The sequence below is a fragment of the Ranitomeya variabilis genome, chromosome 4, assembly GCF_051348905.1.
Source record: "Ranitomeya variabilis isolate aRanVar5 chromosome 4, aRanVar5.hap1, whole genome shotgun sequence".
NCBI lineage: Eukaryota > Metazoa > Chordata > Amphibia > Anura > Dendrobatidae > Ranitomeya > Ranitomeya variabilis.
The window spans coordinates 469,106,955-469,179,043 of NC_135235.1; the positions used below are offsets into that span (position 1 = coordinate 469,106,955).

General features: G+C 47.0%; 2 protein-coding genes across 2 annotated transcripts in view; one reads left to right on the forward strand and one right to left on the reverse strand.

Moving 5' to 3' along the window:
- Positions 1-4,410: 4,410 nt before the first annotated feature.
- On the reverse strand, positions 4,411-31,833 carry NUP85 (nucleoporin 85). Its single transcript, XM_077251729.1, has 19 exons — positions 31,677-31,833; positions 27,751-27,844; positions 26,422-26,581; positions 25,741-25,811; positions 20,990-21,033; positions 20,129-20,198; positions 18,348-18,469; positions 17,343-17,477; positions 16,364-16,477; positions 15,952-16,083; positions 15,598-15,704; positions 15,420-15,503; positions 14,594-14,659; positions 14,297-14,448; positions 14,029-14,146; positions 5,572-5,672; positions 5,326-5,477; positions 4,664-4,768; positions 4,411-4,567 (listed from the first exon to the last, which is right to left on the reverse strand). The coding sequence occupies exons 1-19, from the start codon at positions 31,710-31,712 to the stop codon at positions 4,469-4,471; spliced, it is 1,962 nt and encodes a 653-aa protein (XP_077107844.1). The 5' UTR covers positions 31,713-31,833; the 3' UTR covers positions 4,411-4,468.
- Positions 31,834-69,675: 37,842 nt separating this feature from the next.
- Positions 69,676-72,089, forward strand: part of SUMO2 (small ubiquitin like modifier 2) — a 6,397-nt gene continuing 3,983 nt past the window's right edge. Inside the window, exons 1-2 of the mRNA XM_077251730.1 lie at positions 69,676-69,833; positions 70,892-71,023. Of these exons, the coding sequence (XP_077107845.1) occupies positions 69,813-69,833; positions 70,892-71,023 (153 nt within the window). The 5' untranslated portion in view covers positions 69,676-69,812. The remainder of the gene's footprint in view (positions 69,834-70,891; positions 71,024-72,089) is intronic.

A 72,089-nucleotide genomic window follows, 5' to 3' on the forward strand; every position in this document is an offset into this window, starting at 1 on the left:
TCAATGAAACTGCCCTAACTAAGGTCACCAATGACCTCTTAACCGCCAAGAGCAAGCGACACTACTCTGTCCTCCTCCTCGACCTGTCGGCTGCCTTTGACACAGTGGACCATTCCCTATTATTACAGACCCTCTCTTCCCTTGGCATCACAGACTTGGCCCTATCCTGGATCTCATCATACCGAACAGACCAGACATTCAGCGTCTCCCACTCACACACCACCTCCTCACCTCGCCCCCTATCTGTCGGAGTCCCACAAGGTTCAGTCCTTGGGCCCCTGCTCTTCTCCATTTACACCTTTGGCCTGGGACAGCTCATAGAATCTCATGGCTTCCAGTATCACCTCTATGCTGATGACACACAGATCTACATCTCTGGACCAGATATCACCTCCCTACTAACCAGAATCCCTCAATGTCTGTCCACTATTTCATCCTTCTCCGCTAGATTTCTGAAACTTAACATGGACAAAACAGAATTCATCATCTTTCCCCCATCTCACGCGACCCCCCCCAACTAACCTATCCATTACAGTGCATGGCTGCCCACTCTCCCCAGTCCCACAAGCTCGCTGCCTCGGGGTAATCCTTGACGCTGAGCTCTCCTTCAAACCACATATCCAAGCCCTTTTCACTTCCTGCGACTTCAACTCAAAAATATTTCACGAATCCGTACATTCCTCACCCAGGAATCTGCAAAAACCCTAGTCCATGCCCTCATCATCTCTCGCCTTGACTACTGCAACCTCCTGCTCTGTGGCCTCCCCTCTAACACTCTCGCACCCCTCCAATCTATTCTAAACTCTGCTGCCCGACTAATCCACCTGTCCCCCCGCCTCTCCCCTCTGTCAATCCCTTCACTGGCTCCCCATTGCCCAGAGACTCCAGTACAAAACCCTAACCATGACATACAAAGCCATCCACAACCTGTCTCCTCCATACATCTGTGACCTTGTCTCCCGGTACTTACCTACACGCAACCTCCGATCCTCACAAGATCTCCTTCTCTACTCCCCTCTTATTTCCTCTTCCCACAATCGTATACAAGATTTCTCTCGCGTATCACCCCTACTCTGGAACCCTCCACCACAACACATCAGACTCTCACCTACCATCGAAACCTTCAAAAAGAGCCTGAAGACCCACCTCTTCCGACAAGCCTACAACCTGCAGTAACCACCGATCAACCAAACCGCTGCATGACCAGCTCTATCCTCACCTACTGTATTCTCACCCATCCCTTGTAGATTGTGAGCCTTCGCGGGCAGGGTCCTCTCTCCTCCTGTACCAGTTATGACTTGTATTGTTTAAGAATATTGTACTTGTTTTTATTATGCATACCCCTCCTCACATGTAAAGCGCCATAGAATAAATGGCGCTATAACAATAAATCATAATAATAATAATAATAATAATAAAAATGATCAATGTAAATCTCAACTAATATTCCATGGAGGTCTAGATTTGGAATGATATTCAAAATCAAAGCGGAAAATCAAATTACAGGCTGATCCAACTCCAGTGGAAATGCCTCAAGACAAGGAAATGATGCTCAGTAGTGTGTGTGTTGCCTCCATGTGCCGGTATGACCTCCCTACAATGTCTGGGCATGCTCCTGATGAGGTGGCGGATGGTCTCCTGAGGAATCTCCTCCCAGACCTGGACTAAAGCATCCTCCAACTCCTGGACTGTCTGTGGTGCAACGTGACGTTGGTGGATGGTGCAAGACATGATGTCCCAGATGTGTTCAATCGGATTCAGGTCTGGGGAACGGGCAGGCCAGTCCATAGCTTCAATGCCTTCATCTTGCAAGAATTGCTGACACTCCAGCCACATGAAGTTGGCATTGCCTTGCATTAGGAGGAACCCAGGGCCAACCACACCAGCGTATGGTCTCACAAGGAGTCTGAGGATCTCATCTCTGTACCTAATGGCAGTCAGGCTACCTCTGGCGAGCATATGGAGGGCTGTGCAGCCCTCCAAAGAAATGCCACCCTCACACCATTACTGAATCACTGCCAAACCGGTCATGCTGAAGGATGTTGCAGGCAGATCGCTCTACACGGCGTCTCCAGACTCTGTCACGTGCTCAGTGTGAACCTGCTTTCATCTGTGAAGAGCACAGGGCGCCCAGCAGCAAATTTGCAATCCTGGTGTTCTGTGGCAAATGCCAAGCGTCCTGCACGGTGTTGGGCTGTGAACACAACTCCCATCTGTGGAAGTCGGACACTCAGACCATCCTCATGGAGTCAGTTTCTAACAGTTTGTGCAGACACATGCACATTTGTGGCCTGCTGGAGGTCATTTTGCAGAGGTCTGGCAGTGCTCCTCCTGTTCCTCCTTGCACAAAAGCTGAGGTAGTGGTCCTGCTGCTTGGTTGTTGCCCTCCTACAGCCCCCTCCACGTCTCCTGGTGTACTGGCCTGTCTCCTGGTAATGCCTCCAGCCTCTGGACACTATGCTGACAGACACAGCAAACCTTCTTGCCACAGCTTGTATTGATTTGCCATCCTGGATGAGCTGCACTACCTGAGCCACTTGTGTTGGTTGTAGAGTCCGTCTCATGCTACGAGTGTGAAAGCACAACCAACATTCAAAAGTGACCAAAACATCAACCAGAAAGCATTGGTACTGAGGTGTGGTCTGTGGTCCCCACCTGCAGAACCACTCCTTTGAGTGTCTTGATAATTGCCAATAATTTCCATCTACTGTCTATTCCATTTGCACAACAGCATGTGAAATTGATTATCAAACAGTGTTGCTTCCTAAGTGGACAGTTTGATTTCACAGAAGTTTGATTTACTTAAGAGTTAAATTCTGTTTAAGTGTTCCCTTTATTTTTCTGAGCAGTGTACAATCGCCCTTTACACTGACACATCTCCGGAAGAAGCTGGCGGTGAAACACATCAGAGTGAGGGGACACTGTCATGGTTCCCAATGGCAGGGACTCAGGCAAAAACGGACTAGCTCTAGGAATGATGGAATCTCAGATGACCGCGACGGTGAACCTAACACGCAACTAATAGTAGCCAGGGGGTGTGCCTACGATTATCCCTAGACACCTCGCACCAGCCGGAGATCTAGTTACCCCCTAGTAGAGGAATACACAGACCTGGCTTGCCTCCAGGGAAACCCCAAAAGTGATAGTAGCCCCCCACATATAATAACGGTTAGGTAAGAGGAAAACACGTACGCAGTATGAATATAGATTCAGCAAAGAGAGGCCCTCTGACTAGATAGCAGAAAATACAAAAGAGGACTTCGCGGTCACCTCAAAACCCTAAACAGCCATCCTGAAATTACTTTAACTCCGTTATCAACTCATGACACCGGAGTAGTAATTTCAGATCACTAGAGCTTCCAGCAGCCAGAGAAATATAAATGCATGCTGGACAAACAAACACAAAAAATGCCAAAGATCCAACTTAGCTGAATTGCAGACTTGGAGCAGGTAGCAAGCAACAGAGGTGCTCTGGTAACATTGATTGCCGGCACTAGAATGACTGAGAAGCCAGACTAAATAGGAAACTCCCAGTTTCCTGATGGGAACAGGTGCAAGACAAAAGTCAGCCAGTACCACCAGTAACCACCAGAGGGAGCCCAAAAACAGAATTCACAACAGGACGCTGAGCTGATCATCCCATCCTAGGGCATCTGTCATCATCAATATTTACAATGTATTCCTGCTAGCTTACTTGCCAGCAAGTGGGTGTTAGCTGCTGAGGAGGAGCAGACTTTTTTCCTCTTTCGGTTATAATTATTGTCAGCTTCCTGGTGGCAGCAGCAGTATGGTTCAGTGTCCCCAAATGAAGTCCACGAAAAAGGAATTTTAGTAAAAGTCCTTTTCCCCATCTCATCAGTGAATCATATAGAATCTGGAGAATGAAGTGATAAAGCTCTTCACCGTTTTTCCTTTGTGCCACGGACATTTGGTTATGCAAAGAACTGATGAATGCCTTTGTTAGCGATGCAGTTGAGAATGCAGTGCTCCTTCCATGAGATTTGTTGCATGAATTTGCTTCATATATCTCAATGAGGTTGTTTCTGTAATGTGTGCATAGATGAGATCTGATTTGGCATTGAACAGGGTGGGCCATTTATATGGATACACCTAAATAAAATGGGAATGGTTGGTGATATCAACTTCCTGTTTGTGGCACATTAGTATATGGGAGGGCCAACTTGAAAATGGCGCCCATGGTCACCACCCATCTTGAAAAGTTTTCCCCCTCCCATATACTAATGTGCCTCAAACAAAGTTGATATCACCAACCATTCCCATTTTATTTAGGTGTATCCATATAAATAGCCCACCCTGTAGTATATTGTAACCACTAATACATTTGTGATACCAGCTGTTGTTTTTTGTTGTTTTGTTGTTGTTCTAACTGCAGACATCAGTAAGCGCAACCAAAAAGTAAGAAAGATGTTTATTTGCAAAATATAATTACATGTGATATTTTCTTTATTTACACTTGAGCAGTTCCTTCTTTAACAATGGCGCGGGCAAGATTTCGTGCAAGAGCCAGCCTAAGCATCTCAAGCTTTGTGTGTTCAATGCTGCTGTCCTGTAGAAGAAAACGGCACAAACCACAAGGTTATCAGTCAGCTCCTGACATGCACTACAGAAGAAGCTTCTTATTCTGTTACCCAATGCAATTTACCTGGGCTCTTAGGTTCTCCTCTGACTGGAGAGGTTCCAGCTTTGCCGTCGTTCTTTCCTGCAAGCAGCTCATTAACTGATATGTCTGCTCAGCAGAAAAGATCACCTATAGAAGACAGTTTGTTAGGGGAGCTGGGGATTTTCTGAAATTAGACCCTTAGCACATTCCAAAATGCATGGCCACTTTCTTGGAATTATGCATACAAAAGCAGCATTTTATATGGAAAAAAAAAATAATGACGTTTTTGACTAAGAATTTAACCCAAGCAGTTCCTGAACTAAGAATGCCTCCTAAATGTAATAAAAGAGCACATGGAATTACCAGCTGGTAAGAAATGGGGTTTACATGAAAAAAAAAATGTTCTGTATGCTCCCACCCCCTTACCTGGGGACACAGCAAGGCCCTACTTCCCTATAGAAATACTTAATCCAGAAGAAGAAAAAAAAAAAAAAACACATTTGAGTCCCGAGCTGCCCTTGGAAATTGCACTCACATCTTATATTGCTTGATGGCTAATATTCTAATATTACCATCCAATACATTTTGGCATATATCATGGAATTTGCCATAGATGTCTGAAAAAAAGTAGTTTTATTCTTGGCAACATCTTGTTTTGAAATTCAGGCATTTTTGCTAATATGTGTGCATTGTACATGACTTACCTGCTGCTGCTCAAGCAGAGGCAGTGCATCCAGCAGTAAAGTAAGCCAAAAAGAGCAGGGAGCAATGCGAGCAGTCATGAGTGAGAGGAGTAAGCAGGCGGCTTCTTCAAATTGCTGATCATAGTACATCCGGTGAAACTCCCGGTATTTTCCTTTATTAAATGTCACAACCATTAGATCAGCATAACTAGAGTAATTAGGTTTAAACAGTAGTACAACACTACAGCTTTGATAAATACAACCCACCTAGGAATGTCAGACGATCACTGAGCAACATTGCAGAACCCAGATTGTCAATCAGGTCCAAATCAGAGAATCTTCCTCGTTCACAGTAATCCTTTAAAAACCTTCAGGGGAAAAAAAAAAAAAAAAAAAAGCTTGTGTTTAATGGACGATCCCAGAAATTACAGATTCTTTAACTCAGCAGATCTCAGATGGCAGGTTACTGGACTGTCAAATGTTAAACCTCAAAGGCTTTTCTCACAACTTATATTTTTGGCATTTCAACGGTCACCCCTATCAATATAAGAATGGAGATACCTAGTCCTGGGTTCAGCCATAAACCATCATAATCTTTTAATATGTTTCCTGCTGTTCTGTACGTACTTAATTACGTTTATTCCACCCCCACCCCTTCAGCTTCAGAGTGGGGACGAGGGAGTACTAAGTACTAGGAGTACTAAGTACTAGTTATGGGGTCATCATCCCTCAAGCATGGATCGATAAAGCAGACAGATTCCTTGACTAGATAATGGTATGGCTGACAACTGAAAACAACCTTCTGGCTCTCATGACCATAAAATTAGCATTAAAAAAACAGGAATTTTTGTGTACTCACCATAAAATCCTTTTCTTAGAGCCACTCATTGGGAGATACAGGACCATGGGTGTTAAGCTGCTGCCACTAGGAGGCTGACACCAAGTAAACACAAAAAGATTAGCTCCTCCTCTGCAGTATACACCCACACACTGGCTCCAGCCGAACCAGTTCCGTGACAAAGCAGTAGGAAAAAGCAACATACTGTGAGAGTATAGAAAATGTCATACCAAAGAACATACTCAAGCTATTAGGCCAACAGGGTGGGTGCTGTGTCCCCCAATGAGTGGCTCGGAGAAAAAGATTTTACGGTGAGTACACAAAAATCTCTATTTCTCCTTTGCCTTATTGGGGGGGGGGGGCACAGGACCATGGGATGTCCTAAAGCAGTCCCTGGGTGGAGAACCGACAGAACAGACCAAACTCCACGTACCAACTGTCTAGAGATGCTCTACCGCCACCTGCAAGATCCGTCTGCCCAGACCTGGCTATTGTAGACTTTGAAACGGCGAGTCCGGAGTCCCCCAACGATAACAAATCTGTTGGGCCTCCAGATGAAGTGACCACTATCCCAAGGGGAGGCCCTGACGGCTGAGGAAGTCTTGCCGCCCAGTTTTCCATGCCCGGGATGTGAACCGCTGAAATGACTGACTGGTCATCTCTGTCCAGCAGAGAATGTGTTCTACCTTGCGCATTGCCGCCCTGCTGTGGGTGCCCTCCTGATGATTGAAATATGCCACAGCCGTGGCGTCGTCCGACTGAATTTGGATGGGACAACCTGCCAAGAGGTGATGGAACCGCCGCAGGGTCAACCGAATCACCCGAATTTCTAGGATGTTGATTGGAAGGCGCAACTCCCGAGGTGACCAGTGCCCCTGAGCAGTGTGATGATGAAAGACACCCCCCAGCCAAGAAGAGTGGCGTCGGTGGTGACCACCAGCCATTGAAAAGGGAGAAAAGATTTTCCCTGGCTGAGGGAAACTGAGGCCCGGACACACACCCAGCCCATCTTACCAGCGGTGTGCGTCCCTGCAGAAGCCACTGCAGGAGGTATTAAGTGCAGGGCCCGGGCGCATGTCTGAGGAGTTTTCCACTCTTAGGTCAGCTGCTCTCATTTGGACGGTGCAGGGACCCTCTATCCGCCACTCCGTTTGCAGGAAGGGAGAGAGGGAACGCTCGCCTTCCTTCCATTGCCGCTGTATATCAGGGGCAATGCAGTGGGGGCCTAACAGACGCCATGAGTGCCTCTGGACATCCAAGGGGTTAAGGATGGGTCAGGGCTGTTGGTCCAGTACAAAAAAATAAAATCAGGATGGGTCTGGATGCAGAGATGGGTACATGGAGGCGACACTCCATGTTCCCATCTGTTGCCGGAGTGGGGACCCGTCACCACTAAAAAAAAAATCTCAGGCCTTCCGATGAGAACGATGCAGGAGGGGGTACGTGGAGACGACACTCCGCTTTCCCGCCTGTTGAAGGTTTGGGGAGAGTGGTGCCCTTAAGGGATCAGTCGCCCCTGTAATCCTTGAAACATTAAGAATAAAGAGAGAAATAAAAAAAGCTATAGAAGTGATCTGAGAAACAGAGCACGTGCCTCCTTCTGACACTAAGCTTGAACTGGTTCGCTTGGAGCCAGTGTGTGGGGTGTATACTGCAGAGGAAGAGCTAATATTTTTGTGTTTACTTAGTGTCAGCAGCATAACACCCTTGGTCCTGTGTCCCCCAATGAGGGAAAGGAGAAAAAACAAAAACCATCTGTACAAGTTAGAAGGCAATAACATGAGAATACCATGCAGGTATGAAAGGTACATGAGCGGTTATGGAAATACTAGATGGTAGCCCGATTCTAACGCATCGGGTATTCTAGAATATGTATGTAGTTTATTTATGAAGATTTTAGAATACATTGAATACACAGGATTCGGCCAGCCGCGACCAATTAGCGAAGTCGCTGATTGTTCGTGGCCGGCCATGTAATATAGAACAGCCCACGGAGTATATAGCACAGGCCACGGAGTATATAGCACAGGCCACGGAGTATATAGCACAGGCCACGGAGTATATAGCACAGGCCACGGAGTATATAGCACAGCCCACGGAGTGTATAACAGCCCACATAGCGTATAACACAGCCACGTAGTATAACACAGCCCATGTACGCAGTGTATAACACAGGCCACGTAGTGTATAACACAGGCCACGTAGTGTATAACACAGGCCACGTAGTGTATAACACAGGCCACGTAGTGTATAACAGCCCACGTAGTATATAGCACAGCCCACGCAGTACATTGCACAGCCCACGTAGTACATTGCACAGCCCACGTAGTACATTGCACAGCCCACGTAGTATATTGCACAGCCCACGTAGTATATTGCACAGCTCTCAGGAGACCGCTACGTCATCATCTCGCGAGACCGCAATGCTTGGAGCGGTCACCGGAGCGTCGCGAGGAGCGGGAAAGGCTGGTTCTGGATCCAAGGGGCTGACAGACGGAGAGTATAACGATTTTTTATTTTTTTTATTATTTTTAACATTAGATCTTTTAGCTATTGATGCCGCATAGGCAGCATCAATAGTAAAAAGTTGGTCACACAGGGTTAATAGCAGCGGTAGCGGAGTGCGTTACCCGCGGGATAACGCGGTCCGTTACCGTTGCCATTAACCCTGTGTGAGCGCTGACTGAAGGAGATTATGGAGCGGGCACTGACTGCGGGGAGGAAGGAGCGGCCATTTTGCCGCCGGACTGTGCCCGTCGCTGATTGGTCTTGGCCGTTTTGCTGCGACCAATCAGCGACTTGGATTTCCATGACAGACAGAGGCCGCGACCAATGAATATCCGTGACAGACAGACGGACAGAAAGACGGAAGTGACCCTTAGACAATTATATAGTAGATTAATTGGGTCAGAATAAAACAGAAACAGGGAGCCAAGATGAGAATGCCTTGCACCGACAACAAGAGCGGGCCCAGATGGCAATTCGGATTGTGGCAATAGGGCTGTCAAATCAAGTGATCCTGAACTAGATCGTTTTATTTCCATTTTGTCATTCCAAAAAGAATCTAAAAACGGAAATAACTACTCTAACATGAGAAGATGGCCTTAAAGGGAACCAGTCACCCGCCCCCCACCCCCCCAGGGCCTATTAAAGTAAAGTAGCCACCTTCAGGGGCACTAAGGTTACATTCTGTGAAGGTGGCTCATTTGTTTCTTATCCCTAGGAATGCTGAAATAATGGCTTTTATATATTTCCCGCCATACCTCTATTGAGTCAGGGAGGTATGTTTTCTCCCCCAGACTCAACCGCCTCGCAGACGTCCATCATCTAGCTCTGTCCTCCGTGCGCCGCCTCTTCTCTCTTTCTTGTGATGTCACCGGCGCCTGCGCTCTACAATCAGTGCTCGGACATGCGTCGTGCGCGCTGCCCGTGAACTTACGTCAGGTTCCTGCGTGTTTCGGAGGCCCTAGATCCCGCCCCGCAGTGTGCTTTGATGTATTCACACTGCGGGGCTTGGAATCTGGTGCCTGCACAGTGGAGCGGGTCACCATGCTCCATTCAAGATAGTGCCGATGTCTCGCAAGATTTGTGAAGTTCGCGAGACTTCTGCACTTCCATCGAGGAGCACGGTGACCCGCTCCACTGCGCAAGCGCCAGATTCCCAGCACAGCAGTGTGAATACATCATAACACACTGCGGGGCGGGATCTGGGGCCTCCGCTACACGCAGGCACCTGATGTAAGTTCACGGGCAGCGCGCACAACGCATGCCCGAGAACTGATTGCAGAGTGCAGGCGCCGGTGAGTCACACAAAAGGGAAGAGGCGGCGTACGGACGACAGAGCTGGATGGTGGACGTCTGCGAGGTGGGTGAGTCAGGGGGAGAAATCATACCTCCCTGACTCAATAGAGGTATGGCGGGAAATGTATAAAAGTCATTATTTCAGCGCTCCTAGGGATAATAAACATAAGAGCCACCTTCACAGAATGCAGCTTTAGTACTGCTGAAGGTAGCTGTTATACTTTAATAGGTCCTGGGGGGGGGGGGGGGGGTGACAGGTTCCCTTTAAGTGGCTAGAAGATCAAGACCAAAAGCATAGTTTCAGTGCCACTTGCATTGTATGGAGATTCAGTGGGAACCTGTCACGAGAAACAAAAAATGCTATTAACCTGCATTCATGGGGTTAATCTTTTAATCTTCAGGTCAAGAGAGTTAAGGTACCGTCACACTGGGCGAGGTTGCAGCGATATCGCCAGCGATCCGTGACGTTGCAGCGTCCTGCATAGCGATATCGCTATGTTTGGCACGCAGCAGCGATCTGGATCCTGCTGGGATATCGCTGGTTGCAGGGAGAGTGGACGAACTTTCTTTCGTCGCAACTCTCCCGCTGACACCGCTGGATCGCCGTGTGTGACGCCGATCCAGCGATGTCTTCACTGGTATCCATGGTAAACATCGGGTTACTAAGTGCAGGGCCGCGCTTAGTAACCCGATATTTACCATGGATACCATGGTAAAAGTAAAAAAAAAAACACTACATACTCACTGTCTGTTGTCCGTCACGTCCCCTGGAGCTTGCCGTACTGACTGTCTCAGCGCCGTCCGGCCGTAAAGCAGAGCCCAGCGGTGAACCTGCAGTAACAGCGGTTCACCGCTGGGCACCACTGTTACGGCCGGCCGGCGCTGAGACACAGTCAGTGCGGCAAGCGCCGAGGGACATGAAGGACGACAGAAGGTGCGTATGTAGTGTTTTGGGGTTTTTTTTACATGGGGACTTCGGCATCGCTGAAGACAGTTTCAGCGATGCCGAAGTCGCTTGGTCGCTGGAGAGAGCTGTCTGTGTGACAGCTCCCCAGCGACCACACAGCAACTTACCAGCGATCACGTCGCTGGTCGCGATCGCTGGTAAGTTGCTTAGTGTAACGGCACCTTAATTCACCTGGCCGGCGCCTGCACTTAGCTGAATGCTGCTGGAAGAAAGGAGGGATTTTTGGTACTCACTGTAAAATATCTTTCTTGGAGCCTTCATTGAGGGACACAGGTAACCATGGTGTATGCTGCTGTAGGGGGCTGACACTATGCAAAAATAGGAAAACAGCTTTTCCTCCGCAGTATACATCCACGGACAGGCACAAAGTACCTCAGTTAGTGTTAAAGCAGTAGGAGAAGCAACCAAAAACTTAACATATGTACCTACCCAAAAAACGAAGGCACATAGGCCCAATAATGGTACAAACAATTAAGCAGGGTGCTGTGTTCCCCAATGAAGACTCCGGGAAGGACAGTTTACCCGCTTGAAGGAAACAGAGTGCTCCTGAGCAGGTGCCTCATCCTCCTTTAGGTACAGAGTTTGGGTAATTGCCAAGATAAGGTTATTGACCATGTCCTGCATCTTTGAGTTCTGGTCCGTATCAGACTGACTGGGAATCCACCTCCGACACAAAAGCTGCCTCTGAGGAGGGGGCATGGCGTGAGGAATGCAGAGGGACCTGGAGAACTAGAGGAAGAACTGGAAGGAGCCTGATTCCTTTGTACCCGATTTGACCCTGCGGAGGTCATCGTCAGGTGCGTGCGAATCACCATGAGAGGCGTTCGGAGCACTGGTGGCAGTAGACAAATGCGGGGGAGGTCAATCCGGGACCTGGACCAGTGATTGAAATTTTTGTCAGATCTGAGATTGACGTGGAAACAGCCCACTCCGGAGGGAGGGGAGTGTTCTCATTCCGGGCGTTAGGGTTCTCCTGTGGGGCAGACATGGTGGTGGAGGATTCAAGACAAACAGAACAGAGCCTACCTGATGCCAGCGACACCCAGCAGAAAGAGCTGTGGAAGCTGTCTGCAGAGAGCTCTGTGATAGGAGCGGAAGAAAGAACGCCGAAAAAACACGCCCCATCGCGGGGGGGGGGGGGGGGGGGGGGGGGATGGGGGAATGGCCAGCTCAACAGAAGAGGGAGACAATTTTGTCCAATCCTATTGGATAAAATGAGCACACGATTTAAACGCACGCCATGACTGGCTAAAGAAAGCAGGAAAGGTGCAGCCAGCAAGGGGAGGAGGAGGGGGTGCTGCGCCCGGCTATGGGAAACATGGCCACAGCCGCCAGCTGTTCGCTACCACTAACGCCACCCTGTCCCCTTGGGATGAAGGGACAGCATACCCCAGAATAACGCCTGCCGCTGTGGAGGGAGACATACCTGCAGTGAGTCTCGGTGGGAGACATACCTGCTGTAAGTCCCAGTCCCGCTGCAGCGAAGAGGATCACATCAGGAGCCCTCAGGTGGGAGACGGTCACTGGAATCCTCCTTTCCACACCGCCTCCAGACAAAGCAGAAGATGGCATCAACCCCTTACAAGGGGGGGAGGCCACCGCTGTTGACCACCCTCTTCCTCTCAGCCCTCTCCGAAGAGAGGGGTGAGGAGGAGAAAAGGCAAGGACTGGCCACCAGTAATCACCCTGAAACACCAGTAAAGGTGACAGGGGATAAAGTCCTGCCTGCGGGTCCGAGAGTGGGCAATGTGGGTGACACCACACTGCTCTGCATAAGTGTGGGAAAACAGGGTGAGAAATTACACCATTACCCTGAAGCTGAAAATCTTTTTCCTTAGTCTTTCAGGTTAATAAAACACAACAGGTGACCTGAAAAGGAAAAGACGCATCTAGGATCAGATCCAGGTCCGCCTCTTACAGACACTAAGCTTAAACTGAGGTGCTTTGTGCCTGTCGGTGGGTGTATACTGCTGGGGAGGAGCTGTTTTCCTTTTTTTGCATAGTGTCAGCCTCCTAGCGACAGCAGCATACACCATGGTTACCTGCGTCCCCCAATGAAGCGATAAAGAAATTAACTTTATTCACCTTTGACAGCGTTTCGCTTTCAGTCACGGGGGCAGGGCTGGATCCATCATCGCTCTGAGTATACAGAGCAGCAGTGGGTGCAAGAGTGCCCGACACTGACTGACAGCCAGCCCTACTGCAGAGCAAGTGTCAGGGCTGGGGGAGAGGCAACAGCCACCTCTTTGTATACTGAGAGCGGTGATTGAACCAGCGCCGGTGAAACCGGAGTGACAAACCGGAACACTGCCATGGGTGCGAGGGGGGAGTTAATTGTCTCCTGCCATCGTTCAGCTAACTGCGGGCACAGGGCAGATTAATAAAACTATTAACTTGCAAATTAACCCCATATCTGCATGTTGCTAGCATTTTTTCTGGTGACAGGTTCACTTTAAAGAGGATCTTCCACTGGATTTTATTTTTTTATGTGAACATCTCCAATTGGCGCTGCTTCCCTGACTCTGACAGTTTTCCTTTGCGCCTCTGTTGCAAAGTTACGCCTCCTGGTAATAAAGAAGCACATTTTCCCTTGAGCCAAGTGGTCGTATACCACAGAACTTATGCGGGTGTTTGGCAAATGTCAGAGGAGAATAGTCAAGTAAAACACTGCCATGTCATAGAATGAAAAAAAAAAAAAAAAAAACAAAAAAAAAAAACCACGCCCACAAGAAAGGACCCAGTTGCAGCCTGGTTGTGTACAATGCGTTGCTTTTCTCCTTTGCTCTTGCACTCCAATAGGAAGAAGGGAAGCAGTGACTGACATTCTCAAGTGTTCACTTGTGACAAAGCTCACCTCGTCTCAGGAAAAAAACACTGAACCAGGCTACAGCTGTGACCTTCTCTGTGGGCATTAACTTTTCCCCCTCTGAGACACCACTGTGATTTGATTGGCCAGCGTCGTAGAGAAGAAAAAGCAAAAGACCAAATAGAAGTTCCAATGCATACACCTGCTTGGTTAGAAAGAAAGCTTGCATATCGAGTTTCATTACCAGGGGAGCAGAAATAAATTTGTAATTGAGGGGCACAGCATTTTTTAAAGAACTCAGTGTGCACTCACCGATTAGATATGAGTGTGGCAAATGCTGCGTCTTTGGCTCGAATGCTCCATGAAAGTGCTGATCCTAATCGTCTATTGCGCATAGCTTCCATCGCCATTGTCTTACAAATACTGCGAACTAGAAAAGAGGAATAAGTTGTGGACCTTATAACATTCAGGACATCATAAAAAGATAAAAGCCTACCTTTTTACAACTGGAGATTTCACCACACGATGACTGAAATTCTCAATAAACCACATAAATTCTTAAATTTTCCTTATCACATACCTTGCTCTGTCATTTGCCGCTCCTCACAGATGCGCAATGCCTTCAAAGCTTTCTTCTCCGTGGTCAAAGGAATCCTCTCCATGTGAAGCTCCAGGTAAACTCGACCCAGTTCAGGACAGTGATCTAAATAGTCAACCCCAAGCTGCCAAAGGCTGAAAGAAAAAACACTCCCATCAATTACAGGATGTAAAAGAAAAGCGCAAACTTCATTATAAAAGCGATGAAGTGCTGCTGAATGAAAAGGACATGACAATGGCCATATAAAGGATGCAAACCAGATGGAAAGGGATATCATACCTATGATGGGAGAAGAGGCCAGCAGCATACTCCAGTAGTAAGTGTTCTCGCATGTTGGACCCAAAACTAAAATTTAGCAGAAATTAAGATATGGTTTGACTTAAACAACTAGAAATGAATGCTAAAAAGAAACAGCAAGAAAATCTGCATTTTGGGTAAATTTGGCTTAAAATTTCCCATCAGTAACTGGCTGAAGGGTGGAGCTTGTTAAGGGGGAGAACTTAAAGGGTTATTCCGGCTCCTCTGACTTGTGAATTAGGTGAGCAGGGCCTGTGACATTGCGTCTATTGATACTTGTCAGGAATGATTGGACAGGTGCACAATACCTGCTGATCGCTCGGGTGTCTTGACAGTGACAATTGCCTAACATTAGAAGATGACCAAATTATTGCAATAAACAATGCCAAGACCTATCCATACATGCCTTGGCATTGGAGCCCAGCTCCACAGAGGTGAAGATGGCTGAGCTGCAATAACAAACAATCTGTGGACTGGTGTGGTGCGGTTTTTGGAATAAAGCCGCTCTGTTTAAATGGGTTGCCCAGGTTTGTTCAAATAGGCATACTTGTAATACCAAGCAATTCCATATAAAAGGTCTATATATAAACAATGAATGGGCACACTGACCCACAGTGATCATTCCTTATTCGCCTATTATAAGGATAGACTATTAGTCTAGTGTTCCTAACAATCCATTTTAGTATAGATTACCATAAATAAAAGATACAGTTTCTAAAAACATAATAAATCACATCCAGTAAGAAAGATATATCACAGGTATGTTTTTCTCCTTCTCCTCCCTCTCCCAAATCTTACTCCAGCTTACTATAGCTTGTGGGACTGAAAGAGCTGACAGTGATCCAGCAGGTCAGTAAGATGAGCCACAAACCACCAGTTATCTGTCACAATGCTGAAAACCAGGAAAAAAAAAGTGTATAGAATTAAAGTGAACATACACTGGAGTAACATTATTGAGAGACAAGAGATGTGACATGGCCGATTACCTGAATTCCTTTATGACTTGATGAATATCGAGCTCAAAAGCTGCTAGCAGAATGTTGTCCAGGGGCTCTGAACTGCTGTCTCCAGCATTAAAGATGTCCAGACAGGACTGAGGGGGCGAGGGAACAGAGGGGCAGTCATTAAAAAAATAGAACAGTTTTCATAAAATAATTCTTTCATATGGCAGAAATTGTATAGTCTCAGATATCTATTAGACGAGGACAGGATAGTAGAATTTCGCTTATGGCGAAACAAAACACAAAATGCAAAATGAAATGTGACAAATGTAACGTTTAATTTGCTAACAATACAGCCAAAACATTTTATCAGTACATGATCTTCAGGTTGCATGTCACCTGAGCATAGGTGTGGATTTCTGTCAGGGTCACCGTCGGATGTGTAAAAAGCAGCTGTGATACCAGGAAGTGATACCAACTGCCCATCAGATCTTTCTTCTCAAGCATGATGTCCTCAGATCCCAGTAAAACCTATTAGTAAGTCAAGAAGCTCAGTGATCACAAGTACTCTAGTCCCACAAGACGTAACAGGAATTAACAATTCTTTCCTTGCCGCCTGACATTAAAATACATAACAACCTTTTTAAGGTTTTCTTCACATTATTGCATTATTAAACATTCTCAAATACCTCAACAGGTCATGCATCGAATAAGTGAATAGTCTGGTCTTGTGGTAGCTCTTTGTTTTAATAATGGACCCATCATCGGACCCATGCTCCTCATAAGCGAATATCACTGTAGGGGTACACACCTTACAGATAGTCTCCATGTCAGGACTGGATGAGAAGGTTGCACACTGTAAGTGACGTTCACATTCCTCCCGCCAGTGCTGCCACTTTAATTCAAACTCTGTCAATGTCTGAGACTATGAAAAAGAAACAAACAAACAAAAAAAAAAAACATGGAAGAACATATTATGGGAACTGATATTACAAGGATGACCAAATTGTAGAAAAAAGGACATGGACCACACATCCAAAACCTATACACCGATTTATTGTGGCTAAGCACTAAAACTTAACATTCTCATCAGACAGTATGAAGCCCACTGCCACATCAAGGCGAACCTCTTGGTTGGTTTCAAAGGTGTGACTACACGCCACAACAGCGGGAGAGCAACCAGGTCTCCTACAGAACCGATGCTGCAAGGCAAAGCCCCCATTGCTCTAGGTCACACCACCCCACAGGAACAACGCCTGCCATAGAGCACCAATACCAGGTGAAAGGAGATAAAATAATTTTGGTCATGGGTGCTGCATCTTTAAAGGCAGGGACTCACCGACAGGGTCACCGTCATGTGGCAGTGGGCTTCATACTGTCCGATCAGAATGTTAAACTAAGAACTTAACGTTCAGTTTTGTAAATTTTTGCTTCGCCGTAACAGATCAGTTTTGGATCTCTTTTACTGCAGTTACTTTATATTATAAGGATGAACAACAGTCTGATTTATTTCTAAAAATAAAAAAAATCTACGTTAAAAACAAAAACAAATATACAGTATGAATAATGTAGGTACTAGGTTATGTTTGTAGATAACTATTGTAAGATATATATTACAGTAGCATTAGATTATAGATTTCTGTTTGTCTGGAACAATGGACTACGCATTGCAAGAAAGTTTTTTTTTTTTTTTTAACCTTTTCTTCAGAATACTTATACAATATATATGCTGCAGACAAACAGAAATCTATAATCTAATGCTACTCTTTTCAATAGATAATCAATCATACACTGAATATAGGCATTTTCTTGAGAAGATCGTCTAGGACTCGGCACATGCTCCGGGTGCTTGTGGAAGCAGCCGCTTGTTTGGCCAGCAATTGCCGGGCTTCATCCATACGAGCCTGCAGGACATATCCAGTGATCTGTAATGAAGGTATAATGTAAGGAAGGGTTAAAAAAATCTAAGGTATGAAAAATAAAACCATACAGCGGACCACAGAGGAATCCGGTATAAAACGAGTACACACAATTCCACAATACAATTCATAAATTGAAATACGTGACAAGCATTGTAGATTCCCCCCCAAATTTTTTTAAAATAAAGCGGGCCCAAAATTGCAACACAGCGACTCAAGGACTATGAAGAGGTGGATCTTGAGGTTGATGTATTATTTCAAAGTGCTTGTGCTGTGTCTCGAACTCATCAGTAACAGCTTTATTTCATGCTGTCACCAAATCTGGGTTTTTTGGGACTTTTTTTTTTACTACTGTCACACTACTTTTGTACTTTTTATTTAATTGCTATACTTATATTACTGTGCACATTTTTCTAATATACTGTAAAGCATTATTATTTTTGTTTGTTGCCCATGTCTACGTTGTGAGGTGAATAGCGCAAGTGACACCACGATTACAGAGAGCAGCGAGCCTGTGCAAGATTGACAGGAACTGTGCTCGCAATGGAAAAGTGACAGGGGCCAGAATAGCCCTTTATGTTTTTAAGTCCCACTTTGAGACTTCAGACTAGATCACTGATCTAATGCTTTGGTATAGAGAGTGTATAACGGACAGGAGCTCCATTTGCCAAAAATGCATACAGCTTTGACAAGCCTGGAGGCCCTTGTTCAATCTCTGGTTCCAATGGCAACCCTTCAGTACCCCACCCATTTGTGGAAAGGCACAATTAAACTAGATGTGCTTTTATGTCCATGTGCAAGAAGGGGTTTAAGGCTGTAAAGGATAACAATAGAAACCAAGCATAGCTGACAACCATTAGTTATCGTAACACTCACCACATCCCAGAATCTGCCATGCTGCAGGGGATTTTCACTCTGTAGAACCTCTTCAGCTATGCTGTCTATGTCAATTGCATGCAAACGTATCCAGTCAAGAAGTAGTACCAGGAGGGAACCAGCTAAAAGTGAAATTAATAAGTTTACTCGAGTAATTATGCAAATGTATGTCATTTATCAAGAATTACTAATTTTCTTGTTAAATAAATAATCAGAACTGTTCTGTGCAGTATTTACATGGTCATTCATATATACTACTGGTGACTAGTGATGAGTGTACTCGTTGCTCGGGTGATCTCCAAGTATTTCTAAAGGTACCGTCACATTAAGCGCCGCTGCAGCGATATAGACAACGATGCCGATCGCTGCAGCGTTGCTGTTTCGTCGTTGTGTGGTCGCTGGAGAGCTGTCACACAGACAGCTCTCCAGCGACCAACGATGCCGAAGTCCCCGGGTAACCAGGGTAAACATCGGGTTACTAAGCGCAGGGCCGCGCTTAGTAACCCGATGTTTACCCTGGTTACCAGTGTAAATGTAAAAAAAAACAAACACTACATACTCACATTCCGATGTCTGTCGCGTCCCCCGGCGTCCGCTTCCCTGCACTGTGTAAGCGCCGGCCCTAAAGCAGAGCGGTGACGTCACCGCTGTGCTCTGCTTTACGGCCGGCCGGCGCTGACACAGTGCAGGGAAGCGGACGCCGGGGGACGCGACAGACACCGGAATGTAAGTATGTAGTGTTTGGTTTTTTTTACATTTACAATGGTAACCAGGGTAAATATCGGGTTACTAAGCGCGGCCCTGCGCTTAGTAACCCAATGTTTACCCTGGTTACCAGAGAAGACATCGCTGAATCCGCGTCACACACACCGATTCAGCGATGTCAGCGGGTGATCCAGCGACGAAATAAGGTGCTGGCCTTCTAGCTCCGACCAACGATGTCACAGCAGGATCCTGATCGCTGCTGCGTGTCAAACACAACGATATCGCTATCCAGGACGCTGCAACGTCACAGATCGCTATCGTTATCGTTGTTAAGTTGTTCAGTGTGAAGGTACCTTTACTGCTTGGACATTTAGTTTTTGTTGACGCAGCTGCATGATTTACGGCTGCTAGACAGGCTGAATACATGTGGGGGTTGCCTGGTTGCTAGGGAATCCCCACATGTATTCAGCCATAAATCATGCAGCTGAGGCAACGAAAACTAAATCTCCGAGCAGTTACAAATACTCGGAGACCCGAGCAACGAGTACACTCGTTCATCACTACTGGCCACTACTAGCACATTGACTCTTGATTACATTTGTAAAAAAAATATATGCAATTTTTTTATACCTCGTTTTTTTAAATAAGCTAAGGTGCCATTTCACTGTAGTTTTTCTATGGATTAAAGAAAAAAAAAAAGCAAAGTAGAATGTTTGGCTTCAAAACAGCATGTTTGAAACAACCCAAACGCTGAAATCACCCATGTAGTTTGTGAGCCAAGGCCAGGAAGTCTGTCGGAGGAGGTCAGCCATGTCTCCCTCCTCAACTTTGCTATCTTATATGTGCCTGTAGGACAACTTACAGCGGCAGGAACCCACCACCACTTTACCATGTCTGCCGTAGGACACAAAATCATTAAACCCACCCACTTGGCATTTTAGTACGTGAACATGGATTTAACACTTGACATTTCTCTATGTAAAATTCCTTCAGGTCTGATTCTCATTGTAAATTTCTAGATTTAGAAATCTTTTAAAAAGGTCTATTCAAAAATAAAAAATGCCCCAAATGCTCACCTGCGGCAGCTTCAATGAAAAGTATTTCACAAAGGTTCCAGCATAGTTCCATGGCTGACAGGATAGACAGCTAAAGGTCATAAGAGATAATTTGATTAGACAACACAAGACTTCAATCAGGTGATTCAAAATCTGAGGCTATCTATGCTTAAAGAGGATGTTCACTACATTTACATTGATGACCTATGACACCCGGCACCCCCAATAATTAGCTTTGATTGGTGTCAGCGGCTGCAAGTACTTGCCGAATTGCTCTATGTACTTGTGGTGGTCGCTGCAGGGTACTACACATCTGCCTTCCATTCATTTGAATAAGAGGCGGGTGTGCAGTACCAAGCCATGGCCACTACAAGCAGACAGAGCAGCTAACACCTTCTAAAAGCAGCAACAGAAGTGCCGTGCTTGGCCAAATGATTCAGATCAGACATTGAATGGAACCTCGGATCCAGTCCAAGCTCACTGTGGCGGTTCAGTAAAAATGAACAAGGAGTTTGAGATCCCCATTCTGGTGACCAGTGGTGGCTCCAACAAAGACATTTAGAACCTATTCTATGACAATGCTTCTAAGGGCAGCATTGCATAGAATAGACAGTGGATCAGAATAAGTTGCACCCCCTGATTTAGCGTTCTGAATAACTAACAGGTTTTCCTTTCTGAGTTATCCTATACAGCCACTTTTTCTGACCAGGAAAGGCCAGACTCCTTTATATAATAGAAAACTCTATATCGGTCTCCCTACCATCGGATAGCAAAACATAGAAAAGTTTTAAAATGAGTATGGTAGGTACAATGAACAAATTTATTTATTTTTTTTTTTTTAACATGAAAAGGAAAAGGCAAACAAACAGTATTTTGCCTCACCGGCGCAGAGTACTTGGCACTTTGGTTCCCGTCTCGTGTGCAGCCTGAAAAAATTATTTCAAAATTCTGTTTAATACGTGATACTGCTTTAGATAAAAAAAAAGTGTCAGAACTGAAAAGAAGTGGCATGCTGGGCAATACAAGCAGAGCACAAAAGGTGGCAAAAAGCTAGTGAGAAAGCAAAGGACCGAATATCTAATGGACAGTGACCAGACACATTGTGTGTTCTCCTGACAACTCTGCTCCTAAATACAAGTAATCCCCCCTGAAAAGACAACTCAGGAGCATCTTTACTTAAAACTCTGGTTTGTGCCAAAGCCTAGACATTGATATATACATATATTTCCAGGAGGAATAAAAGTGCACAGATTTCTTAGAACTGCTATTTAATAGAAAATACTAGGCACATACCATGACAGCTAACTGGTCCACTGTAAAGCTGGCAGTCACGCTATGTGTCTGTACACTGCAAAGTCTTGACAGTGTGCGATGCGTCACGATTCCCCCATGCGGGTGGATGGGTGGGCATTTCTCTTTTATTGCGAGAAGCAGGGGTGTGGAGTCGGTAAGCCAAACCTCCGGCTCCTCAATTTCCCTGACTCCGACCCCACAGCCCAGGTCACCACTGAGCATGTGCATAAAGTGTGGCACAGATTCATCTCCACTAAAAGCCAAAATCTTTAGATCAGGAACATAACAGACATTTATAGGACATTTCAGAACTTTCCCAAATTCTTAGGGAAAACATTTACATTACATCCTGCTTTGTACAACTGCCCCCAATTTATTATATATTTTAGGAAAGGAGTATTTTATACTGACTCCACGACTCAGCACTGGCAAGAACCAGGTGAGACTACTCCGCATGTGACCACAAGTAAGGAAAGTACATACATGTAGTCACATAACTGCCTGCCTACATGGGGAATACAGGAAAATCACTATAGCATGCACATTATAATAATAATAATAATAATTTTTATTTATATAGCGCCAACATATTCCGCAGCGCTTTACAACTTATAGAGGGGACTTGTACAGACAATAGACATTACAGCATAACAGAAATCACAGTTCAAAACAGATACCAGTAGGAATGAGGGCCCTGCTCGCAAGCTTACAAACTATGAGGAAAAGGGGAGACACGAGAGGCGGATGGTAACAATTGCTTTAGTTATTTGGACCAGCCATAGTGTAAGGCTCGGGTGTTCATGTAAAGCTGCCTGAACCAGTTAACAGCCTAAGTATGTAGCAGTACAGACACAGAGGCTATTAACTGCATGAAGTGTATGAGAACACGATGCGCGGAACCTGATTATGCTTATTTTTATTTATTTATTTTTATTAGGCCACACAGGGATAGTTTAGGTTAATGCGTTGAGGCGGTAGGCCAGTCTGAACAAATGCGTTTTTAGGGCACGGGATTGGGGATTAATCGTATTAACCTGGGTAGTGCATTCCAAAGAATCGGCGCAGCACGTGTAAAGTCTTGGAGACGGGAATGGGAGGTTCTGATTATTGAGGATGCTAACCTGAGGTCATTAGCGGAGCGGAGGGCACGGGTAGGGTGGTAGACTGAGACCAGAGAGGAGATGTAGGGTGGTGCTGAGCCATGGAGTGCTTTGTGGAAGAAGGTAGAAGTTTTGTACTGGATTCTGGAGTGGATGGGTAGCCAGTGTAATGACTGGCACAAGGTAGAGGCATCGGTGTAACGGTTGGTGAGGAATATGATCCTGGCAGCAGCATTCAGGACAGATTGGAGCGGGGAGAGTTTGGTAAGAGGGAGGCCGATTAGTAGAGAGTTACAATAGTCCAGACGAGAATGAATAAGTGAGACAGTAAGAGTTTTTGCAGAGTCGAAAGTAAGAAAGGGGCGAATTCTAGAAATGTTTTTGAGATGCAGATAAGAAGAGCGAGCCAGTGATCGGATGTGGGGGGTGAATGAAAGCTCGGAATCAAGGATGACCCCAAGGCAGCGGGCATGTTGCTTTGGAGTAATGGTAGAACCGCACACGGAGATGACAATGTCAGGCAAAGGTAGGTTAGTAGAGGGAGAGAACACGAGGAGTTCAGTTTTTGACAGGTTCAGTTTCAGATAGAGGGAGGACATGATGTTAGAGACAGCGGTAAGACAATCACTGGTGTTTTCTAAGAAGGTCGGCGTGAAAGCAGGAGAAGAGGTGTATAATTGGGTGTCGTCAGCATAGAGATGGTACTAGAAACCAAATCTACTGATTGTTTGTCCAATAGGGGCAGTATACAAAGAGAAGAGGAGGGGGCCTAGGACTGATCCTTGAGGAACCCCAACAGTAAGGGGAAGGTGAGAGGAGGAGGAACCAGCAAAACACAGTGAAGGATCGGTCAGAGAGATAGGAGGAGAACCAAGAGAGAACGGTGTCCTTGAGGCCGATGGAGCGGAGCATAGTGAGGAGGAGCTGATGATCCACAGTGTCGAATGATGCGGAGAGATCCAAGAGAATTAGCATGGAGTAGTGACCATTAGATTTAGCTGTTAGTAGGTCATTAGAGACTTTAGTGAGGGCAGTTTCAGTCGAGTGTAAAGAGCGGAAGCCAGATTGAAGAGGGTCGAGAAGAGAGTTATCTGAGAGATAGCGGGTAAGACGGGAGTGGACCAGGCGTTCGAGGAGTTTAGAGATGAAGGGAAGATTAGAGACAGGTCTATAATTAGCGGCACAATTTTGGTCGAGGGAGGGTTTTTTAAGTAATGGATGTATGATGGCATGCTTAAATGAGGAGGGAAAAATACCGGAAGTGAGGGAAAGGTTGAATATTTTTGTTAGGTGAGAGGTGACAGCCGGGGAAAGGGATTGGAGGAGATGTGATGGAATGGGGTCACTGGTGCAAGTGGTCGGGCGAGAAGATGCAAGGAGCCTGCTTACTTCTTCTTCTGTAACTGGTTCAAAGTCAGAGAGTGAACTAGATGCAGTGGGGGAGGGAGGACAGTGCATGGTATGAAGAGGTTGGGAGATGATTTCCTGTCGAATGTGGTCAATTTTTTCTTTGAAGTAATTGGCCAGATCATCAGCGCGGAGATCTGTGGTTGGGGCCTGCTCTCTTGGGTTGAGTAGGGACTGGAAAGTGTCGAAGAGACGTTTAGGGTTATTGGACAGCGAGGTGATGAGGGTGTTGAAATAGGTTTGTTTGGAGAGGTGAAGGGCAGAGTTGTATGTTTTAAGCATTAACTTATAATGGATGAAATCTTCGGGTAGATTAGATTTTCTCCAAAGACGTTCGGCGCACCTGGAGCACCGCTGCAGGAAACGTGTTTGCAGCGTGTGCCACGGTTGTCGCCGTCTGTGCCGAGTTGTTCTATGTATAGGAGGTGCAGCTTCATCCAGGGCACTTTGCAGGGTTTCATTGTAATGCTTCAGAGCAGAATCAGGACATGAGATGGAGAAGATTGGGGCCAATGAGGACTGCAAGTTCTTCATAAGTTTCTGGGTGTTAATGGCCTGTATGTTTCTATAAGTGTGGAAAGTGGGGGTGACCTGAGAGGGATGGCAGTTCTTGATAGAGAATGAAAGAAGGTTGTGGTCAGAGAGCGGGAGAGCGGAGTTTGTGAAATCATCCAGTGAGCAAAGACGGGAGAAAACCAAGTCAAGGGAGTTTCCATCTTCATGCGTTGGAGAGTTAGTATGCTGTGAGAGGCTGAAAGAGGAGGATAGAGATAAAAGGTGAGAAGCAGATGTGGAGAGGGGAGAAGCAATGGGGATGTTGAAATCACCCATGATAAGGGTGGGTGTGTCACAGGAGAGAGAGTGTGGAAGCCAGGTGGCAAAATTATCCAGGAACTGATGAGAGGGGCCGGGAGGACGATACACCACCGCCACTCGCATGGAGAAGGGGACGTAGAGTCTGACAGCACATTGTCACGATTTGGCAGTCTTACATGGAGTGAACACAGAATTTTCTTCTGCAACTGGACAATCCCCTTAAGGTGGTGTCTAATTGCAGGAAAATGGGCTCCAAACTGCGTAGAGCACAGAAACTCAGCAGGTACTTGCATTTTACTAACAAGGTGACGTCATGCCAACAGCACGTCACCGCTCTGGCCAGTCACCGAGCTCTGCGCTCATGCAATGAGGCGGACCGCACACATTGCTGAGCTCAGTGACTGGCAGAAGCGGTAACACATGCTGTTGATGTGATGTCAGCACTGTAATTAAAACATGAGGACCAGAGCAGCAGCGAGGGCCAGCGCTGGCCTCAGCGAGAGTGTGTATCTGCCTAGTTTGCTATTTTATGTTCTTTACACAGTTTGGGGCCCCTTTACAAGGCTCCTACTGATTTATCTCATTCAATCATTGCTACAGAAAGTTGCAATACTATTTACATTGTCAGCAAGTAAATACAGGGAGCTGTAGCACACGATATATCGAAAGTTTTAAGGGAAAGTATATTTTAATAATTCTTACAGATTGGTGCAATTAGTGGAATTAATCCAATAACCAGACAAAAGGTTAACAGGAGGCACCAGACATGTCCTCTAGGAAATAACTGCCATTCTAGTAAAGTAAGCCGCTTTGTCAGAACCCTACATTGCACGTTTATTCCTCTTGCAAACGTATGAATAGAAAGACAACTGGATATCATCACTCCCGTTACTTCCCTACACAATCTAGTCCAATTGGTGCTTGTGTTTTTACTATTTTCCAGAGAAAATAAGGTGTGACACAAAGCAGATTTCTGGTATTTCACGAGGAACTGGAATACAGGAGTGTTTGACTTACTTGCCACTTTGTGCATTTCTTGCATACAAGCCTGGAGAAGTGAGCGATAATTCTTACTCACAAGAACCAACCTGTGAAATTAAATACCAATCACATTAGTGCACATATATAGTTCAACAGTAAACTACAAATAGAGTCACCAAACATCAAAGGTTTCTGGCAACTAATGACCCTAAGAGGTTTAAGGCCCCGTCTCACTTAGCGACGCTAAAGCGATCCCGACAACGATACGACCTGTCAGGGATCGTTGCTGCGTCGCTATGTGGTCGCTGGTGAGATGTCAAACAGTGAGATCTTACTAACGATCGCAGCTGCGATCTCACTGTTTGACATCTCACCAGCGACCTGTAGCGACCTGTACAACGATGTCACATGGGAGCTATTATGAGGATTCAGTGTCTGAGTCGTCAACGAGGTCGTTAGTAAGGTGTCAAACACAGCGATGTGTGCTACCCAGCGGGACCTCAACGATCAGAAAAAGGTCCAGGCCATTCCGACACGACCAGCGATCTCACAGCAGGGGCCTGGTCGCTGCTACATGTCACACATAGCGAGATCGCTACGGAGGTCGCTGTTGCGTCACCAAACTTGTGACTCAGCAGCGATCTCGCTAGCGATCTCGCTTAGTGAGACGGGGGCTTAACGGTGTATGGACAGGCTCCCCTAACAGCAATCACATACTGAGCTTTATGTGTCCTGCTGGACGCTGCCTCTTCATTCTTTTGCAGACCCACAAATATTCCGTGAGACTCATTGAATAGCTTTCTCAGTACTGGAGAGTACAGATCTTCGTCACTACGCATGAAAGCCAGGAGGCCTGTTGTTGGCAAATGCAAGTTGTCTGCAGAGAAAAAAAAAATGAGTTGCCTCAATTATTGGATTGACTACGGGGATAAAAATTGTCACAACGAAATAACAGGGGTTATAAAGATTTCCTAGCATATCCATTTCATATCAGCCTAGCTTGTCTAGGGTGCTGCTCAAGCAGAGGACCTGTCAGTAGGATATTCAACCCCTAACTAAAGGCATGAGTGTAAAGCCCATCTATTGCAGATTACACTCATACTTTGCTAGAAGAATTTTATTGGGCATTATCAAGAAATCTAGTCTTGAAGTTTTACACTCAAGGGCATCGGGGTGAGCAGTTCACTCACCAGCCTCTCCGTACTTCGCCAACCTCTGGTCGTTTATTGCCAGTGAGCTGCTTCCCCTGCGCTGGTGCAGTCATTGCCCAGGTTCCTGTCATTGTGGTGCCTGTTGACCATGCAAGATCAACATACTGGCTCCCGCAACATCATTAAGGAGCGCACTGCCTGGGTTCGCTGCAATGACGGCGCCTAATGACGTTGTAGGATCCTGTACATTGATCTTGCATCGTCATAAGGAGCTTACCATGCACGTGCCACCTCTTCTGATGACGTTAATCCAGGCAATGATGGCCACTTAGCAAGCGATGCATGTCACTGAGGGAAGAGTGACCTGTCAATCATTGACCGGAGGCCATCAGTGGGAAGCAAAGTACAGCAGCGCTGAGGAGTAAAGTGCCAGCCACACTGCATTTGAGCATAAAACTTCAAGATGAGATTTTTCAAATATGCAACAACAAAATTGTACCAGCAAAGTATGAGTACAATAAGGATTAAAGGGGCTTTTTACGCATAGCTTTAGTTAGGGGTCATATATCTTGCTATCAGGTCTTCTTTAACAATGTAATGTTTTCAGGTATACCAATTCCTTTTTTTTTTTTTGTACGATTTGGGGATAACTGAACTTTCAAGGGACTTTTCAGGATAATAAAATAAAATAATGTTATAATAGCAGGTATAATTTGATCCCTCACTGCAGACAGATTTGTAGACAGATTTGACAAGTTTGTGAATGATTAAAAAAATAGGTATTTATATCTAATTTAAAAAAAAAAAAACAACTTTGTAATATATCTTTACAAGTACTGTTATTGTTGATTTGTGACAAAAATGTAGTTACTATTTAAGGAAGTACCATACATACCTTTTTTTGGGTAATGGGTTTCATAAAGAAGCAATTCTCCTGGTCCCCAATCGAACCCAATATGTGTGTCACGTCGCCCAAGTCCTTTTACAATCTAAGTTTAAAAAAAACATGAAGAGGACAAAGGAACCCAATGAGTCAGATTTAGAAATAAATAATAATAATAAAAAATAATAATAATATATAAATATATATATATTTTTTTTTTTAAACCCACAGCAAATGCCATATAGTGCTTTATCATCACTCATAGGGGTCCTGTAAGAAAAGAACACATGTGCGTTGCTGCACTGTTGAAAGTCTATAGGACTGATGGGAATAGCCAAACACTGCACCCTGTGATCCCCAACAATTCCACACACAGGGTGATGCAAAGAGAGCAGCAGCACAAACAAGCAATGGCTGTTATATCCAACACGGGAAAACAAGTCCTCTAATCTGCTTTTAGTTTTGACCGATCTGTTATCAGCTATCACTTCTTCACACAGGAACACCTGTTTAAAGGTACCGTTACACTAAACGACTTACCAACGATCACAACCAGCGATACGACCTGGCCGTTATCGTTGGTAAGTCGTTGTGTGGTCGCTGGGGAGCTGTCACACAGACAGCTCTCTCCAGCGACCAACGATCAGGGGAACGACTTCGGCATCGTTGAAACTGTCTTCAACGATGCCGAAGTCCCCCTGCAGCACCCGGGTAACCAGGGTAAACATCGGGTTACTAAGTGCAGGGCCGCGCTTAGTAACCAGATATTTAACCTGGTTACCATTGTAAAAGTAAAAAAAACTAAAAACACTACATACTCACATTCTGATGTCTGTCACGTCCCCCGCCGGCGTCCACAGGGTTACGCGCTGCTGCCGAGAGCTTCCTGCACTGACTGAATGTGTCAGCGCTGGCAGCAGCGGTGCGTCACCGCTGTGCTCTGCTTTACTGCTGGCGCTGACACATTCAGTGCAGGAAGCTCTGAGCAGCAGCGCGTAACCCTGTGGACGCCGGGGGATGTGACACACATCAGAATGTGAGTATGTAGTGTTTTTTTTTTTACTTTTACAATGGTAACCAGGGTAAATATCGGGTTACTAAGCGCGGCCCTGCGCTTAGTAACCCGATATTTACCCTGGTTACAAGTGAACACATCGCTGGATCGGTGTCACACACGCCGATCCAGCGATGGACAGCGGGTCATCAGCGACGAAATAAAGTTCTGGACTTCTAGCTCCGACCAGCGATATCACAGCGGGATCCTGATCGCTGCTGCGTGTCAAACACAACGAGATCGCTATCCAGGACGCTGCAACGTCACGGATCGTTGTCGTTCTCGCTGCAAAGTCGCTTAGTGTGAAGGTACCTTTAGGCCGCGTTCCCACATCAGTGTTTGGTCAGTATTTTACCTCAGTATCTGTAAGCCAAAACCAGGAGAGGAACAATCAGAGGAAAGTATAATAGAAACACATCACCACTTTTGTATTCATCACCCACTCCTGGTTTTTGGCTTACATACTGAGGTAAAATACTGACCAAACGTGCACGTGGCCTAATTCCAATAATAGAGCAGGAAACGTTTGCTGGCAGTCTGGATTCTGTATTAGGCTACTTTCACACTTACGTTTGTAGCAGCTGCGGAGGGCTGCGGACTTCCTCTGTGAAGCCCCGCCCTCCGCCGCTAGCTCCGCCTATTTCTGCATGCGGCCTGTGTACCTATATTTAACATTAGGTACGCAGGTCGTGCGGCTGTATGTGGATGTGTCCGCATGCGTCGTTTTGACGATACGGAAAAAAAAAATAAAAAATTGCTACAAGCTGCGTCCTACGCTGGTCTCCGCATCGTCAAAACGATGCATGCGGAAGCATCCGCATACTGCGGCACGACCTGCGTACCAAATGTTAAATATAGGTACACAGGCCGCATGCCGGCCGCATGCAGAAATAGGCGGAGCTAGCGGCGAAGGGCGGGGCTTCACAGAGGAAGTCCGCAGCCCTCCGCAGCTGCTACAAACGCAAGTGTGAAACCGGCCTTAAACGCTGCTTGCCTCAGTATCTGATCCAAAATTTTCCTTCTAGCAGGTTATTACACCATAGGCTAGGATCACTCTCCCAGTGACTACTGTTCTCTATGCCCCGACCTCCCATTGGTCCTGTATACGCAGCAGACCTGCAGTGTAGACTGTGTGCACACATTCAGGATTTTTCGTGTTTTTTTCTTTTTTTGCTATAAAAACGCGATAAAACAGCGAAAAAAAAAGCATACATTAAGCATCCTACTATTAGAATGCAATCCGCAATTTTTGTGCACATGTTGCATTTTTTTCCCGCGGCAGAATCGCATTCCGGTAAAAAACGCAGCATGTTCATTCTTTGTGCGGAATCGCGGGGATTCTGCACACATAGGAATGCATTGAGCCGCTTACTTCAAGCATGGGGTTATGCCAAACATGCAGGAAGTAAGCGGATCATGTGCAGTTGGTACCCAGGGTGGAGGAGAGGAGACTCTCCTCCAAGCCCTGGGAACCATATAATTGTTAAAAAAAAAAAAAAGAATTAAAATAAAAAATCATGATATTTTCACCTTCCGACGGCCCCGGCAGCCTTCCCGCTCCTTGCGATGCTCCCGTTCCCAGTAATGCCTTGCGGCAATGACCTGTGATGATGTAGCAGTCTCGCGGTTCCCGCAAGACATTACTGGGAACGCGAGCATCGCGAGGAGCTGGAAGCCTGCGGGGGACGCCGGAAGGTGAGAGTATCACCATTTTTTTTTTTTTTTTTATTAAATTATTTTTAACATTATATCTTTTAATTATTGATGCTGCATAGGCAGCATCAATAGTAAAAAGTTGGTCCCACTTGTCAAACACTATGTTTGACAAGTGTGACCAACCTGTCAATCAGTTTTCCAAACGATGCTACAGATCGCTTGGAAAACGCAAGCATTCTGCAAGCTAACTATGCTTGGAAAACGCTAGTGTTTAGCGGGAATACGCATGCCAATTCCACATGCGATATACCCGCGGCAGGAGTTGCAGCGGAAATTTCTGCGGTAATTCTGCAACGTGTGCACTTAGCCTAAAGCATGAGGAAGCAATAAGAGAGAGCAGGCAGATTTTACACTAGCTCACTGTTGGAGAACGATGCGGCTACGCTGGGTGACCAGTCCCATCTGCTCCATAAATAACAGGTCATTTGATTTCTGCAGCCCCGGCTACGATGATACAAATGGCACATCGTTGTATACGCGGCTCTCCCACGCGGACACAGGTACGGCTACTGTCATACACCCTTGGCATCAGAGGCCGGAGACGTAGGACCACGAGGAATTATTTCTTCCACAAACTACATTTGATCATGGGGTCTCGCTGGTGTGGTTTCCAAGGAACTAAAGGGACCCAAGGTCTGCAGTAGCTCTGCCTTCTGCGCCGTGGTCCAACACTCTGCCAGCCCTGACTCCCAGTGGCCTGCTGTCATACTGATCCAAAGTGTTGGCACAATGCAGCCACCGTGCACCGCTGCCACGTGCTAGCCCAATGCTCTACCCTGCATGAGGTGCCGTGGCCAGATGTGGCCCAATGCTTTGCCAGCCACTGAGGAGCGACGGGTTACAGCTGCGCCCACCATGCAGTGGCCTGATGGCAATGTGGCGCCAATGCAAGTTCACAGTTGCCCAGTGATAGAACACACTGCCATCATTAGTAGCCCACTGTGGCCCCATGCCAGGCTCTGCCACCCCTGTGGTTTACCATACAGCATGGGCTGCATTTAGAGTCTACCTGATAGCGGATTTACAAGCCCTGCGAACCCAATGTGCACGTCTGTGCTGAAACTGGTGTTCATGGCTGCTGTACGGGGGCACACAACTCCGGGGGTCTGCCACTGCCCCACAGAGAAGCAGCACAGATACAGCCGGTGAGGGGGGAGCGGCAGGTTACCGTGTCCGCGGGCTGTTCGTCCAGCTCCTCCATCATTTTCCTAAACTTCCAGGTTCCCGCTTGATGTCAGAGGCCGGGGCCGTCCTCCTCACTGCCTGCGCGTGCGCCGTCCTCCTCACTGCCTGCGCCTGCGCCGTCCTCCTCACTGCCTGCGCCTGCGCCGTCCTCCTCACTGGCTGCGCCTGCGCCGTCCTCCTCACTGCCTGCGCCGTCCTCCTCACTGCCTGCGCCGGCCCTGCACTCGCTGACAGGAAGTCCCGAGCCTGCAGCCGCCGTCACTGGCCACGCCCGTCATTCTCCAGCTACAGCTAGTGGCCTGGCCTGGCAGTGGCAGCCAGCACTGAGCACAACTCACTGCTCCTCCTCCGCCTGCTGTGCACAGTGCAGTCTCCCAGGAGTAATGAGTGATTTACACCAGAAAGGATGCACAGAGCTAGGGTCACAGAGCACATTTATTATTGCGCCTTGCGACGGTGTGGCATAAATTGCCTAAAGGTCAGCAAGGAAGAGTTGGCACAAGTAAGGCTGCTTTCACACTTTTGTCGCGTCATTCAGAATAATATCTATGTCACACTAGAGAGGACTACGGACAAGGGAGAGGGGCAAAAACAACGCATTGCACTGCACACTGACCAATGTTTCTCTATGGGGCAGCTCCCGTCAGCCGTATTTTATGGGCTGAGACAATTGCAGCATGCTGCGTTTATCAGCGTATTCCTCCAAAAATCTGCTGGTATGTGCGAACTGTCTCCCAATCTGAACTAGCCACTGCACCCTCTGAATCCCATGTGCTTCTATCCCTCTTCTAACTGCTGGTATGTTGCTGCTTTTTCCCTGACTTTAAGGCTACGTTCACATTTGCGTTGTGCGCCGCAGCGTCGGCAGCGCACAACGCAAACGAAAACGCGGCAAAACACACGCTAAAACGCTGCGTTTTGCGCCGCATGCGTCCTTTTTGGCCGAAAGTTGGACGCAAAAAAAATGCAACTTGAAGCGTTTCTTGCGTCCAACGCTTGCGGCCATGCGGCGCAAAACGCAGCACAACGCATGTCCATGCGCCCCCATGTTAAATATAGGGGCGCATGACGCATGCGGCGCCGCTGCGGCGCCCGACGCTGCGGCGCTGACCGCAAATGTGAACATAGCCTAATTCCATGTTTCATACTTCAAGCTTGCTGAATGCATATTGATATGCACATGTTCCTCACACCTAGCTCTAGTATCCACCCATCTTATCCCATCCTTCACCAACCTTGATGCTAATCAAATGTACTATTAACGGCAATCTGTGAACTATCCCCCACCTCCTTTCTCCTCCCTCTTCCTCTCTCATCTCACCTGGCTTCATTTCATGGACTCTTCAAATGGTATAAGTTGCATGGTACTGGTCAGATATATCATTTGAAGTGACATCTTTAAAGTGTCATCAGAAATATTCCAGAAATCGGCCAGACGGTAAGACTAATCACTATCTTCTAAATTTACTTGCCTTTCTTTTCCTCCCCTGCTCTTTAACCATGCTTACATTTTCCCCACCATTTTTGCTCCACTAATCCTCACTTTCCTTCACCCACCTGTTTCCCTTTCTCCGCTTATTCTCACTGCTGGTGACACATCCCCCAATCCTGCCCCCGCCTCATACATTACTACCCCTTACCCTATCCTTCTCACACTGAGGAACTATTGCAACCCCTCACACTTAAAACCTGTGCCACTGACCCCCACCACCCTGCTTCCCCTCTCTGGGGCACTTTGGAATGCCCGCTCTGTCTGCAACAAGCTCCACATGGTACATGATCTCTTCACTTCTCGCAACCTTTTCTTCCTGGCCCTCACTGAGACCTGACTGACGCCCCCTGACACGGCCTCGCCTGCAGCACTGAGTTACGGTGGCCTCCAATTTACCCACACTCCTCGCTCTGGCAACAGACATGGTGGAGGAGTGGGTATCCTTTCTAAAAACTGCTCCTTCAACCCTATCCATCCCCCACCCTCCCTTATCCTCCCTTCTTTTGAGGTTCACTCTGTCTGTATTTACGCTCCCTCCAATCTCTAAATGGCTATCATATACCGACCACCTGGCTCAGCCACTGCCTTCATCGACCAATTCTCCACCTGGCTCCTTCACTTTCTCTCTGCCGACATCCCCACCATCATCATGGGCGACTTTAATATCCCTACTGACACCCACCAGCCAGCAGCCTCCAAACTACTGGCCCTTACTTCATCCTTTGGACTCACCCATTGGTCCACCACAGCCACCCACACAGACGGACATACACTAGACCTCATCTTCACCCGCCTTTGTTCCTTATCTCACAACCTCTCCCTTCCCCCTATCTGACCACCATCTACTCACCTTCTCATCCTTGTCCTCCTCACCTGCCCCCCATGTCCAGCCATTACCACATCCTCGCAGAAACCTCGCACATATAGACACTCACAGACTCTCTCCTACCACTGTCCTCCATATCTTCACTGCACGACACGGACAGCGCCACCGCGTTCTATAACTCCACTCTCACATCAGCCATAGACTCAGTCGCCCCTCTCATGCATGGGAAAGTGCGACAAACCAATAGGCAACCTTGGCATAACAATCTCACAAAAAAACTTCGACAAGCATCCAGGGTTGCAGAGCGACGTTGGAAGAAAACACGCCTGCCAGACGACTTCACTGCTTTCAAACAAGCTACATTTGACTTCAAATCAGCCCTCACCTCCGCTAAACAGACCTATTTCACGAACCTTGTATCTTCACTATCCTACAACCCAAAACAACTGTTCAGCACATTTAACTCCCTCCTCCGCCCACCACTGCCACCTCCAACTCCCCTCATCTCCTCTGAGGACTTTGCCACCTACTTCAAAAACAAGATCGACCAAACAAGGCAAACCCTAACTGTCCCACCACCCCAACCACTCCATATACCAGACCTCTGCCCTTCCCTAATAACTTCCCTCTCCAACATCACTGAAGGAGAGCTTACTCGCCTCTTTTCCAAATCACACCTCACCACCTGTGCACTTGCCTTCCCACCTGCTCCCCAACCTCACTAACACGCTTATTCCAGCCCCAACCCATCTCTTCAACCTATCGCTCTCTTCTGGTACCTTCCCCTCTGCCTTCAAACATGCCACCATCACACCCATCCTCAAAAAAACTAACCTTGACCCAACTGCTATGCCCAGCTATCGCCCCATATCACTGCTCCCGTTTGCTTCAAAACTCCTTGAGCAGCATGTCCATGGTCAACTTTCCTCCCACCTCTCATCTAACTCTCTCCTTGACAACCTCCAATCTGGCTTCCGCCCCCACCACTCCACCGAAACTGCCCTGACAAAAATTACAAATGACAGTCACAGCCAAAGCTAACAGACAGTTCTCCATCCTCCTCCTTCTTGACCTGTCCTCTGCTTTCGACACAGTCGATCACTGCCTACTGCTACAGATTCTTTCTTCCCTTGGAATCAAAGACCTCGTCCTGTCCTGGATTGCCTCATACCTATCCAACCGCACATTTAGCGTTTCCCACTCCCACACTACCTCCTCATCCCGCCCTCTCTCTGTTGGAGTCCCTCAAGGCTCTGTCCTAGGACCCCTACTTTTTTCCATCTATACCCTTGGCCTAGGACAACTCATAAAGTCCCATGGCTTCCAGTACCACCTGTATGCAGACGACAGTCAGATCTACCTCTCTGGCCCAGATGTCACCTCCCTGCTGTCCAGAATCCCGAAGTGTCTGTCAGCCATATCCTCCTTCTTCACCTCTCGCTTCCTAAAACTCAATGTAGACAAAACCGAATTCATCATCTTTCCCCACCTCACGTATCCCCCCTACCCGATCTATCTATTATGGTAAACGGCATCACGCTCTCTCCCGCTCCTGAAATCCGCTGCCTCGGGGTAACTCTTGACTCTGCCCTGTCCTTCAAACCTCACGTCCAAGCTCTTGCCACCTCCTGTCGCCTCCAACTCAAAAATATTGCCAGAATCCGTTCCTTCCTCAGCCCACAATCTACCAAAACTCTTGTACATGCTCTCATCATCTCCCGCCTCGATTACTGCAACACCCTCCTCTGTGGCCTCCCCACTAACTCTCTTGCACCACTCCAGTCTGTCCTCAACTCTGCTGCCCGCCTAATCCACCTCTCTCCTCGCTACTCCCCTGCTTCTCCCCTCTGCAAATCCCTCCACTGGCTCCCAATCTCCCAACGAATCCAGTTCAAACTACTAACACTGATCTACAAAGCCATCCACAACCTGTCCCCTCCCTATATCTCTGAACTAATCTCCCAATATCTTCCCTCACGTAATCTCTGATCCTCCCAAGACCTCCTATTCTCCTCCACACTTATTCGTACCTCACACAACCGCCTCCAAGATTTCTCCCGAATATCCCCCATCCTCTGGAATTCCATGCCTCAACACGTCCGATTATCCACCACCCTTGGATCCTTCAGACGGAACCTGAAAACCCATCTCTTCAGGAAAGCCTACAATAACCGAGCCGCCGCCTCACCACCACCAGAGCCGCCGCCTCACCCCTACCTTCTGTCTCTTCCCCACTATCCCATAGACTGTAAGTCCGCAAGGACAGGGTCCTCTCCCCTCTGTACCAGTCTGTCACTGTAAACCTGTTTACTGTAAATGATATCTATAACCCTGTATGTAACACCTTTCTCATGTACAGCACCATGGAATTAATGGTGCTATATAAATAAATAAATAAATAATAATAATAAAAAATCTGCCAATGAAAGTCTATGGGGGCGAGAAAAATACGGATTACACATGGACCATGCGTGTGACTTGCGAGAAATACGTAGCGGTGATCTAGAGAAAAGCTTAGTGCAATGTACAGTAAAATCACACTTAGGCCGGCGTCACACTCAGCGTATGAAAATACTGTCCGTATTTTACGGCCGTAATACGTAGAAATGTTCCCAAAATAGTGATCCGTATGTCATCCGTAGGCAGGGTGTGTCAGCGTATTTTGCGCATGGCATCCTCCGTATGTAATCCGTATGGCATCCGTACTGCGATATTTTCTCGCAGGCTTGCAAAACCGACATCTAATGGATTTATGGTCTCAAATGTTCGTTAAAACATATATACAGTCTATATATATATATATATATATATATATATATATATATATATATATATATATATATATATATATATATATATATATATATATATATATATACCCCATATCCCACCGCTACACGGTAATGGGAAGAGAGAGGCCAAGTGCCAGAATAGGCGCATCTTCCAGATGTGCCTTTTCTGGGGTGGCTGGGGGCAGATGTTTTTAGCCAGGGGGGCCAATAACCATGGACCCTCTCTAGGCTATTAATATCTGCCCTCAGTCACTGGCTTTACCACTCTGGAGGAGAAAATTGCGCGGGAGCCCACGCCAATTTTTTCTGCGATTTAACCCTTTATTTTACAAGCTACAGCGCCCAAATTTTGCACATACACACTACTAACATTAGTAGTGTGGAATATGCAAAAAAAAAAGGGATATGAGATGGTTTACTGTATGTAAACCATGTCTCATATCCTGTCGGGTTTGTGAAGGAGAAATGAAAAGCCGGCAATTGAATTACCGGCTTTTCTCTCTAACACCGGTGCGTATTTCTCGCAAGTCACACTGCTGGTCCGTGTGTAATTCGTATTTTTCTCGCCCCCATAGACTTTCATTGGCGATTTTTTTTTTTTTTTTGCGCAATACTGTGACAAACGCAGCATGCTGCGATTTTCTACGGCCGTAGAAGACCGTATAATACGGATCCGTAAAATACGGCTGATAGGAGCTGGGCCATAGAGAATCATTGGGCCGTGTGTTATGCGTATTTTACGGATGTATTTTCTGCGCTCATACGTCCGTAAAACTCGCTAGTGTGACGCCGGCCTTACAGTTTAGAATAGAATAGCTAAAATAAATGTGTACACATAGAATGGGTATATATAATAATAATCTTTATTTTTATATAGCGCTAACATATTCTGCAGCGCTTTACAGTGTTTGCACACACATATATATATATATATATATATATATATATATATATATATAATACAGAGCTAGATAGCTTAAAAGCCGATAATTCAATTGCCGGCTTTTGCTATCTCCTTATCAAACTCGACAGGATATGAGACATATATATATATATATATATATATATATATGTATATGTGCAGTGACCTTATGTATAGGTTTTGTGTGACTAGGAACATCTGTCCTGAAGGCTGCAGGTTCACACCCAGGTGGTAATATGTATTTTCCTGGGACAAGTAGAATTCTGTCTCCAATCTCACCAGGGGGTCCTGCTGGAAGCCAAGAAGAAAGGTAACATTTGACACCTCCTAGTTCTTGGAAGAGAAATGCTAATTACAGGCTGATGGTATATCTGTGGGAGCTTTTACACAAAGGATCTCAAGAGAAAATAATATATTCATTGGGGGCGCGGCCGTGGTCCAATCAAAAACCAAGCAATTATGATATTAATCTGAGGGGCTGGTCTAGAAACCTGACCTCCAGACCAAATCTATGAATTAGACCTGTATACAGAGAAACGTGTTCACATAATGGGGGCGGCTGAGCTGGTGTGATCCAATCTACATTCATCCTACCCTCAGGGAGCAGAAAGCAGACTTCCAAGTTAGATGATTTCTGGAATTTTTCTCTTGTTATTTTATACTGTTTTGCATAAGTTGTATGTCTTTTATCATATTTTTATAACTTTTTCTTACTGTAAGCACTGAACCCCTTTTGTATTAAAGTATAAAACGTTAACAAGTTGAGCCTTGAATGTTCTAACGAATCCATAGCCTAAGGTGTGTGAGCCTTATGAGTGGTAGACAATATTATTATTAATATTTCCGGGACTCATCGCCTGTGTGTTCGATGAGTGGTGGCAGCGTGTATGATCGGGTGTGTGGCCTGGGTCGGTGTGTGATTTATGCTCCCATTATAGCATAGGACAGAGGTTGAATGCTGGACTGAGAGTGGGGAGATAGATTAACCCTTGCAGGCACAACCGAAGTCACGTGCTGAGAGCGGGCACGTGACAAATTAGTGACACCACGGAGTAGGGATCCGTGACAATTCGTGACAATTGGAGGCAGAGCAGTGTGATAGAATTATTCCTATTAGAGCATTAGTGCATGGTTTAAGCAATTATTCCCTGTACTAAAGAATTGGTATCCTTCGGAGGATTGCACCAGTTCTACAAGGTTAGACTTAGACATATGTTATGGTCCTGGTGGTAGGAACACATGAACTGACCTGATAGGTAAACCAAAACATAGGACAAGCTCTGGGGATGTGGGAACTTTACTGACCGCAATTCTGATCCTATCAAATACACTATAGACAGCCGTGGAGCGTTCCTAACTCGGCCTAGACGCCTCTGCACAGCCTGAGAAACTAGCTACCCCTAGAGAGAAACAAAGCCTCACTTGCCTCAGAGAAATTTTCCCCAAAGTGAGAGCAGCCCCCACAAATAATAACGGTGAGTTAAGAGGAAAACACAAACATAGAAATGAAAACAGGTTTTAGCAAATGAGGCCCGCTAAAAACTAAATAGTCAGAAGATAGCAAGGAATCTGTGCGGTCAGTATAAAATACTACAAAAATTATCCACGCAGAGAATACAAAAAGACCCCCACACCGACTCACGATGTGAGGGGCGCAACTCCGCACCCCAGAGCTTCCAGCTAGCAATCAAATAGCATATAAGCAAGCTGGACTGAACTCATCATATACTGAGAAACATTTTCAAATAGCAATGAGAAAAAATAGACTAGCATGAACTTAGCTTCTCCACGAGGAGACAGGTCACAAGGGAAGTCCCAGAGAGATCTGAACCAGTACTGAATACAACGACAGCAGGCAACAAGTAAAGGTCCAAGTGGTTAAATAGGCAGCAAGCCTAGCAGGAAACGAGGCAGCTGGAGTCCAGCTACAGACCAGCCGTAACACTCAAAGCCACCAGAGGGAGCCCAAGAACAGAACTCACAAAGTACCACTCATGACCACAGGAGGGAGCCCGAGAACGGAATTCACAACAGTACCCCCCCCTTGAGGAGGGGTCACCGAACCCTCACCAGAGCCCCCAGGCCGATCAGGACGAGCCAAATGAAAGGCACGAACCAAATCGGCAGCATGGACATCAGAGGCAACAACCCAGGAATTATCCTCCTGACCATAGCCCTTCCATTTAACCAAGTACTGAAGCTTCCATCTCGAAATACGAGAATCCAAGATCTTCTCTACCACATACTCCAATTCTCCCTCGACCAACACCGGAGCAGGAGGATCAACAGAAGGAACCACAGGCACCACATACCTCCGCAACAAAGACCTATGGAACACATTATGAATGGCAAAAGATGCTGGGAGGTCCAAACGGAATGACACCGGATTGAGGATTTCTGAAATCTTATAAGGACCGATGAAACAAGATTTAAACTTAGGAGAGGAAACCTTCATAGGAACGTAACGAGATGACAACCATACCAAATCCCAACACACGAAGTCGGGGACCTACACAGCGACGGCGATTAGCAAAGCGCTGAGCCTTCTCCTGTGACAACGTCAAATTGTCCACTACGTGGTTCCACTGCAACCTATCCACCACAGAATCCACCCCAGGACAGTCAGAAGGCTCAACCTGACCCGAGGAAAAACGGGGATGAAAACCAGAATTACAAAAAAAAGGCGAAACCAAAGTAGCAGAACTAGCCCGATTATTGAGGGCGAACTCAGCCAATGGCAAAAAAGTCACCCAATCATCCTGATCAGCAGAAACAAAACATCTCAGATAAGCTTCCAAGGTCTGATTAGTTCGTTCGGTTTGGCCATTTGTCTGAGGATGGAAGGCCGAAGAAAAAGACAAATCAATGCCCATCTTAGCACAAAAGGACCGCAAAAATCTGGACACAATCTGGGATCCTCTGTCAGACACAATGTTCTCCGGAATACCATGCAAACGAACCACATTCTGAAAAAACAGCGGAACCAAATCAGAGGAGGAGGGCAACTTAGGCAAGGGCACCAAATGGACCATTTTAGAAAAACGATCACAAACCACCCAGATGACAGACATCCTCTGAGAGACTGGAAGATCCGAAATAAAATCCATGGAAATATGCGTCCAAGGCCTCTTCGGGACAGGCAAAGGCAAAAGCAATCCACTGGCACGAGAACAGCAAGGCTTGGCCCGAGCACAAATCCCACAGGACTGCACAAAGGAACGCACATCCCGCAACAAGGAAGGCCACCAAAAGGACCTGGCCACCAGATCCCTGGTACCAAAAATCCCAGGATGACCCGCCAACACAGAAGAATGAACCTCGGAAATAACTCTACTGGTCCATCTATCCGGGACAAACAGTCTCTCCGGTGGACAACGGTCAGGTCTATCGGCCTGAAATTCCTGCAGCACCCGCCGCAAATCAGGGGAGATGGCAGACAAAATCACCCCCTCTCTGAGGATACCAGCCGGCTCAGAAACTCCCGGAGAGTCAGGCACAAAACTCCTAGAAAGGGCATCAGCCTTCACATTCTTTGAGCCCGGAAGGTACGAAACCACGAAATCAAAACGGGAGAAAAACAGCGACCAACGAGCTTGTCTAGGATTTAACCGCTTGGCAGACTCGAGATAAATCAAATTCTTGTGATCCGTCAAGACCACCACGCGATGCTTGGCTCCCTCAAGCCACTCCTCGAATGCCCACTTCATTGCCAACAACTCCCGATTACCAACATCATAATTCGGCAGGCGAAAACTTTCTAGAAAAGAAAGCACATAGTCTCATCACCGAGCCATCAGAGCTTCTCTGTGACAAGACAGCCCCTGCTCCAATCTCAGAAGTATCAACCTCGACCTGAAAGGGAAGAGAGACATCAGGCTGACGCAAGACAGGAGCCGAAGAAAACCAACGTTTCAGCTCCTGAAAGGCCTCAACGGCCGCAGAAGACCAATTCGTCACATCGGCACCCTTTCTAGTCAAATCCGTCAAAGGTTTAACCACACTAGAAAAATTAGTGATGAAACGACGGTAAAAATTAGCAAAGCCCAAGAACTTCTGAAGACTCTTCACCGATGTAGGTTGAGTCCAGTCATAGATGGCCTGGACTTTAACTGGATCCATCTCGATAGTAGAAGGGGAAAAAATAAAGCCCAAAAAGGAAACCTTCTGGACTCCAAAGAGACATTTAGAGCCCTTCACAAACAAGGCATTGGCACGCAGGACCTGAAACACCATCCTGACCTGCTTCACATGAGACTCCCAATCATCAGAAAAGACCAAAATATCATCCAGGAACACAATCATAAATCTATCCAGATACTCTCGGAAGATGTCGTGCATGAAGGACTGAAACACGGAAGGGGCATTAGAAAGCCCAAAAGGCATCACCAAGTACTCAAAATGACCTTCGGGCGTATTAAATGCTGTTTTCCATTCATCGCCCTGCTTTATACGCACAAGATTATAAGCTCCTCGAAGATCTATCTTGGTGAACCAACTAGCCCCCCTAATCCGAGCAAACAGATCGGACAGCAGAGGCAAAGGGTACTGAAATTTTACCGTGATTTTATTTAGAAGGCGATAATCTATACAGGGTCTCAGAGAACCATCCTTCTTGGCCACAAAAAAGAACCCTGCACCCAAAGGTGACGAGGACGGACGAATATGCCCTTTCTCCAAAGACTCCTTTATATAAGTCCGCATAGCGGTATGTTCTGGTACAGATAAATTAAAAAGTCGACCCTTAGGGAACTTACTACCAGGAATCAAATTTATAGCACAATCACAATCCCTATGAGGAGGTAGGGCACTGGATTTGGGCTCATCGAATACATCCTGGTAATCCGACAAAAATTCAGGGACTTCAGAAGGAGTAGAAGAAGCAATTGACACCAGAGGTACATCGCCATGTACCCCTTGACAACCCCAACTTGACACCAGACATTGCTTTCCAATCCAGGACTGGATTATGAACCTGCAGCCACGGCAGACCCAACACGACAACATCATGCAAATTATGTAACACTAGAAAGCGAATAACCTCCTGATGTGTAGGAGTCATGCACATAGTCACTTGAGTCCAGTACTGAGGCTTATTCTTGGCCAATGGCGTAGCATCAATTCCCCTTAGTGGAATAGGGAATTGCAATGGCTCCAAGATAAAACCACAGCGCCTGGCAAATGACAAATCCATCAAATTCAGGGCAGCGCCTGAATCCACAAAAGCCATAACAGAGTAGGATGACAGAGAGCAAATCAAAGTAACAGACAAAATGAATTTAGGCTGTACAGTGCCAATGGTGACAGACTTAGCGAACCTTTTTGTGCGCTTAGAACAGTCAGAGATAACATCAGTGGAGTCACCACAGTAAAAGCACAACCCATTCTGACGTCTGTGATTTTGCCGTTCAATTCTGGTCAGAATCCTGTCACATTGCATAGACTCAGGCTTCTGTTCAGAAAACACCGCCAGATGGTGCACAGGTTTGCGCTCCCGCAAACGCCGATCAATCTGAATGGCCAAAGACATTGACTCATTCAGACCCACAGGCGTGGGGAACCCCACCATAACATCCTTAAGGGCTTCAGAAAGACCCTTTCTGAAAATCGCTGCCAGGGCACACTCATTCCATTGAGTGAGCACAGACCACTTCCTAAACTTCTGACAGTAAACCTCTGCTTCATCCTGACCCTGAGAGAGAGCCAGCAAAATCTTTTCTGCCTGGTCCACTAGATTAGGTTCCTCACAAAGCAATCCAAGCGCCAGAAAAAACGCATCCACATTTAGCAATGCAGGATCTCCTGGCGCCAGGGAGAATGCCCAATCTTGAGGGTCACCACGTAACAAAGAAATAATAATTTTAACTTGCTGAGCAGGGTCACCAGAGGAACGAGGTTTCAGAGAAAGAAACAATTTGCAATTATTTTTGAAATTCAAAAACCTAGACCTATCTCCAGAGAACAGCTCAGGAATTGGTATTTTAGGTTCTAACATAGGACTGTGAATTACATAATCCTGAATGCTTTGTATCCTTGTAGCGAGCAGATCCACACAAGAGGACAGACCTTGCATGTCCATATCTGCAGCTGAATCCTGAACCACCCAGAGATTAAGGGGAGGAGAGAGGCTAAACACACTGCAGAGGAAAAAAAAAAACCTCAGAGCTTCTCTTATCCCTCTTTTGCGATGCATTAACACTTTACGGGCCTGCTGTACTGTTATGGTCCTGGTGGTAGGAACACATGAACTGACCTGATAGGTAAACCAAAACATAGGACAAGCTCTGGGGATGTGGGAACTTTACTGACCGCAATTCTGATCCTATCAAAACACACTATAGACAGCCGTGGAGCGTTCCTAACTCGGCCTAGATGCCTCTGCACAGCCTGAGAAACTAGCTACCCCTAGAGAGAAACAAAGCCTCAATTGCCTCAGAGAAATTTTCCCCAAAGTGAGAGCAGCCCCCACAAATAATAACGGTGAGTTAAGAGGAAAACACAAACATAGAAATGAAAACAGGTTTTAGCAAATGAGGCCCGCTAAAAACTAAATAGTCAGAAGATAGCAAGGAATCTGTGCGGTCAGTATAAAATACTACAAAAATTATCCATGCAGAGAATACAAAAAGACCCCCACACCGACTCACGATGTGAGGGGCGCAACTCCGCACCCCAGAGCTTCCAGCTAGCAATCAAATAGCATATAAGCAAGCTGGACTGAACTCATCATATACTGAGAAACATTTTCAAATAGCAATGAGAAAAAATAGACTAGCATGAACTTAGCTTCTCCACGAGGAGACAGGTCACAAGGGAAGTCCCAGAGAGATCTGAACCAGTACTGAATACAACGACAGCTGTCATGATTCCCAATGGCAGGGAAACATCAGAACACAAAAATAACGGACGAGCTCTGGGTGATGGAATCTCGAGCTGACCGTGAGCTAAATCTACCACACAACTAATAGTAGCCAGGGAGCATACCTATGACTTCCTAGATGCCACGCGCCAGCCGGAGGACTAACTACGCCTGGTAGAGGAAGGAACAGACCTGGCTTACCTCTAGGGAAATACCCCAAAAGATGATAGCAGCCCCCCACATGTAATAACGGTGAGTTAAGAGGAAAAGACATACACAGTATGAAAGTAGATTTAGCAAAGAGAGGTCCACTTACTAGATAGCAGAAGGATACAAAAGAGGACTTCACGGTCAACTGAAAACCCTTTCAAAAAACCATCCTGAAATTACTTTAAGACTCCTGTGTCAACTCATGACACAGGAGTGGCAATTTCAGCCCACAAGAGCTTCCAGCTACAGAGAATAACAAAAACTGCAAACTGGACAAAAGATACAAAACAAAAGGACAAAGTCCACTTAGCTGATCAGCAGACTAGTAGCAGGAACATGCAACCGAAGGCTCTGGTTACAATGATGACCGGCAAGGAAATGACTGGAGAGCAAGGCTAAATAGGAAACTCCCAAACACTGATGGGAGCAGGTGAACTGAGACAGAAAAGCACACACAAGTCACCAGTACCACCAGCAACCACCGGGGGAGCCCAAAAAGCAGATTCACAACAGTACCCCCCCCTTAAGGAGGGGGCACCGAACCCTCACGAGAACCGCCAGGGCGATCTGGATGAGCCCTATGAAAGGCAAAACAGCAAAACAAGGCAGAGATGCTTACCTGCCTAGGCCTCCAAACAAATGCACTATCAGGATGCAGTGGACCCATGTGGTCAAGATGAAAAAAACACAGGTGCAGCATAACCGATGAGGCAGCCACTCACGGCCTACCAAACTAATGGAGGGGGTGGCTGCTTGGCACATTGCTGCACATAAAAAACTTGTATGTGGCGCTGTTCACACAATGGAGATGCACAGCATCCAGGCAGGCCTAGTAGTGACACCCTTCTATTAGATCAGGCGGGCCTGCCCAGCGCTATCCAAATGCACCCCATGTGAACAGACACCACAGTTTACAAGAGAAAAATGGGCCCAACTGCACCCCGAAAAAAAGTGCAAAAAACACATAAAAAAATATATTTTTATGTGAGGTATTAGTTGATATTTTGGCCAAAATAAAGAAGCTCATGACCCACGTCAAGGGTCCCCACGCTCATGAGTCCTAACTCTAAAATAGCTAAAAGCACAAAAAGAGGATTCAGAGATCCTCCAAAAATGAGAAAAAACAGCAAAACAAGGCAGAGATGCTTACCTGCCTAGGCCTCCAAACAAATGCACTATCAGGATGCAGTGGACCCATGTGGTCAAGATGAAAAAAACACAGGTGCAGCATAACCGATGAGGCAGCCACTCACGGCCTACCAAACTAATGGAGGGGGTGGCTGCTTGGCACATTGCTGCACATAAAAAACTTGTATGTGGCGCTGTTCACACAATGGAGATGCACAGCATCCAGGCAGGCCTAGTAGTGACACCCTTCTATTAGATCAGGCGGGCCTGCCCAGCGCTATCCAAATGCACCCCATGTGAACAGACACCACAGTTTACAAGAGAAAAATGGGCCCAACTGCACCCCGAAAAAAAGTGCAAAAAACACATAAAAAAATATATTTTTATGTGAGGTATTAGTTGATATTTTGGCCAAAATAAAGAAGCTCATGACCCACGTCAAGGGTCCCCACGCTCATGAGTCCTAACTCTAAAATAGCTAAAAGCACAAAAAGAGGATTCAGAGATCCTCCAAAAATGAGAAAAAACAGCAAAACAAGGCAGAGATGCTTACCTGCCTAGGCCTCCAAACAAATGCACTATCAGGATGCAGTGGACCCATGTGGTCAAGATGAAAAAAACACAGGTGCAGCATAACCGATGAGGCAGCCACTCACGGCCTACCAAACTAATGGAGGGGGTGGCTGCTTGGCACATTGCTGCACATAAAAAACTTGTATGTGGCGCTGTTCACACAATGGAGATGCACAGCATCCAGGCAGGCCTAGTAGTGACACCCTTCTATTAGATCAGGCGGGCCTGCCCAGCGCTATCCAAATGCACCCCATGTGAACAGACACCACAGTTTACAAGAGAAAAATGGGCCCAACTGCACCCCGAAAAAAAGTGCAAAAAACACATAAAAAAATATATTTTTATGTGAGGTATTAGTTGATATTTTGGCCAAAATAAAGAAGCTCATGACCCACGTCAAGGGTCCCCACGCTCATGAGTCCTAACTCTAAAATAGCTAAAAGCACAAAAAGAGGATTCAGAGATCCTCCAAAAATGAGAAAAAACAGCAAAACAAGGCAGAGATGCTTACCTGCCTAGGCCTCCAAACAAATGCACTATCAGGATGCAGTGGACCCATGTGGTCAAGATGAAAAAAACACAGGTGCAGCATAACCGATGAGGCAGCCACTCACGGCCTACCAAACTAATGGAGGGGGTGGCTGCTTGGCACATTGCTGCACATAAAAAACTTGTATGTGGCGCTGTTCACACAATGGAGATGCACAGCATCCAGGCAGGCCTAGTAGTGACACCCTTCTATTAGATCAGGCGGGCCTGCCCAGCGCTATCCAAATGCACCCCATGTGAACAGACACCACAGTTTACAAGAGAAAAATGGGCCCAACTTTTAGAGTTAGGACTCATGAGCGTGGGGACCCTTGACGTGGGTCATGAGCTTCTTTATTTTGGCCAAAATATCAACTAATACCTCACATAAAAATATATTTTTTTATGTGTTTTTTGCACTTTTTTTCGGGGTGCAGTTGGGCCCATTTTTCTCTTGTAAACTGTGGTGTCTGTTCACATGGGGTGCATTTGGATAGCGCTGGGCAGGCCCGCCTGATCTAATAGAAGGGTGTCACTACTAGGCCTGCCTGGATGCTGTGCATCTCCATTGTGTGAACAGCGCCACATACAAGTTTTTTATGTGCAGCAATGTGCCAAGCAGCCACCCCCTCCATTAGTTTGGTAGGCCGTGAGTGGCTGCCTCATCGGTTATGCTGCACCTGTGTTTTTTTCATCTTGACCACATGGGTCCACTGCATCCTGATAGTGCATTTGTTTGGAGGCCTAGGCAGGTAAGCATCTCTGCCTTGTTTTGCTGTTTTTTCTCATTTTTGGAGGATCTCTGAATCCTCTTTTTGTGCTTTTAGCTATTTTAGAGTTAGGACTCATGAGCGTGGGGACCCTTGACGTGGGTCATGAGCTTCTTTATTTTGGCCAAAATATCAACTAATACCTCACATAAAAATATATTTTTTTATGTGTTTTTTGCACTTTTTTTCGGGGTGCAGTTGGGCCCATTTTTCTCTTGTAAACTGTGGTGTCTGTTCACATGGGGTGCATTTGGATAGCGCTGGGCAGGCCCGCCTGATCTAATAGAAGGGTGTCACTACTAGGCCTGCCTGGATGCTGTGCATCTCCATTGTGTGAACAGCGCCACATACAAGTTTTTTATGTGCAGCAATGTGCCAAGCAGCCACCCCCTCCATTAGTTTGGTAGGCCGTGAGTGGCTGCCTCATCGGTTATGCTGCACCTGTGTTTTTTTCATCTTGACCACATGGGTCCACTGCATCCTGATAGTGCATTTGTTTGGAGGCCTAGGCAGGTAAGCATCTCTGCCTTGTTTTGCTGTTTTTTCTCATTTTTGGAGGATCTCTGAATCCTCTTTTTGTGCTTTTAGCTATTTTAGAGTTAGGACTCATGAGCGTGGGGACCCTTGACGTGGGTCATGAGCTTCTTTATTTTGGCCAAAATATCAACTAATACCTCACATAAAAATATATTTTTTTATGTGTTTTTTGCACTTTTTTTCGGGGTGCAGTTGGGCCCATTTTTCTCTTGTAAACTGTGGTGTCTGTTCACATGGGGTGCATTTGGATAGCGCTGGGCAGGCCCGCCTGATCTAATAGAAGGGTGTCACTACTAGGCCTGCCTGGATGCTGTGCATCTCCATTGTGTGAACAGCGCCACATACAAGTTTTTTATGTGCAGCAATGTGCCAAGCAGCCACCCCCTCCATTAGTTTGGTAGGCCGTGAGTGGCTGCCTCATCGGTTATGCTGCACCTGTGTTTTTTTCATCTTGACCACATGGGTCCACTGCATCCTGATAGTGCATTTGTTTGGAGGCCTAGGCAGGTAAGCATCTCTGCCTTGTTTTGCTGTTTTTTCTCATTTTTGGAGGATCTCTGAATCCTCTTTTTGTGCTTTTAGCTATTTTAGAGTTAGGACTCATGAGCGTGGGGACCCTTGACGTGGGTCATGAGCTTCTTTATTTTGGCCAAAATATCAACTAATACCTCACATAAAAATATATTTTTTTATGTGTTTTTTGCACTTTTTTTCGGGGTGCAGTTGGGCCCATTTTTCTCTTGTAAACTGTGGTGTCTGTTCACATGGGGTGCATTTGGATAGCGCTGGGCAGGCCCGCCTGATCTAATAGAAGGGTGTCACTACTAGGCCTGCCTGGATGCTGTGCATCTCCATTGTGTGAACAGCGCCACATACAAGTTTTTTATGTGCAGCAATGTGCCAAGCAGCCACCCCCTCCATTAGTTTGGTAGGCCGTGAGTGGCTGCCTCATCGGTTATGCTGCACCTGTGTTTTTTTCATCTTGACCACATGGGTCCACTGCATCCTGATAGTGCATTTGTTTGGAGGCCTAGGCAGGTAAGCATCTCTGCCTTGTTTTGCTGTTTTTTCTCATTTTTGGAGGATCTCTGAATCCTCTTTTTGTGCTTTTAGCCCTATGAAAGGCACGAACCAAATCCGAGGCATGAACATCAGAGGCAGTTACCCAAGAATTATCTTCCTGACCATAGCCCTTCCATTTAACCAGATATTGAAGTCTCCGTCTGGAAATACGGGAATCCAAGATCTTCTCTACAACGTACTCCAATTCACCCTCCACCAGCACAGGAGCAGGAGGTTCAGTAGAAGGAACCACCGGTACCTCATATCTCCGCAACAACGACCGATGGAATACATTATGGATAGCGAAAGATGCCGGGAGGTCCAAACGAAAGGACACAGGGTTAAGTATCTCCAAAATCCTATAAGGACCGATGAACCGAGGCTTAAACTTAGGAGAAGAAACCCTCATAGGGACAAAACGGGAAGACAACCACACCAAGTCCCCAACACGAAGGCGAGGACCAACACGACGACGGCGGTTAGCAAACTGTTGAGTCCTCTCCTGGGACAACTTCAAATTGTCCACCACTTGTCCCCAAATCTGATGCAACCGATCCACCACCGCATCCACTCCAGGACAATCCGAAGATTCCACCTGACCAGATGAAAAACGAGGATGAAACCCTGAATTGCAAAAGAAAGGAGAAACCAAAGTGGCAGAACTAGCCCGATTATTAAGAGCAAATTCTGCCAACGGCAAAAAGGCAACCCAGTCCTCCTGATCCGCAGACACAAAACACCTCAAATAAGTCTCCAAAGTTTGATTAGTTCGCTTCGTCTGGCCATTAGTCTGAGGATGGAATGCAGACGAAAAAGACAAATCAATGCCCAACCTGGCACAGAATGCCCGCCAAAATCTAGACACGAACTGGGTTCCCCTATCAGAAACGATGTTTTCCGGAATACCATGCAAGCGAACCACATTTTGAAAAAATAGAGGGACCAACTCAGATGAGGAAGGCAACTTAGGCAATGGTACCAAATGAACCATTTTAGAAAAACGGTCACACACCACCCAGATGACAGACATCTTCTGAGAAACAGGGAGATCAGAAATAAAGTCCATAGAGATGTGCGTCCAAGGCCTCTTCGGAACAGGCAAGGGCAACAATAACCCACTAGCCCTAGAACAACAAGGCTTGGCCCGAGCACACACATCACAAGACTGCACAAAAACACGCACATCCCGAGACAGGGAAGGCCACCAGAAGGATCTAGCCACCAAATCTCTGGTACCAAAAATTCCAGGATGACCTGCCAGCGAAGAAGAATGAACTAGATGACTCTACTGGTCCAATCATCAGGAACAAACAGTCTACCAGGCGGACAACGATCAGGTCTATCCGCCTGAAATTCTTGCAAAGCACGTCGCAGATCTGGGGAGACAGCAGACAAAACCACTCCATCCTTAAGGACACCAGCAGGTTCAGAATCCCCAGGAGAGTCAGGCTCAAAACTCCTAGAAAGAGCATCTGCCTTAACATTCTTAGAACCCGGTAAGTATGAAACCACAAAATTAAACCGAGAAAAAAAACAACGACCATCGTGCCTGTCTAGGATTCAGGCGCCTGGCAGACTCTAGATAAATCAGATTCTTGTGATCAGTCAAAACTACCACCTGATGTCTGGCACCCTCAAGCCAATGACGCCACTCCTCAAATGCCCACTTCATGGCCAAAAGCTCCCGATTACCAACATCATAGTTTCGCTCGGCGGCCGAAAATTTTCGAGAAAAGAACGCACAAGGTCTCATCACTGAGCAGTCGGAACTTTTCTGCGACAAAACCGCCCCCGCTCCGATCTCGGAAGCATCGACCTCAACCTGAAAGGGAAGAGAAACATCAGGCTGGCGCAACACAGGGGCAGACAAAAAGCGGCGCTTAAGCTCCCGAAAGGCCTCCACAGCAGCAGGGGACCAATTGGCAACATCAGCACCCTTCTTGGTCAAATCCGTCAGAGGTTTAGCAACGCCAGAAAAACCAGTTATAAATCGACGATAAAAATTAGCAAAGCCCAAGAATTTCTGAAGACTCTTAAGAGAAGTAGGCTGCGTCCAGTCACAAATAGCCCGAACCTTGACAGGGTCCATCTCAATAGAAGAAGGGGAAAAAATGTACCCCAAAAAGGAAATCTTTTGAACCCCAAAAACACACTTTGAACCCTTTACACACAAAGAATTCTCCCGCAAAACCTGAAAAACCCTCCTGACCTGTTGAACATGAGACTCCCAGTCATCAGAAAAAATCAAAATATCATCCAAATACACAATCATAAATTTATCCAAATACTCACGGAAAATATCATGCATTAAGGACTGAAAGACTGAAGGTGCATTAGAAAGGCCGAAAGGCATTACTAAATACTCAAAATGGCCCTCAGGCATATTAAATGCGGTTTTCCACTCATCCCCCTGCTTAATTCGCACCAAATTATACGCCCCACGAAGATCAATCTTAGAGAACCACTTAGCCCCCCTTATGCGAGCAAACAAATCAGTCAGCAAAGGCAACGGATACTGATATTTGACTGTAATTTTATTCAGGAGTCGATAATCAATACAAGGCCTCAGAGAGCCATCCTTTTTAGATACAAAGAAAAAACCAGCTCCTAAAGGAGATGAAGAAGGACGAATATGTCCCTTTTCCAGGGACTCCTTAATATACTCTCGCATAGCAGCATGTTCAGGTACAGATAAGTTAAACAAACGACCCTTTGGAAATTTACTGCCAGGAATCAGATCTATGGCGCAATCACAATCTCTGTGGGGAGGGAGTGAACCAATTTTTGGCTCCTCAAAAATATCACGATAATCAGACAAAAATGCCGGAATCTCAGAGGGAATAGATGACGAAATGGAAACCAAAGGTATGTCCCCATGAGCCCCCCGACATCCCCAGCTTAACACAGACATTGTTTTCCAGTCAAGGACTGGGTTATGAGATTGTAACCATGGTAATCCAAGCACCAAAACATCATGCAAATTGTACAACACAAGGAAGCGAATCACCTCCTGATAGTCTGGAGTCATACGCATAGTCACTTGCGTCCAGAATTGTGGTTTATTACAAGCCAAAGGCGTAGAATCAATACCCTTCAGAGGTATAGGGACTTCCAGAGGCTCTAAATCAAACCCACAGCGCCTGGCCAAGGACCAATCCATAAGACTCAGAGCGGCGCCAGAGTCCACATAGGCATCCACGGTAATAACTGATAATGAACAAATCAAGGTTACAGACAGAATAAATTTAGACTGTAAAGTGCCAATTGAAATAGACTTGTCAACCTTCCTTGTACGTTTAGAGCATGCTGATATAACATGAGCAGAATCACCACAATAGAAGCATAACCCATTTTTACGCCTATAATTCTGCCGCTCGCTTCTGGACAGAATTCTGTCAAATTGCATTTTCTCTGGCGTCTCTTCAGAAGATACCGCCAAATGGTGCACGGGTTTGCGCTCCCGCAAACGCCGATCAATCTGAATAGCCATTGTCATGGACTCATTCAGACCTGTGGGCGCAGGGAACCCGACCATAACATCTTTAACGGCATCAGAAAGGCCCTCTCAGAAATTTGCCGCTAGGGCGCACTCATTCCACTGAGTAAGCACAGACCATCTACGAAATTTTTGGCAATATATCTCAGCTTCATCTTGCCCTTGAGATAGGGCTATCAAAGCTTTTTCAGCTTGAATCTCCAAATTAGGTTCCTCATAAAGCAACCCTAAAGCCAGAAAAAATGCATCCACATTGAGCAACGCAGGATCCCCTGGTGACAATGAAAATGCCCAATTTTGAGGGTCACCTCGCAGCAAAGAGATTACAATCTTAACCTGCTGGACAGGATCTCCAGAGGAGTGAGGTCTGAGAGAAAGGAACAATTTACAATTATATTTGAAATTCAGGAACCGAGATCTATCTCCGGAAAACACCTCTGGTGTAGGAATTTTAGGTTCAGACATCGGAGTATGTATAACAAAATCTTGTAAATTTTGAACCTTGGTAGCAAGATTATTTAAACCTACAGCCAAACTCTGAGGGTCCATCTTTAAACAGGTGAGATCAGAGCCATTCAAGGATTAGAAGGAGAGAAAGGCAAAGGCTGTAATTAGAGCTGAAATACAACTGATCCAACTATGGAGCAAGCATGGGGGGGGGGAAATCTACAGACTTCTTTTTTCTCTCCTTTCTTCTGCCAATAACTTTAACATTGGCCGGTCATACTGTCATGATTCCCAATGGCAGGGAAACATCAGAACACAAAAATAACGGACGAGCTCTGGGTGATGGAATCTCGAGCTGACCGTGAGCTAAATCTACCACACAACTAATAGTAGCCAGGGAGCATACCTATGACTTCCTAGATGCCACGCGCCAGCCGGAGGACTAACTACGCCTGGTAGAGGAAGGAACAGACCTGGCTTACCTCTAGGGAAATACCCCAAAAGATGATAGCAGCCCCCCACATGTAATAACGGTGAGTTAAGAGGAAAAGACATACACAGTATGAAAGTAGATTTAGCAAAGAGAGGTCCACTTACTAGATAGCAGAAGGATACAAAAGAGGACTTCACGGTCAACTGAAAACCCTTTCAAAAAACCATCCTGAAATTACTTTAAGACTCCTGTGTCAACTCATGACACAGGAGTGGCAATTTCAGCCCACAAGAGCTTCCAGCTACAGAGAATAACAAAAACTGCAAACTGGACAAAAGATACAAAACAAAAGGACAAAGTCCACTTAGCTGATCAGCAGACTAGTAGCAGGAACATGCAACCGAAGGCTCTGGTTACAATGATGACCGGCAAGGAAATGACTGGAGAGCAAGGCTAAATAGGAAACTCCCAAACACTGATGGGAGCAGGTGAACTGAGACAGAGAAGCACACACAAGTCACCAGTACCACCAGCAACCACCAGGGGAGCCCAAAAAGTGGATTCACAACAGACAGCAGGCAACAAGTAAAGGTCCAAGTGGAGTTGAATATGCAGCAAGCCTAGCAGGAAACGAGGCAGCTGGAGTCCAGCTACAGACCAGCCGTAACACTCAAAGCCACCAGAGGGAGCCCAAGAACAGAACTCACAAAGTACCACTCATGACCACAGGAGGGAGCCCGAGAACGGAATTCACAACAGACATACTTGCAAACAGTTTCCCCTCCCCATTTTTCTTTTCTATATTTTATTTGGCAAAGGCTGTTCATCAATATGGCAGCCCAGTACAAGAAGCAGAGCAAAGAGGCTCTGACCGGCCTCTGTGAGCAGAGAGGAATAGAGACGACCGACAGATCCCTGGAGCTGGGGATACGCGCCTTGGTCGAGCAGGACATAGAGCTAAGTGCTGGAACATCTGGGCAAGAAGAGAGCCCACCTCAGAGAGACCCAGCAATGCCAGCTTTTGCATCGGAGATACCTGATGGAAATGCCAGTGCTGAGGAGCCTATGGACTGTACTTTGCAAATGGACTTACAACGGCTGGGAACAAGTGATCCCAATCTGCGCATGCAGCTTATTCTACAGCACCGACAGGCTGAGAGAGAGGCTGCAAAACGCCGGGACCAACAGGCTGAGAGAGAGGCTGCAGGACGCCGGGAGGACAGAGCTTTCCAGCTTCAGATGGCTCAAATAGAGCGGGGTATCAGCCCTCAGATAACCCTCTCCCAGGACATAAATTCAAGGAGACCACGTCTGGAAAACTTCCCTGTGATGGAGAAGGATAAGGACTTAGATACTTTCCTTCGAGGGTTTGAAAAAACCTGCAGGCAATACCATCTACCCTGTGAGCAGTGGGCACAGTATCTAACCCCAGGGTTGAGAGGCAAAGCCCTGGAAGTTTTTGCTGGCCTCCCACCAGAGCGAGATGGGAACAATAAGGCCATAAAAGAGGCCCTGATCAGGAAATACAACCTAACACCAGAAGTGTATCGGAGAAAGTTCCGGAACCTACAACGTGGATCAACTGACAGCTAGGCAGATGTTGTGAGCACCTTGAGGACCACGTTCCACCAATGGATCAGGGGACTTTCTGTTAACAGTTTTGAGGACTTAATGGATCTTATGGTCAAGGATCAATTTCTTCACATGTGCCCCACGGATGTATGACAATTTGTGTGTGATCGGGAGCCACAAACTGCGGATCAGGCTGCAAGGATTGCGGACTGCTATGTGGCTAACAGGATGCCTGAGGTGCGGAAGCCATCGGGATTCAGCTGGAGGGGAGGTAAGCCAAACGGGCACCCTTCTCCCTCTGCCGGCTGATCACCAGTGCTGTCCAAGCCCACCTTCTATGGGGCCCCGGGGATTAGACATTCTCTAGGCGATGTATGCCGATGCTTCTCCTGCAACAAAGTGGGACATGTTAGTGTAGCGCCCCCACTGCCGCAGGGCCGAGGGGTACCCGGTACCGGGCCTCTGAGTCTCTGCTCTGGGGTTGTCACGGTGGCTAGACCCGGTCCGTGACCCTGCTGAGGGGCGCCCAATAATAGGTGTGGATGGTGGTGGTAGTGCGGTGCAGTACTGGTCACAGTAAATAACGAAGACACCAGGTTGCAGTCTCTTTACTGAAGGTCTCGAGGTGTCCAATCCAGGGCACTGTTAACCGGGCTGTCTGAGACCGGCCGGTCTGAAGGCACATCAGGAGTCCCCTTAACAGGTGGGAATCAGCGTCTACCTTCTAGCGCCTGTGTGTTGTAGTCCTTCCCTGCTGAGCACCCCGGGATAGTCCTCACAACTGGTTCTGTCTGTCTCTGATGCTCGTTCTCTCCGTCCCCCAGATGATATCGCTAGGACGCACCCGTATGACGGGTAGGCCTGGAGTTCTTCCGGGACTCTAGAGTCGCCCCTCTCCCACAGCTGCCTCCGTTGTCTGCTTAGTTGTTTAAGTGAGGCAGCCAACCTATAATTGGCTGCCCTGCCGTGGTTTGTAGTAATACTTAAAGTCTCTCACTTTCTCGGCGTTCCGGCCACCGACTGTTGCGCCTCAGAAGGATGTTGCCTCGGTCTTACAGCACAACTCCTTCTGGTCCTATTGCCTCTTTGCTGTATTCCTGCTTTTCTCACTCAGCACAATAAACCTCGCTTCTTGTCCTTTCTTAGGAATCTGTCAGGATCCCATCCCTGACAGGTCCTCTCTCTAGCTCTTCCCAGTTACTTCTCTCTGTCTTCCTGTCCAACCCCCAGTTTTACCAGAGTGTGAGGAGTGGCCTACTAGATAGAACCACTCCCCCTGGTGGCCGGAGTGTGAAGTGTAGTGTGAGTGTTACCTGGTCAGGTGAACTCCTTTAGTGCAGTCAGACGTAACATCACTCCCCTTAGTGGCAGAGCGACATTACTGCAACGACCAGGACTCTGGGGCGCTGCACTAGCGCTGTCTGCCCTGATAGGGAGAAACGCTCAACCACAAAGCCATCTGTATCCCCACCGTCTGTCCTCTTTGTGGACGGCTCTGATGCGAGGGCTAATGAGAACTGTTAATCTGTCACTGTTGGCAATAAAGTCACCATTGGTCTCAGGGACACTGGGGCAGAGGTGACCCTGGTGCGTCCAGCCATGATAACCCCTGCCGATATCATACCAGGAAAGACTATGTCTATAACTGGGATTGGAGGGGTCAATCCTGCCGTGCCCATGGCCCGTGTGTACCTGGACTGGGGAACAGGGAAAGGCACGAAACAGGGATAGGCACGGACCTGGGGAGGATGATGACCCACTATGTTCCTCCCTTGCAAGTAAAGATACAGAGAAGGTGGAAGAAAGTGACCCACCTGAGATCCCGTGCAAGGAGGGAAAATGTCCCAATACACAGGACTCTACATATGTGGCAGCTGTGACCCGGAGTCAGGCTGCGGCTCAGACTCAGGCCCAGAGATTAGAGGATGAGTCTCAGACAGAACTGCCAGGACAGGAGGCCCATACTGTGGTCCCAGAGCCTCCTCACAAGGCAGGCCTACCAAGGTCCCTGATAACAGACACTGAAGACTCAGCTTCAGACCAGGGCCTGGCAGTCACACTAGACCAGGGCCTGCAAGCTGACAGTCAGAGCTTCCAGGAGGCCCTGCAGACAGATGTCAGTCTGGAGGGGCTCAGATGTCTTGCAGACCAACCCCCTGCTGCTTCTGGCAAAGAGAGAGTATACTGGGACCAGGGCAGACTGTATACAGAGACTATCCCCATGGATACTACAGAATCTTGGGACTCTGAAAAGCAGCTGATCGTCCCTTATCCATTTAGGGAACAATTATTGAGAATTGCCCATGAAATTCCTTTGGCTGAACACCTTGGAATACAGGTGTATATACAGTTATGACACATAACTTCTATTGGCCCAAGATGGGGACAGATATTGCCAATTACTGTCGATCATGTGTAGTTTGTCAGAGAGTTGGAAAGTCCGGGAATATACAGAAAGCTCCATTGATACCACTGCCTGTGATCGATGAGCCTTTCCAGCGAGTGGCTGTGGATATCATAGGGCCACTTGCAATCCCTAGCAGCTCTGGCAAAAAGTACATCCTCACAGTGGTGAACTATGCTACACGATTCCAGGAAGCTGTGCCACTGTCCTCCATCCGAGCAGACAAAGTGGCGGATGCTTTACCGACTGTGTTCTCTCGTGTGGGTTTCCCCAGGGAAATGTTAACCGATCAGGTAACCCACTTCATGTCCGATCTGATGGAAAGCCTTTGTGAAAGAATACAAGTGCAGTTTGTGGCCAGCGCCTATCATCTCAAAACCAACGGACTCTGCGAGTGTTTTAACGGAACATTAAAGCAAATGCTCAAAATGCTGGTAGAGACTGAGGGAGAGACTGGGAGCGGTACCTCCCCCATTTGTTGTTTGCCTACAGAGAGGTACCCCAGGCGTCTACTGGATTCTCCCCCTTTGAACTGGTTTATGGGAGGAGGGTCAGGGGGCCACTTGATTTGATTAAGGACTGTTGGGAGGACGTCCCCAGAACTACTTGAGTCTTAGTGGTCGAATATGTACTGCGGCTCAGAGAGGGAATGCAAAAACTGAGCAACCTGGCCCATGAGAACGTGACACAGGCCCAAATCAACCAGAAGGTCTGGTACGATCGTAATGCCAGACTGAGGGCCTACGAGGAGGGGCAGAAGGTTTGGGTGTTGGTCCCTATGTTGCAGAATAAATTGCAGGCTTCATGGAAGGGACCATACACTGTACATAAGCGGCTAAATGATGTTAATTATGTGGTGACACTAGATGAGCATGCAAAGCGTCAGAAAGTATTTCATGTGAATATGCTGAAGGCTCATCATTACAGGGAGACCTGTGTCTTACCTGTCTGTAGCCTGCCTGTATCCTTCATGTGTGCGGCTGTTTTTCCATTAACATTGTGACTGTTAGTTCAGCCTGCACCTTCCGCTCCAAGAATACAGTGTGCACCACATTTTTCAGTCTGAAGGGGGGGGGGGGGGTGGCTGATCTGTTACTTGATGTGGGGGCTGGGATTCAGTACATGGATTCAGCAGAGTTTAACCCTGAGCTATCCCACAGTCAGCGGTCTGACCTGATGGGGGTGCTCAGTGAGTTCACCGAAGTCTTCACAGGGGAGCCTGGGAGGACGCACTTAGCAACTCACCATGTGGACACTGGTACTAATCCCCCAGTACGGCAGTCTGCATACCATGTGTCAGCAGAGGTGGAGACACACATGATGGAACAGGTAGAGGAGATGCTGAACCTCAAGGTGATACAAAAATCCCAGAGTGCCTGAGCCTCGCCTGTGGTTCTTGTCCCAAAAAAGGACCATACTACCCGGTTCTATGTAGACTACAGGAAATTAAATATATTGACTACATGTGAGGTCTACCCCATGCCGAGGATAGACGAGCTGTTAGAGCAGCTAGCTAAAGCATTGTACCTCACCATCATGGACCTAAGTAGGGGATACTGGCAGATACCCCTGACCAGAGAAGCTCAGGAGATATTTGCTTTTATAACGCCATTCGGGCTGTTTGAGTTTCTGGTCATGTCATTTGGTATGAAAAATGCCCCTGCCACCTTCCAGAGGTTGGTCAATCACTTATTGGAAGGATGTGATGGTTTTGCCATTGCTTATCTTGACGACATAGCCATTTTTAGTAATTCCTGGGAGGAATACCTCGTACATCTTTCGCAGGTGTTGCAAAGGCTTAAAACTGCAGGTCTTACTGTTAAGCCAGGGAAGTGTCAGGTACTGTAGCTATGCGGGAAGTACAATACCTAGGACACCAGGTGGGGGGAGGACTGCTAAAACCTGAGCCAGGGAAGGTAGAAGCCATTACAGCCTGGGCCACCCCACAAACCAAGAAGCAGGTACTGTCCTTCTGGGTACGGCTGGCTACTATATGAGGTTTGTACCAAACTACAGTGCTCTGGCCAAACCGTTAACTGATCTGACCAGGAAGAAACTTCCCAAAATTGTCTCCTGGAGTCCTCAGTGTGAGGAATCATTTTCTGACCTAAAGTCGGCAATGGTTAGTTCACCCGTCCTGCAGGCCCCAGATTTCACTCGCCGGTTTGTAGTGCAGACAGATGCCAGCACCTATGGGCTAGGTGCGCTTCTCAGCCAGGTAAACCACCAAGGTGAGGAGCACCCAATTCTGTACCTAAGCAGGAAACTCCTGCCCAGAGAAGTGTCTTATGCCACTATTGAAAAGGAATGTTTGGCAATTGTGTGGGCTCTGCAGAAGCTGCAACCATACCTCTATGGGCGCAACTTCACCGTGATAATAGATCATAACACATTGAGTTGGCTCAACAGAGTAGTTGGGGACAACGGGAAATTGCTTAGATGGAGTTTGATATTACAGCAATGTGATTTCACAATTCAGCATAAGAAGGGAGTCGATCATGGCAATGCTGATGGCCTATCTCACCATGGTGGGCCGGAACCAGATACGTGCTCGGGAGCTGACCTGTAAGTCATCCCCCACACACGTTCATAAGGAGGGAGGTGTGGTGAAATATGGTATATATATATATACGCAGTGACCTTATGTATAGGTATTGCGTGACTAGGAACATCTGTCCTGAAGGCTGCTGGTTCGCATCCAGGTGTTAATATGTATTTTCCTGGGACAAGTAGAATTCTGTCTCCAATCTTACCAGGGGGTCCTGCTGGAAGCCAAGAAGAAAGGTAACATTTGACACCTCCTAGCTCTTGGAAGAGAGATGTTAATTACGGCCTGATAGTATCTCTGTGGGAGCTTGTATACAAAGGATCTCAAGAGAAAATAATATATTCATTGGGGGGCATGGCCGTGGTCCAATCAAAAACCAAGCAATTATATTTACCTGAGGGGCTGGTCTAGAAACCTGACCTCCAGACCAAAGCTATAAATTAGACCTGTATACAGAGAAACGTGTTCACATAATGGGGGCGGCCGAGCTGGTGTGATCCAATCTACATTCATCCTACCCTCAGGGAGCAGAAAGCAGACTACCAAGTTAGATGATTTCTGTAAGTTTCCTCCTGTTATTTTATACTGTTTTGCATAAGTTGTATGTCTTCTTTTATCATATTTTTATAACTTTTTCTTACTGTAAGCACTGAACCCTTTTGTATTAAAGTATAAAACTTTAACAAGTTGAACCTTGAATGTTCTAACGAATCCATAGCCTAAGGTGTGTGAGCCTTATGAGTGGTAGACAATATTATTATTAATATTTCCAGGACTCATTGCCCGTGTGTTCGATGAGTGGTGGCAGCATGTATGATCGGGTGTCTGGCCTGGGTCGGTGTGTGATTTATGCTCCCATTATAGCATAGGACAGAGGTTGAATGCTGGACTGAGAGTGGGGAGATAGATTAACCCTTGCAGGCACAACCCAAGTCATGTGCTGAGAGCGGGCACGTGAAGAATTAGTGACACCACGGAGTAGGGATCCGTGACAATTCGTGACACACATATATTTATATTTAGACCATTTCATATCCCTTATATTTTTCATATCCCTCACTAATAATGTTAGAAGTGTCTGTGTGTAAAATTTGGAGCTCTAGGTGTTAAAATAAAGGGTTAAATCACAGAAAAAAAACTGGCGTGGGCTCCCTCGCAATTTTCTCCGCCAGAGTGGGAAAGCCAGTGACTGAGGACAGATATTAATAGCCTAGAGAGGGACAATGTTATTGCCCCCCCCGGCTAAAAACATCTGCTCCCAGCCACCCCAGAAAAGGCACATCTGTAAGATATGCCTATTCTGGCACTTAGGGTACCGTCACACATTGAAATTTTCATCGCTGCGACGGCACGATTCGTGACGTCGCAGCGTCGTATAATCATCGCTCCAGCGTCGTAGACTGCGGTCACACGTTGCAATCACGGCGCTGGAGCGATGCCGAAGTCCCCGGGTAACCAGGGTAAACATCGGGTTACTAAGCGCGGCCCTGCGCTTAGTTACCCGATGTTTACCCTGGTTACAAGCGAAGACATCGCTGGATCGCTGTCACACACAACGATCCAGCGATGTCAGCGGGTGATCAAGCGACGAAAGAAAGTTCCAAACGATCTGCTACGACGTACGATTCTCAGCAGGGTGTCTGATCGCAGTAGCGTGTCAGACACAGCGATATCGTAACGATATCGCTAGAACGTCACGAATCGTAACGTCGTAGCGATGGAAATTTCAATGTGTGACGGTACCCTTAGCCTCTCTCTTCCCATTAATTAATATCACCTTGATAATGTAAGGGTGGCACCGTAGCTCAGCGGCTAGCACTGCAGCTTTGCAGCGCTGGAGTCCTGGGTTCAAATCCCACCAAGGACAACATCTGCAAGGAGTTTGTATCCATGTTTGAGTGGATTTCCTCCCACATTCCAAAGACATATTGATAGGGAATTTAGATTGTGAGCCCCTTTGGGGACAGTGATGATAATGTGTGCAAACTGTAAAGCGCCTCAGAATATGTTAGCGCTATATAAAAATAAAGATTATTAAATTTATTATTAAGCCAGGTTAATAATGGAGAGATGTCAATAAGACACCTATCCATTATTAATCCAATAGTAATGAAGGGTTAAATAAATACACACGCACATGTAGCGCCCCCACTGCCGCAGGGCCGAGGGGTACCCGGTACCGGGCCTCTGAGTCTCTGCTCTGGGGTGGTCACGGTGGCTAGACCCGGTCCGTGACCCTGCTGAGGGACGCACAATGATAGATGCGATGGTAATGTTGCGGTGCAGTGTAGGTCGTAGTAAATAACGAGGACACCAGGTTACAGTCTCTTTACCTCTTTACTGAAGGTTTTAGAGTCCTCAGTCCAGAGTGCTGTCAACAGGGCTGTCAGAGACCGGCCGGTCCAAAGGCACATCAGGAGTTCCCTTTTCAGGTGGGAATCAGTATCTACCTTCTAGCGCTGGGTGTTGTAGTTCTTCCCTGCTGAGCTCCCGGGATAGTCCTCACAACTGATTCTGCCTGTCTCTGATGTTCGTTCTCTCCGTCCCCCAGGTGATATGGTAGGACGCACCCGTATGACGGGGTAGGCCTGGAGTTCTTCCGGGACCCTAGAGTCGCCCCTCTCCCACAGCTGCCTCCGGTGTCTGCTTAGGTGATTTGTGTGAGACAGCCAACCTATAATTGGCTGCCCTGCCGTGGTTTGCAGTAGTACTTAAAGTCTCTTACTTTCTCGGCGTTCCGGCCACCGACTGTTTGCGCCTCAGAAGGATGTTGCCTCGGTCTAACAGCACGACTCCTTCTGGTCTTAATTCCTCTTTACTGTATTCCCGTTGTTCACTGGTTAGTTCTGTTCTTAGGAGTCTGCCAGGATCCCATCCCTGACAGGTCCTCTCACTAGCTCTTCCCAGTTACTTCTCTCACTGTCTTCCTGTCCAACCCCCAGTTTTACCAGAGTGTGAGGAGTGGCCTACTAGATAGGACCACCCCCCCTGGTGGCCGGAGTGTGAAGTGTAGTGTGAGTGTTACCTGGTCAGAGAAACTCCTTTAGTGCAATCAGACGTACCATAGCTCCCCTTAGTGGCGGAGCCACAGTACTGCAATGACCAGGACTCTGGGGCGCTGCACACATTATGAATAAAGTATTTTAATGAAATAAATAAACACATGGGGTTTTAATATCTTTATTGTATGCTCAATCCAACTGACGACCCTCGATCTTCTGAAAAAAAAAAAGGAAAAATAAAAAAACGCCAATATCCCATACCTGTCCGCCGTACGGTCATGTCCCACGATGTAAATCAATCTGAAGGGGTTAAATAATGCTGTAAAAACTGGGGAATGAATACAGGGGTGAACCTAGCCTCTCTGCCGCCTGAGGCGAACCGCAAAACGGCGCCCCCCATAGTAAATTTTTTAAATCGGTAGAAATTAATCTGGTTCATACAGATTTCTTTCTATCCTGTAAACATTTGTGCAATAGTGGTCACTTGAATTTAGAGAAATAGAAAAAATTATGTCCGAACACAAGTACCGTATTTTCCGGCGTATAAGACGACTTTTTAACCCCTGAAAATCATCTCAAAAGTCGGGGCTCGTCTTATACGCTGGGTACGGCGTGTGCAGGGAGCGGTCCTGTATGGTTCCCAGGATCTGGAGGAGAGGAGATTCTCCTTCAGGCCCTGGGATCCATATTCGTGTAAAAAAAAGAATAAAAAAAAAAAATATGGGATATACTCACCCTCCAACGGCCTGCAGCTCTCAGCGGTGCAAGTGGCGGCCTCCGTTCCTAAGGATGCAATAAGCGAAGGACCTTCGATGACGTCGCGTGACCGTGACGTCATCGAAGGTCCTTTGCTCATTGCATCCTTAGGAACGGAGGCCGGCCCTTGCACCGCTGAGAGCTGCGGGCCGTCGGAGGGTGAGTATATCCCATATTTTTTATTTTTATTCTTTTTTTTTTTTTACATTAATATGGATCCCAGGGCCTGAAGGAGAGTCTCCTCTCCTCAGATCCTGGGAACCATCCGCACCGCACACGCCGTATAAGATGACTGGGCGTATAAGATGACCCCCGTCTTATACAGCGAGTATATCCCAAACTCCATATTTTATATGGAAAAGTTGGGGGTCGTCTTATACGCCCAGTCGTCTTATACACCAGAAAATACGGTACATCAGCGCCATCACCGTACATACAAGAACCACACAGAAGAATCCAGAACAAGGATCATTAATGGCAATGGCGGGCCTGGCACAAGCATACAGACAGACAATGATGGCTGCAGAGCGGTCCTGTAGCAGGGCCGGACTGGGACAAAAAAAGCAGCCCTGCCACACAAACCCCTCCAGCCCACATAACACGTTATAACACGTCCCACCCCAGATCAGATCAGTGAATTTTTGCTATACTTTGTCATGCTCCTCACCACTCTCTTATAGGAGATATTTTAAGAGCCACATGTGAATGGTGCTGCAGTGTGTATGATCGCCCACAGCTTCGTTTACATGGTGCTCTTCAAAGCTATTTTTCTCAGGATCATGGGGGTCCCCGCAATAAGGTCCACAACAAACAGAAAGTCATCCCCTATCCAGAAGATAGGGGAGAACTTCCAAATTTGAGAGAGCTTAAACAGGTTTTTCATGACTTGCGGTATTTTTATTACATTTATAGGAATGTAGAAAATAAACCAATAATGACAATCCAGTACTCCAATGCTCGTGCAAACAAGTGTATAAATCAGGCATGATTTTTTATCAGATAGCACACTGACCGATGTTATACAATGGGGCCACGCAGAGAAACATTTTTTTTCTCAAACTGATCTGGCGTGAGAAATTCAGATCATGCTGCGATTTGGCTCAGTAATTGAATGACTCACCCATTCTAGTCTATGGGTGGGAGAAAAAAATGGATACCTCAGTATAACATCCAGTATTTACGGTTACATTACAATTCTATAACATAGGGGACTGTAAATGAACCTGTAAAAGATTAATAACTGCTCAGAAAAAAAACTGCAAACAAAAAACAAGTGAGAAAAAAAATCATCCCATTCTCCTGGATAAAAACAGATACTTATATATGATGTACAGGGAAATATAGGTATAGTACAATGCCAAAGATTTTACTTCTTACATTACATGAGCGATATCTATTATGAATTCTACAATAGCTCAGAAACTGGCGAATCCTCGCAGCGCACAGTGCGAGTCCTGGGAGGATTAGAAAGTCTGCAGTCACAGAGTGACACACAGAGTGAGTGTAGCCAGTATAGTCCTCCATACAGTATTATAGGCACCACGTAGTCCTCCATAGAGAATTATGGGGCATATCCAGATCTGACCAGTGTGGGCATACCCAGTGATGCACAGATGTGACCAGTGTGGGAATACCCAGTGATGTACAGATCTGACCCGTGTGGGCATACCCAGTGATGTACAGATCTAACCAGTGTGGGCATACCCAGTGATGTACAGATCTGACCAGTGTGGGCATACCCAGTGATGTACAGATCTGACCAGTGTGGGAATACCCAGTGATGTACAGATCTAACCAGTGTGGGCATATCCAGTGATGTACAGATCTGACCAGTGTGGGCATATCCAGTGATGTACAGATCTGACCAGTTTTGGCATACCCAGTGATGTACAGATCTGACCAGTGTGGGCATACCCAGTGATGTACAGATCTGACCAGTGTGGGCATACCCAGTGATGTACAGATCTGACCAGTGTGGGAATACCCAGTGATGTACAGATCTGACCAGTGTGGGCATACCCAGTGATGTACAGATCTGACCAGTGTGGGCATACCCAGTGATGTACAGATCTGACCAGTGTGGGCATATCCAGTGATGTACAGATCTGACCAGTGTGGGTATACCCAGTGATGTACAGATCTGACCAGTGTGGGCATATCCAGTGATGTACAGATCTGACCAGTGTGGGCATACCCAGTGATGTACAGATCTGACCCGTGTGGGCATATCCAGTGATGTACAGATCTGACCAGTGTGGGAATACCCAGTGATGTACAGATCTGACCCGTGTGGGCATACCCAGTGATGTACAGATCTGACCCGTGTGGGCATATCCAGTGATGTACAGATCTGACCAGTGTGGGAATACCCAGTGATGTACAGATCTGACCAGTGTGGGAATACCCAGTGATGTACAGATCTGACCAGTGTGGGAATACCCAGTGATGTACAGATCTGACCAGTGTGGGAATACCCAGTGATGTACAGATCTGACCCGTGTGGGCATACCCAGTGATGTACAGATCTGACCCGTGTGGGCATACCCAGTGATGTACAGATCTGACCCGTGTGGGCATACCCAGTGATGTACAGATCTGACCAGTGTGGGCATACCCAGTGATGTACAGATCTGACCAGTGTGGGCATACCCAGTGATGTACAGATCTGACCCGTGTGGGCATAACCAGTGATGTACAGATCTGACTAGTGTGGGAATACCCAGTGATGTACAGATCTGACCCGTGTGGGAATACCCAGTAATGTACAGATCTGACCCGTGTGGGAATACCCAGTGATGTACAGATCTGACCAGTGTGGGAATACCCAGTGATGTACAGATCTGACCTGTGTGGGAATACCCAGTGATGTACAGATCTGACCCGTGTGGGAATACCCAGTGATGTACAGATCTGACCAGTGTGGGAATACCCAGTTATGTACAGATCTGACCAGTGTGGGAATACCCAGTGATGTACAGATCTGACCCATGTGGGAATACCCAGTGATGTACAGATCTGACCCGTGTGGGCATACCCAGTGATGTACAGATCTGACCCGTGTGGGAATACCCAGTGATGTACAGATCTGACCAGTGTGGGCATACCCAGTGATGTACAGATCTGACCCGTGTGGGAATACCCAGTGATGTACAGATCTGACCCGTGTGGGCATACCCAGTGATGTACAGATCTGACCAGTGTGGGAATACCCAGTGATGTACAGATCTGACCCGTGTGGGAATACCCAGTGATGTACAGATCTGACCCGTGTGGGAATACCCAGTGATGTACAGATCTGACCAGTGTGGGAATACCCAGTGATGTACAGATCTGACCAGTGTGGGAATACCCAGTGATGTACAGATCTGACCCGTGTGGGAATACCCAGTGATGTACAGATCTGACCAGTGTGGGAATACCCAGTGATGTACAGATCTGACCAGTGTGGGAATACCCAGTGATGTACAGATCTGACCCGTGTGGGCATACCCAGTGATGTACAGATCTGACCCGTGTGGGCATACCCAGTGATGTACAGATCTGACCCGTGTGGGCATACCCAGTGATGTACAGATCTGACCAGTGTGGGCATACCCAGTGATGTACAGATCTGACCAGTGTGGGCATACCCAGTGATGTACAGATCTGACCCGTGTGGGCATAACCAGTGATGTACAGATCTGACTAGTGTGGGAATACCCAGTGATGTACAGATCTGACCCGTGTGGGAATACCCAGTAATGTACAGATCTGACCCGTGTGGGAATACCCAGTGATGTACAGATCTGACCAGTGTGGGAATACCCAGTGATGTACAGATCTGACCTGTGTGGGAATACCCAGTGATGTACAGATCTGACCCGTGTGGGAATACCCAGTGATGTACAGATCTGACCAGTGTGGGAATACCCAGTGATGTACAGATCTGACCAGTGTGGGAATACCCAGTGATGTACAGATCTGACCCGTGTGGGCATACCCAGTGATGTACAGATCTGACCCGTGTGGGCATACCCAGTGATGTACAGATCTGACCCGTGTGGGCATACCCAGTGATGTACAGATCTGACCAGTGTGGGCATACCCAGTGATGTACAGATCTGACCAGTGTGGGCATACCCAGTGATGTACAGATCTGACCCGTGTGGGCATAACCAGTGATGTACAGATCTGACTAGTGTGGGAATACCCAGTGATGTACAGATCTGACCCGTGTGGGAATACCCAGTAATGTACAGATCTGACCCGTGTGGGAATACCCAGTGATGTACAGATCTGACCCGTGTGGGCATACCCAGTGATGTACAGATCTGACCTGTGTGGGAATACCCAGTGATGTACAGATCTGACCAGTGTGGGCATACCCAGTGATGTACAGATCTGACCCGTGTGGGAATACCCAGTGATGTACAGATCTGACCCGTGTGGGAATACCCAGTGATGTACAGATCTGACCCGTGTGGGAATACCCAGTGATGTACAGATCTGACCCGTGTGGGAATACCCAGTGATGTACAGATCTGACCAGTGTGGGCATACCCAGTGATGTACAGATCTGACCTGTGTGGGAATACCCAGTGATGTACAGATCTGACCAGTGTGGGCATACCCAGTGATGTACAGATCTGACCTGTGTGGGCATATCCAGTGATGTACAGATCTGACCAGTGTGGGCATACCCAGTGATGTACAGATCTGACCAGTGTGGGCATACCCAGTGATGTACAGATCTGACCAGTGTGTATGTACCCAGTGATGTACAGATCTGACCAGTGTGGGCATACCCAGTGATGTACAGATCTGACCAGTGTGGGCATACCCAGTGATGTACAGATCTGACCCGTGTGGGCATACCCAGTGATGTACAGATCTGACCAGTGTGGGCATACCCAGTGATGTACAGATCTGACCAGTGTGGGCATACCCAGTGATGTACAGATCTGACCTGTGTGGGCATACCCAGTGATGTACAGATCTGACCTGTGTGGGCATACCCAGTGATGTACAGATCTGACCTGTGTGGGCATACCCAGTGATGTACAGATCTGACCCGTGTGGGCATACCCAGTGATGTACAGATCTGACCCGTGTGGGCATACCCAGTGATGTACAGATCTGACCTGTGTGGGCATACCCAGTGATGTACAGATCTGACCCGTGTGGGCATACCCAGTGATGTACAGATCTGACCTGTGTGGGCATACCCAGTGATGTACAGATCTGACCACTGTGTATGTACCCAGTGATGACCCCTGTGGACATACCCAGTGATGACCAGTGTGTATGTACCCAGTAATGGCTCATGTGGCCATACCCAGTGATGACCCGTGTGGGAATACCCACTGATGCGCATATGCCTTGAACACTGTGGGTGATTACATTACTAGAAGGCTTTTCTGCTGTGTGACGACCCTCAGCTAAACAATGAAAGTATACAGTAAAGTGTGAGCGCCCCTCTAGATGAGGCCCAGGGCTATGGCTGTGCCCGGGCTACAATCTGCACGCCACGGACTCGGCCACATGCTGAGCGCCCGCCATAGCCTGAATTCATCTCACAAAAGGTCGGGCATGCGCGGATTGCGCGGTCTCTAACCACGTGGTCCACAGAGCGGGATTCTCTGACGTTCCAGTGTAGGAGGAGCTAGTCGGGGCCGCGCACGTAAGCACGCAGTGTTTGTACGTGCGCTTTCCCGGCAAAACGACCCGCGCGGGTTTAGGCTCTTTGTGAGGAGGCGAAACTACCGGATACCGGCATTATCCTCAGCATGGCGGACGACAAACCAAAGGTCAGGTCTTGTGCGGTTGTATAAATGGCGGACGGTTGCCGTTGTGCGGTGTGAGTCAGGCCCGTAGGTGATGGCGTTGGTGGAGATAGGCTAGAGGCCTGGGAAGGATAGGTCGCTGTGTGCGGCGGGGGTGGGCGCCGCTCCTGTAGTCGGGGGGTCTGAGCCGCGCTGCTGTGGGCAGCTAATGATCCGGGCGTCATAGCATGGCTGCCCATAGAGCCCGCGGGGCGCCTGTGCTCTGCGCCTGTGCAGTGAGCGCTGCCCGGACCCCGCACCTTACACGAATCTAGATGGTGTTTTTTTTCGGTATTTCTTTCTCGTGGCCTGAATTAGCCCACGTGACCACACATCTCCGCTCCCCGACCGATGCAGCCTCAGCATCCCCGCGCTCCATGTACAGCCCGTGGCTCAGTCAGACGCCTCCAATGCTGCGTGCCTCCATGTGGTGGCGCTGCAGGAGATTAAACTCTTGGTACCTGGCTCTCCTGCAGGTGATTGGTAGAGAGCTCAGAAAATGGGATTTTTGGAACAAGGGTTTTACCACATTGTCCGGGTCCTTATAACCCAAAAGCCGTGATGTGATTGTTCCTGATGTGGAAGCTGTAATATCTGTCCTTCCTTGTAATTCTCCATTATCTGAGTACTTGTTAATTCCTTATACTGAAACTCCATCCGCACTACCTTCAGACTTGCTTCCTAACTCCTAGCACATTGTCCTTGCGTGTACCCAGAGATCTCCTCTAGCATCTCTCTACATGTCAGCGTGTGCCATCACTTTACTACCAGTGCGGATCTGACCTCCGGGATGCCCGATCCTGTGAATGGCGGGACTGCAGCGCCTCTGCTGGTGTTCTCTGCACAGCACTTCTGCACAGTAGGGGGCCGGGGCCTCACTTTTCATGAGAGCCTGTGAAGGAGCAGCACTGCGGACCCCTTATTCTCTATATCGATAGTCCTAAAGGATGAACCCCCGCTGAACATGATGTGATTGCATACTTACAGCATACAGGGGTTTTTAAGTCTTGCAGATATGTAACTAATGGTTCTTGATATTGCAGGAGAGCGTGAAAACTGAAAACAACGATCACATCAACTTGAAGGTAGCCGGCCAAGATGGCTCTGTCGTCCAGTTCAAGATTAAAAAACATACACCACTCAATAAGCTCATGAAGGCTTATTGTGAGCGACAGGTGAGCCCTTCTGTTGTGTCTTACAGGAAAGATGGCATATATGGTCTTCCCGTCAGTGTTTAGGATGCGTATGTATGTATGTCCACATCATGATTTTAGACTGTTTGACATAGGGGCAATGCCCCATTTAGTGGATGCCACTTTTTTTTACTTCTGCCAGGCTGTTATACATGTTTTGATGCGTCTTCCAATAGAGAACCATTGTAGAAAAATAAATAATTCTGTGGCGTTTATTTGCTAGAGATGACTGTCAGAGGTTTACATTAATAAACTATGCGTGTGTAATACTTCTGACAAAAGGCCTAATGTGATGAGAGCCTTATTTTGTCACTGGCTATTTTTCATTTATTCCAATGCCCATCATTTGTACTTTCATATTTTCATACCATGTAAACGGTGAATGCCTTTTCTATAGGTTCATCTGTGAATAGTCGGGGTGCTGCCTAGTTTTCCTTGGTGACAGGTTACCAGGCCCTTTTTGTTCTGGCACCATCATTTTTTGTAATTAAAGGAAACCTGTCCATTGTCCATGCAGTGTTATCTGCCACCAGAATGCTGCAGAGCAGCAGAAAGTGAACAAATATGGTTTTGGAAAAATACTCAGTATAACCTGTCTTTTAGTCATTGAAGTCACTAAGCATTCTGGGCTTAGCAGTCAAGTGTCTGGTCCTAATAGTTACCATCCACTTGACTCCTAAACTCCATTATGAGCTTTCACGTAAAGTGAACCTGTCAGCAGTTTTGACCAATATAAGATATGGCCATCACCATAAGTCCCCGATCCAACCTGGAAGAGAAGAAAAATAACGAGCATCGCTCGTCTTAGTCCGCCGTCTTCTTGCGATGTTGCCCTACTTATTGCTTCGCATGGATGACACGACCCTGCGTCATCCACACAGTCTCCTCAGCACCGCGCTCCTGCACAGGTGTACATCTGTCCTGTTGAGGGCACAGCAAAGTACTGCAGTGCGCAGGTGCCCAAAAAGGTCAAAGAGCCCCGGTGCCTGCGCACTGCAGTACTTTGCTCTGCCCTCAACAGGACAGAGATGTACACCTGTGCAGGAGC

Excerpts from the sequence above, each read along its gene's own strand:
- NUP85 (XM_077251729.1), bottom strand. The coding sequence starts at position 31,712 with ATGATGGAGGAGCTGGACGAACAGCCCGCGGACACG. Across the intron at positions 20,199-20,989 it reads GTGCCAAGTACTCTGCGCCG|CTGTCTATCCTGTCAGCCAT; the intron begins GTGAGGCAAAAT and ends TATGACCTTTAG. Across the intron at positions 5,673-14,028 it reads GCCACACTCATATCTAATCG|GTTTTTAAAGGATTACTGTG; the intron begins GTGAGTGCACAC and ends TTTCCCCTGAAG.